At 40.7% G+C, this 52970-nt stretch overlaps 2 protein-coding genes across 4 annotated transcripts; one reads left to right on the top strand and one right to left on the bottom strand.

The window, feature by feature from the left end:
- Positions 1-7724: 7724 nt before the first annotated feature.
- Positions 7725-34413, top strand: NPC1 (NPC intracellular cholesterol transporter 1). 2 transcript variants are annotated; one of them, XM_083868912.1, is made up of 25 exons: positions 7725-7823; positions 14437-14559; positions 15795-15901; positions 16490-16665; positions 17557-17724; positions 18328-18577; positions 19841-19917; positions 20571-20941; positions 21301-21527; positions 21903-22003; positions 22907-23009; positions 23976-24165; positions 24557-24739; positions 25393-25507; positions 26306-26433; positions 26523-26663; positions 27237-27326; positions 27441-27631; positions 28408-28523; positions 29083-29212; positions 29929-30129; positions 30840-31071; positions 32068-32181; positions 32967-33129; positions 33793-34413. In XM_083868912.1, the coding sequence occupies exons 1-25, from the start codon at positions 7749-7751 to the stop codon at positions 33873-33875; spliced, it is 3855 nt and encodes a 1284-aa protein (XP_083725038.1). In that variant the 5' UTR covers positions 7725-7748; the 3' UTR covers positions 33876-34413. The 2 variants fall into 2 exon arrangements, with proteins under 2 accessions (XP_083725038.1, XP_083725039.1); XM_083868913.1 differs by lacking the exon at positions 7725-7823 and adding an exon at positions 11568-11639.
- On the bottom strand, positions 34383-51270 carry RMC1 (regulator of MON1-CCZ1). 2 transcript variants are annotated; one of them, XM_083868932.1, is made up of 20 exons: positions 51032-51270; positions 48336-48412; positions 46928-47012; positions 46507-46563; positions 45321-45407; positions 43975-44115; positions 42269-42372; positions 41703-41792; positions 40955-41060; positions 39557-39668; positions 38501-38545; positions 38045-38098; positions 37604-37732; positions 37143-37249; positions 36307-36426; positions 36040-36117; positions 35782-35886; positions 35628-35696; positions 35262-35487; positions 34383-34511 (listed from the first exon to the last, which is right to left on the bottom strand). In XM_083868932.1, exons 1-20 carry the CDS (start codon positions 51236-51238, stop codon positions 34432-34434), a joined length of 2079 nt encoding a protein of 692 aa, XP_083725058.1. In that variant the 5' UTR covers positions 51239-51270; the 3' UTR covers positions 34383-34431. The 2 variants fall into 2 exon arrangements, with proteins under 2 accessions (XP_083725058.1, XP_083725059.1); XM_083868933.1 differs by lacking the exons at positions 46928-47012; positions 48336-48412; positions 51032-51270 and having other exon boundaries at positions 45321-45385.
- Positions 51271-52970: the final 1700 nt, after the last annotated feature.

The following is a 52970-nucleotide window of genomic DNA, read 5'->3' as shown; positions in this document are numbered from 1 at the left end:
GGATGACAGGATGAAGATAGATATAATATAAAGATGTGCAATAGAACTTGGACAGAATAACACAACAAATGTTTCTGAGTTGGGTTTTGGGCTTTCTTTTCCCTTTAAAGTCATATATATATCCATCTTAGACCCAAAAAGAATAAGCTCCACTAGCACACTGATTTCAGGTTTGCTTCTCTGCACATTCAGAGCCAGAGGCTCAGCCTGCTGTCCCCTCTACATTTATGCAGGTGCTATTAGCCTGGTGACTTCCCATCAGCTACAAGTGAGTACATCAGATGTGCAGTCAAACAAAACACCACACCAATGAGACAAGGAAAAATATAGGGCATTTTTCTTTTATTTCACTAGTATCAAGCCATTGTGTGATAGGGATGAGCACAAGAAAAAGCCTGCAGGGTCTAGAGAGAAGTGACATCCCAGCAGAGACATAGTAGTGGTGAAGGCTCAGAGGTTCCAAAATACATCTAGGTCTTCATTTCATGCAGGCACATCTATTCAGTAATGATACAAAAGGCAATATTGTTCCACTTGACTTGCACATGCTCTTCTTCTCCTGGAACAAAACCATCTCACTATTGATTCACCCACTTTTGTTTAGCTTAGAAGAGCTGAGAGGATTAGAGCATGAGATCAAATAGCTGCAGGTCATATTTAATGCACTTTACAACGATGATTATCTGCCTCAAAGTCAGAGTTAATTGCAAGAATAATTCACCCTTCCTTTTTCAGCCAGTCCTAGTGACTATTGGAAAACCCACAAGTTAACCAAATCTGGTGTCTCAGAAATTTCAGAATTGTAGTACAGAAAATGAGGCAGCACAAACTCCAGCCCGTTTGTACTTCATTTGATATGAATACTGAAAAAGTATAAAATACAGCCCTTGTCTGGAAACCTTGAGTCATTGGTATTGAATGTTAATGTTTGCTAGGAGCCTCACCAATTTAATACACAAGGCTCCTTTTGCCAGCAATGGGATATTGCACTGCACACCTGGGACTAAATGGAGTTGTGCTTTCTCACAGTGGCTCTGCTTTTGGCCCCTGGGAATGTCATGAGAGTTTCATACTGTTCTGAATTGCATCTTTTTTTTTTTTTTTCTTTTTTATGACCTGACCTTTTATGCATTTGATAAAGCATATAGAAATTTGTGGAACTCCATGTGAGACTAATATTCTACAACAGGAATGTTGCTTTACTAAAATACATTTTTCTATACCATTTCAACAAAAATATACAGATAATCAGATAATCTTTTTCTGCATAGTTCAATATTTCTTTGCTTTCTTCTGTATTCTACTTTTTTTACAATACCAGAATTATTTTACTATTTACACAAAGAACACTTTGTTCTATTCCACTTGATTCATTAGACTTGTTTATTGTTTTCGTTTTTGTTTATTGTTTTCCAGGTCTTCATAGATGTGATAGCATTCACAAAAGAAAAAAAAAAAAAAAAGTCTGGCTTGGGAAGAGGAAAACTTAATTTAGCATAACATAACAAGGTCTGTTTCAAAGATCCAGACATCACTGACAAACTCCCCTTTACATTAATATCCATTAGGTCAAATCTCTCTGAAGGGAAGATTATAAAAAGTAACATAGGAACCAAAGTAATAAGACAATACTTTTAATTAGCCAAAGATGTCTTGGTGGTTCTGTTGTTATTCCTAGACATAAAACTGGCCCTTACACTGATCTGACATATTTCAGCTAAAAAAAGTCAACACCCTGTTGATATGCTTATTATGGTGTGCGGTGGATTATGTGCATTATAAAAAGGGAAAATTCTACACTGAAGCCCATATTTTGACTGTGTTTGACATCTCAGGCTTTTTGCTTTATTCCTACAATTTTCTATTGTGATGAGCTACATTTTGAGTAGCTCATCATCAAAAATTCCTATGGCCATAACTCAATAAAGCATCTCACTCTATTCAGAGAATATAAAGGGAAAGTAGTGTGACTAGCTCATGGCCTAAATCACTACAAAGGATGATTTCTGGAAGTGAAAAGCTCCTCAATTTTGCACATGAAAGCATATCAAAACAATATCAAGAGGCTGAAACTAGACAAATTCAAACTTCAAGCTGTGGATTTTCAAGACTGAGGATAATTATTTCAGAAACAAATTGTTGAGATGGTTCCTTCATCATTTGAGTTTTTTAAAAAAAAAACAATTGCTTTTCATTCTGAAAGATGTGTATCTGCTGAAACACTTTGTTTTTGATGCAGGAATTGCTGGATGAAATTATATGATATACAGGAACTAACATTATGTGATCATAAGAGTCCCTTTGATCTTAAAATATATGAATCAATACACTTTTTGCTTTACCTCCTCTGTGACTTAGAGAGATGCTAACTCTTATGGGATCAATAACAGGACCATATGCCTAGCAACTGTGGCAAGATGAAATCTGAGACACACCTAAGTTGTCTCTAGATAATCCATTTTGCTCTCACAATGTTGAGAAGGCATTTTAACTCGAGTAATGTTTTAATGTCAAGTCGGTTGGTTCAAAACTGGCACCAGAGCTGCCTAGTGCTGTACCTTGTCAGGGAACAAGGATCAGCAGAGTGATCTGCTGTTGGGGAATGTGCTGTTGGGGAAAATTGCTAAGTGAGGAAGGAACATGGGACAAAAATTTTGCTATGGCAAATGGCTTAGATGCACAGATGGAGCATGTCACTAATCTACAGTGCAGACCTGCAATTTTATATGAGTTGCACAGATATGTTCTTGTGGGGTATATACATGCACACATATGCATACATCCAATACATGGATATAGGCTCTCATAATCCCCTTGGAAAAGTGATATCACAACCTCATGATCTGCTTGCCTTCAATATATTGCATAAGAGGCAGAAGAATAATTCTACTTTCTGAAGACTACAAGAACAGTTTCTGCAGGCGGTACCTTGGCCATGCTACTGCATCAGACCCTTCTCACTGGGACAAACAAATATAAAACTGACAAAATGTCTTCAAATCAAAATCAGTCTGTTCCCCAAGTGAACTGCAATTCAGAAACCCATCTTCAATTCTCCTGTTTTTCCTTACAAATCAGACTTTGGTAGTGCCCTTAGGCACTCCTCTGTGACAGTTCTGCCCATATTCTCCCCTTGGACAGCAAATTGTCACCACGTAGCGGCACGGTGCTATAAGGGCTCAGTAAACTGATGGTAATACAAGCCATACTCAGCTGTTAGTAGGTCAGACTTCGAATTTGTCAGCATTTCAGTGCTTATGCACAGTGTCTGGCATGAGGATACACTGCACACATTTGCTCATAGCAATAAGTGCAGAGTGTCTGAGACTCTGCTGCAACAATAGGCTGCACTTTTACAGTGTTTTCCTTCAACAGCTCAGAGGTTGACACCTGGTTTTGGAGCTATTGGGCCACTTATTGCCATGCAATTGGCACCTCTTTATAAAAGAGGAACTTGCAGGGGATACGTTGGGACCTGACCTCTTAATCCAGCAAGTTTGTAGCAAAGCTGGAATAAACGTGGAGCTGATTCAATTCAAGTCCCAAGCTTTTGCTAGCATGCAAAACTAACTTTACCTGGGTGTAATAAAAATGAACAAGTTTCAATTACTTCAATGAAAAATGAAGAAAGGATGTGATTTAAGGAGTGACTATAGAACTGTTGCAGGTTAAATAAGTTGATGGAGCAAAATACACTCGGGCAGATAAAAAGATGATAAGCAGACTTGATTCAGCATCAGCTGACACACTACTTGCATGTTTAAGTGACTACTGGCAGCATCAGACACATTGCTCTCTGCCCCCTCACTCTGATTTGATGTCACATGGATAATCTGAAGCCAAGAGCATGTGACCAAAATAACAGGTACATTGAGTTGTGTATAATTTAAAAGCCAAGCAGGCCTCCAGAGCCGAAGGAGGCAGACAAATGAGAGCTGATCAAAAGAATACCATTAGTTCATAACACCAAAGAGGAAAGACCAGGTTTGCTTAGTACTAGCATTATTCTGGTTTAGCTGGAAAAACAGTCTTGGAACAAGCTAGAGTGGTTTTGTCTGAGTGAGCCTACAAAAAAACAGAGGTATGAGAAACTGGGTGAAACTTCTCACTCACCTGTTGCAGCTTGTCTGCACACAGATTGCAAGACATCCTCAAGGAGAACATCCTGCTTTCCCATGGCCTTGTGCAGGGTGTTGCTCACCATAGCTCCCAGTCCTTGCAAGTGCCTCTGGGTGTTATTGCAATAGAAATAATACAGGCTCATTATAAATTATGGAGAATAAACAGCAATCAACATTTTAATTGATTTTGCTGCAAAACAGTCACGTACTATGTTTCCACTGGTAGGCACAAGTAACTCTACAGACAGATTGCAATCTAGAAATTGCAAGGTCATTACCACTAGGTGTTAAGTTTCTACTGGAAGTGGTAACACAGGTTTCATTTCTGCATTGAATACTGGGATGGATACGCAGTAAAGCCTACACCTCTGCAGGCAATGTTCCTGACTTTCAAAGACACAGAACACAACAAAGTTATTTCACATGAGCTTTACACCATTCAGAGTATCCAGTGAGGGAAAAGGCTGATTTGACCCTAATGGAAAATGAAAGGACTTGTTCAATGAATTAGTAGCAGGTTCTTCTTCCAGGCAGGAAAATTTTGTTTTGTAAACGCTGCTGAGAACCAGAATAAGTTTGCTTATCTGGTTTCCCATAAACATTCCAAGTCCGTAACAGTCATGCATAATCCTGGGTTTAAAAGGGAACCTTATAAAACAGAGCTTGATAAATGTCCTTCTGAAGGAGCAAGCAGGAATGGGAATGTTCTCTTTTGGGCTGTTTGTGTCCCAGACAAGGCAGTGAGCTGTTGTCAGCATGTTGACCTGGGTTAACTATTCAGGGCTACTTTTTCCCTGCCCACAAAGAACGAGATAACCTTAAGGTGACACAGTCAATGGTTCCAGCTTTGTCATTGGTAGCACTCATGCAACTGTGCTTAAATGCCCACGAGCTGCCAGGTATAGCTCTGCATCCTCGTCCCACAAATCTGGCACAGAACCATGACCAAGACCAATGGCTGCAGCAGGACTGAAGGCATACCCTGCACTGTTCACATGGCTGCCAGGGTACAGAGGCCACATAAAAACAGATACTTGTTTGAGTTTCAGCATCTGCCATTACGCAAGATTTCAGTGTTTGTTAATTGTCTTCATACCTACACCACTTCAGCTTGTGAGTGCAAAAAGGCAGCACTTGGAGGGCTTGCACTGCAGTAACACCGTGGATTTAGTCAGCCAGTCTTAAACATCTAGAGATATTTATAATAGAGTTAGATAAATATTAAAATACTACCCCTTCTCTCTGTGCTGTAGGTGGTAGACAAGTGTGATGTTATGGACTTAATTATTTTCTGGTGAAAGTTGTCCTTGCAGTAGCTTCCCTCTTGCTTGTTCCACAACACTGTGCATTGGTTATCTCTCAGCTCTCATTTTTAAATCACATATTCACTATTTAATTTATACAGAAAGAAAATACCATTTCTGTTCAGTCAGTTTTGCTATCCTTCACTTTTTTTTCCACAAGCTCTGAAACAAGGTTCTTGCATTTTTTTACCTTGCAGCTATGCAAGCTATGCCCACTGAATTCTCTGCTTAAGTGGAGTGCCTGGAAAACGAGGCAACTACTTCTCCTGCTTCTAGAATCACATTACATAGTCCCGAATAAATCTATTATTTATGACATGAAAATTAAAATGCAATATATCTTGAACTACTCTAGCTTTGTTTGGCACTTGCCAAATGCCAAGTCCTGCATTTAGGGTGGAGTAATCCCACAGAAAAATACAAGCTAGGCAGTGGCTAGATGGAAAACAGTTTGGAAGAAAAGAGCAGGGTGGTTGGGCGAAATGCTGAACATGAGTCAGCAAGCTGCATCATCAGCAAGAGGGTGGTCAGTGGGTCAAGGGTTAGGGTTCTTTCTTTGGGACATGTCAGACCACAGCTGGAGTGCTCTGGTGAGGTTTAGGCTCCCCAGAACAAAGAAGGAAAAAAAACCAAAAACCAAACACAAATACAAAATATTAAAAAAAAAAAAAAAAGGAAACAAACAAACAAAAGATACTGACATACTGTAGTAAAATCTATTTTACTGCCACTCCAACAACCGAGGCTGCTGGAGCTGTGAGCTGTGTTTGCTCAGCTCGAAGAAGAAAGCTGTCTCTAGGGACATCTAACTAACCACTGCAGCTACAAACAGCAGGATGTGGAGAAGGAACTGTCGCTCTCTTCTCAGGCAGGCACCAGACAGCATAAGAGGCAACAGCCTCCAGGTGGATTAAGAGAAAATCTCTTCAGATACAGAAAAAACATTTTACTTCAAGTGTGGTGAGGCAGTGGAAGAGTTTGTCCAAAGCAGCTGTGAAATCTCCATCTCTGAAGCTACTGATAGCCGGACCATTCCCTGAGCCCCCTGTCTCACTGGGCGCTGCTCTCAGGGGAAGGTCGGATTACGTGACCCCCGGGAGGTTTCCTGAGGCTCTGACACCCAGACTAGTCCGCCTTTCCGTCAGCAGATGGCAATGTCAGCTAAATTACAGGTGTTGTTATTCCAGCACAGCAATGCGCTGTTACCTGTCTGGGAAGGCAATAAAAGCGTCGGGGAAGGCAATAAAGAGGTGGAGAAATCAAGAGACTGCATGCATGGGAACGCCTCACGCCCTGCTTTTACTGTGTTCCTCCCAGCCAGGTCCCGAACTGATCCCAGAGTCCAAACAAGCAGAGCCCGAACACGCAGAGAGCTCTGGCAGGGCACGGCCAGCACCGCCGATTGCGACAGGGCGGTGTGCCAGGCCGGGGGGTCAGGCCGGGAGCGGAGCGGGCACGGGCACAGCCCCGGAGAGCGGCCCCGGGCCGGGCACAGCCCCCGGAGAGCGGCCCCGGGCCGGGCACAGCCCCCGGAGAGCGGCCCCGGGCCGGGCACAGCCCCCGGAGAGCGGCCCCGGGCACGGGCACAGCCCCGGAGAGCGGCCCCGGGCACGGGCACAGCCCCGGAGAGCGGCCTGGGCCGGGCAGCCCGCGGCGCCCATCACTGCCGCTGCACGGCCCGCGGGGCTGCCAGAACCCTCCTTAGAAATCACCCATCAGTGACTTCGAACCCAAATTAAGGCGCTTTTGCCAAATCCAAAGGTTTTAAAAGCGATTTACAAAGTACGCGATTAACACCGCCGCGCCCGGACGACACCGCTGCCCGGTGACCCATCCCGGAGGGCAGGGCTCTGCTCCCACAGCGGGACGGGCTTCCCGCGGGGCCCCTCAGAGCATCGCCCCCAACCCGCGCTCGGTGCGGCCCTGCCGCGATGGGGCCCGCCCGCCGCCGGGACAGGCCGTGAGGGGAGGCGGTGCCGGGGCGGCATTCCTGGGCGGGCGGAGAGGGGGAGGCGCTGCCGGGCGCTGTTCCTGGGCGGGCGGGGATGAGGAAGAGGCGGTACCGGGGCGGGCGATCCCGGGTCGGCCCCGCGCAGTGAGGCGGTGCCGGGGGCGGGCCGGCGGTCGCGGTTGGCGGCGGAGCTGGGGCCGCCCTCGGCCTCTCCTGGAAGGGCTGGCGGCCCCGCCCGGGCCGGGGAGAGCGGTCCTTGCAGAGTGCGCTGGCGCGGCGGTCTCGCCGCCCTCCTCCTGCTGTATCCGCCGCCGCTCGGTGCTGCTGCTGCCCGCAGAGCCCGCCGGTCACCGCGCTCCGGCCCGCCCCGCCATGGGCACCCTGCGAGGCAGCCCCGGGCACAGCGGCCTCGGCGTCCTCGTCCTCCTCCTGCTTCTGCCCGTGCGGGTGAGTCCGCGGGGCGGGGAATGCCGGGCCTCCCTGGGGAGGAGAGGGAGCGGCGGGTGGGCGGCGGGATCCCGCGGGGGTTGCCTGGGGCGGGGGAGCCGCGGTGTCCCAGGCGGCGGGGCGGGATAAGGCGGCAGCGTCCCGGGTTAGGCCCCTGGGCTCGGGGCGGCGCGGAGCTGGAGCGGGGTACCGGGGTGTCCCCTCCTCGTCCCCAGCGGGGCTCGCCCCCCTCCTGCCGTGCCCTGGTCCCGGTCGGGACGGGGCTGACAGCCGGGGGCGCGGCGGGCTCGCCGGGAGCGCCCGCGAACTCCAGCGTCCCCCCGGCGCCGTCCCCTGCGGGCGCGGGCGGCAGCGGCACCCCCGGGATGCCGCGGTCCCGTGGCGTGCCCCGGTTATGCAATGCCCGGTGCATGTGAGGGGCCGCGCAGTCACATGCTCGGCAGAGGCTCCAGATGTCCTCGGTGTCTGGTTCGCTTTGCTCGGGGTGTAACTTGTGCTCGGTGGCGGCTTCTTGGAAGTAATTATCTGTGCCGGTAGTAGGACAACATATTTCCTTAAAATCGAGGACTAGAGTGTGTTGGACTTCTTGGGAGCTTTCGGAAAAAATATGGTAGAACATTCACTCAGTCATGTTTTGTTATGTTGTAGCGCAAGGTAGGAGCGGGATACTCCACATTCCTCTGGAGAAACTAGGAGTGTCTTGGAAGCCTTAGTGGTTGGCTTTCATTCCCTCTCTACCTACGTTGGAAACATCCTTTCTAGGTCAAGTTTTATGATTCGCCCTTTATAAACATAGGAGTTTGTCATCTTGTGTGTGTGCTATTCTCATATCCTCTTCAAAAAAACTTTTTTAAGTGCTTCAACATCAAATGAGGAATTCATTCTTCTATTACCACTGGAGAAGGTGATTGTTAGTAGTGACTCATGTTCTTCAGGTCAGTAATGATACTTCACACCTAACCAATGTGCCTTTACATAATGTTTTTGGAGGCAGATACCATCTTGGAGCAATGAGTTGTGTCCTCGGCTGGTAAAGAAATGACAGAATGCTTTCCTTATCAGGAGGATACTGACCTACAGGAACTTGAAACAAGTTCCCCAGATATTTAGGGAAATGGCTGTAGAGGCTTTGTGGTCCTCAAAGTAAACATTGCAAAATTACTCTAATCATGTAGGTCTCAGTTGTGTACTGTAAGAAGGCAGAATCTGGTTTTATTGAGATTTTTGCCACTAACTCTTATTTACAGCCTGACACTTCACAAAGACAACCTGGATATCTTTCAAGGAGAATCTGGTCCTTAGGTTAGACTGAGCCTATATAGCGTTAGATGCTTGCTGAAGAGAAGCATTATGAAGGTAAACTGTTCTCTCCCTAAGGTGTACTGGTGGTGCAATGGTTTTGTGCTTTCAGTTGCGATGTTTGTAATCCAGAGTGCTGTATGTCCTGGGTTTTTTCTCTTTCAAAGCAGTCGGTGGGCTGGAGCGGCACTTCAGCTCACAGTCCTTCCATTACGTACACAATGAACTTGAAGTGTTCGGTCTGAATATTTCACTCTGAACAGTGCATGGTACAAGGTTTCTGCCAGCTATCCATTACTATTCTATTTTCTTATGAATGTCCTAATGCACTAGATGGTGTTTTTATGCTTAATGGCACTATTGCAATTGATCTTTGTATAACTGTACTAAAAGACAATCTGTTAAACCACGGGCTGGTCAGGGTTGGATAGGGGTTTCCTATCAGCAGCTGGGATCCCAAGCTGTAGGTTATATTTGATTTTCTGAAATCCCATGGGAAAGGGTTCATGACAAGTGCTGCTCGTGCCAAGTGGCCTGCATTGTGGTGGTACCTGACTTTGGACATGAAGTTCTGAAATGTCTGTCTGGAGCAGTTTCATTGTCGGGGATGGCAATGTAGCTCCAGAACAAGACAGTAACCACTTCACCTAAATTACTTCCTGGAAAATCAGGAGTGACTTGTTCAGCCTTTCTGGATGGAAAGTTGAGGAAGCTGCCTTGGAAAGGGGGAGATGACTAAAGGGAATGACTGGTAGAACTGAGCAGTACCTAGCTGGGCAGTAGCCAAACAAACCAGGTGTTGAGAAGCATTATTATTATTAACCTGCAGGACATCAGAGCTATTTTGGTGCAGATGGACTTAGTTTCAGACAGGTGCTAGCTGGGGCCCTGCTTTTCCTGATCATGCATGCAGCCTTGCAGGTAATATCAGCTTGTCCCAACAGATACTGAATTAATACTGTTATTGCAACTTTCTCTTCCTACTTGACTTTGACTTTACTGTGACATCTGAAATGAGCTTGGATAACTCCAGAACTGTGGCTTGCTTTGCCTAGCCAGGAGTAGTAATGCTTCTGCTGGTGAGCAAAGGAACAGGAGGAGCTTGGCAGATAAGGCATTCCACTGAACTGGCTGCCTCTGAACAAATTACTGAAAGAGACAAAGAATTGAACCTGTAAAATTTCCTTTAGTCCGTGGACCTCCTTTCCCCACAGAAAGGGTTGTGAGGTAATATGCAACTTCTGGGGCAGATCTTTGAACTTCTGGTCACCTGTTCCCATAAGCCAGTCTTCCCATTTATTAAGGGTGATGTAGTGATTCCTTAGAACCCTCAACCTGGTTGTCAATAGCAGATATTAAGGGAGTGCAGGGGAGGAGTGTGCTCTTTCCTGGATCCATCTTGCTCTGCAAGACCCCAGATGCATCATCCTAGATGAAGGAAAGGAAAACAGCTGTATCTGCTGCTCTTGCCTTTTCCGTACATTAGTAATCCTAGTCTGAAGAATCAAACAGTGTTCCCTTGTCATCTGGTATTTGTAAGACCACAAACAGTTGCTGTTTCTGTGTACAGCATCATCATTGTTCTTTGTCTCCTTAACAGCTATGTATTCATTGGTGGTGGTGGCAGCAAATCCTGCTGGAAGCATCAAAAATATTGGTTTGTTTCAACCTGCAGTTGAAGAAACTTGGGCTGAAGTAAATGTGTTTATGATCTGTGGGAACACCAGTTCTATTACAAAGCTCTAACAGAACTTTTGTAGAATGCCCATACTTGTGCACGTGCAAGTTCTTTGTAAGGGCTCCTAGAGCCTTGGCCTGAGGTGAAATTTCTCTTCAGACTAAGCTTGCCAGAAATAAGAATGCAGTTTTCTGAACTCTGAGGACATACTGAGAACTAGTGTACTGACAAGTGGTTTCTAAGATATGCTAGAGGAAGGAAGGAACAGCCTTAATCTAAGGTCGTGTTGCTGTTGCTTTATGAAATACTTAGGAAAGTCCCATTTTAATAGGTGAAATACTTAGTCATGTGATCTTAAAAGGAAAACACACAGGAAAAAAACCAAAACCATTAACCAAAACCACGAGCCCTGTGTTATTTACGGAGCATTTTAAGTATTTTGCCTTGTTTAGAAGACAGTTGGGTTCAACAGAGCATCTCTCTGTTAATTTTGGGGCTAGGCTTTCACCCGCTTAAGAAACTTAATACCCAGGTGAGCAATTACTGACCTAAAAACCTGACCATGCAAACAGCAGCTTTGTTAACTCTGACTTATTTACAACCACACTTACTCATCCCTATCTCACCCTGCCCTTATAGGAGCGTTCTTCTGAAAGAATGGAAAGAGCAAAGTGCTAGTCTTACTCTGTGACCTAATCTAGTTTTTACTAGAGGGTTTTCAAGGGGAAGAACTGTCAGCTGTATCTTATCTGTTGTAGCGGAGTAGTTACTTGTATCCCTGAATGTTGCCTCAACCATGGGAGACCAGCCCTGTCCCATATTTTAGGGCTGACTCAATGGTAAGTAGGCTATTAACTTGTTAATGTTCAAGAGCTGTGTTGTTCAATTTAGGCTGTTGGTGTCTAATGATTTGGTGTTTTTTAGGCTTATTGACTTGCTTCAACCACTTTAAATCAGGCATCCCCAAAGCTCACTGGTTCAGGGAACAAACTCACACTTTCATTAGGGAAATCCTGCTTGCTCATGGCATAAACGTAAAATCTTCAGCTGTTTCTGAAACTGTGTTCTTGGTATTAATACTGAACAGAGTATTCAGATTTGCAGTTCTAGGCCTAAGTGCTCTTCTAATAGTTTAAAGCAGCTGATCTGTTCAGCTTTTCTTAAACAGGCTAAAAGTTTGAGTGGCAAACATTGTTTTTTCCATTGTATGTTTTATTGCTGTGGAACTCCAGGAATGTGATTTGAAATTCTTAATCTACAAATCCAAATGTAAACTAATGCTAGGCCAAACTTTGTCTTGCTATATTTTTCTTTTGTGTTTTGCTGGATACCTTTTGGTACATTACCAAGTGTCATGTACAAGTAAGTTGCTTTACGTTCTGTCCTGAAAATGATGACAGAAAGCCTTGTAGGTAAATTTATAGACATGAGAGATTGTATTTTGTTTTGTATTCATGTAGCTATAACCAATGAATTGCTGCCTTAAAGCACAGATAATGTTTTTAAAACAATTGAACTATCAGTCAGACTGGCATGATAGCTGAAATTTACTCAAGTTTTTCTATGCAAGAAGTGCCCTGATAACTGTTAACTGCATTACTAGTTTTCCCACACATTCCACTCTGGAAGAATGCAAGTCTTTCTCTAAAGAGTAGGTTGATGAATTTGTGTGTTAAAAAAAAAGTTAGATAACAAGATGTAATGAAGCACAGAAAGTGTTTTTTAGAAAGGATGATTACAAACCATTCAAGACTAAACACATAAGCCAGCCGATACTGAAGAAAAAACTAACCCTTTTCTCATGGCCAATGTGAAGCAGCTTCAAATTCCTTGTACTTTTGCAAGAATAGTGGTGAATCTGTGCTTCCTTTGAAGAGACAATTCACTTCTGATGCTGACACAAATAGTAGAGCAAATTTCACTGCTAGTAGATTGTTTGCTGTTAAAACTGGGGCATATAGATGTGAGGAGGAAGAGTTGAAGATGATGACTTCTAAATTTGCATTGAAGTAGTATTGGCTTCTTAGATTAACTTGATAAATGAACAAATTTAGTTTGTGCATGAACAAACTAAGTTTAGTTTTGAGAAATAGCCTTCAAGTTACGGAAGTTTGACTTCTTGGCTTATGCTGGTGTTAAACATTCAGTGTTCATAAGTGCAATCTTAAGGGATGTTTTCCAGCTTGTATCAGAGAATATGATAATTCTTAACAGCTGGTTGTGGGTTTAACTAGAAGATGTGCTAGAATAGACAAATGAAATGGTGATCTAGATGAGTGGCACTTAAACTGACTTTTAGACCCGGCTTGCAGTGAGTAACTTTGAATTGGCCTATATTGTCCTGGTTAGGTTAAAGTGGAAACAAGTCTTGGGCTGGGTAAATTGGTGATGATTATTGTCCCTGATAAACAACCAACTACTGATGTACTTTTTGAAGAACGGTCAGTGTTTTTCAGCACAAAAATGGATGTTATGGAGGCACTGTGTTTCTGGGTAGCTCTTGGGTATTGTCAGGCAACCATTCAGGGGCCTCTCTGGTCAGTAAACAATACTGTTCATGGTCAAGCAGAAAGCACAGCAGTCTGTCCTTGCAGCAACAACATATGGTGTCTCTAAAATGCTAAGTCAAGGTTGTTCAGGACATCAAAATAGGTCAGTTATCTCTCAAACTGTACTAAGCAAACTCCTGGTCAGAGCTGGCAGAAATGTAGTAAATGTTTGTGCAGTCTGCTTTCTGCTTGTAGCCCAGGTGGTAGGAAAACTTTGGAGCTGTATTAAAGCTTTTCATGTAAATAACTTGTTATTGCATTCAATGTTTTAATTTTCAGAATAAATATTTTGGCTTGGTATTCCAAATGTCTGTGTCAGTACCACTGAACAAAAATAAAAGGCTTTCAAGGTGCCGCTGCCTTTTTTCAATTTTTTTATGCACATAAATAAAAAACCAAAATAAAATTCTGAATTTTTAATAGTTGCTTATATTAAAACATCTTTAAAATTAGGGGTTTTTCTGTAGGTGCTGTAATCCCATTTAAATGTTCCATGCTTAGGCTTGAAAGTGGTGATGGAAGGCTTCCTTTGGGATTGTGACAGTACATGTATGGCAAGTGCAGAGCTATGAAGTTCTGTTTCAGGATCCAGTGATTCCTCAGAATCACTGTACTGAGTTTTCAGGAAGGATCAAAAGGTGGCAGGAGGAAGTGAAATTGCACATAAGCAATGAGTTTCTCTCTGTGCACTGACTCATGTGCTCTAATGTGACAGTTTAACCCACCAATTATTTAGTTGTCTTGCATGAACAAAATGTTTTCTGTATCACCTTGTACTTGACGATGCTTTTTAGGTATTGATTTAGGTTTTTCTTAAGTAACTCTTATACTTGATCTGAACTGTAGGCAGTGCACTTCCTGTTTCTGTAACGGGCCAAGGGGGGGTGGGGAGCTGAGCTGAAGATCAGTGGTGATGTGCATCATGTCAAAAACACCTGCTTTTGTTAATGTTAAACACTGATGTTTTAATTAGCAGGAATTTATCTCATCTGGGCTGCAAGTGGCTTTTGGAGTAGTTGCACACAAATTCTACGATAGCTGAGATACCTGGCTACTATTGCAGTTAAACATTTATTTTGTTGATTAGGTACTTCCACAAACGTGTGTCTGGTATGGAGAATGTGGAGTTGCTTCTGGAGACAAGAGGTACAACTGTGCTTATGATGGGCCACCAATAGCACTACCAGAAGATGGCTATGACTTACTGCAGGTGGGCTTCTCTTGGAGGTTTGGTCCTAAAAAAAAATTTCCAACACTAGAATTCTGTATTGGATTCTGTTGGACCTGTGCTATGACCTCTCATCCTAACCTGATGAGAAAGTAGACAGATTATCTCTGATTTCTCAGGTCCAACTGGGTTAAGGTAATTTACCTCAGTTTCTTTTCAGATATATGAGAAATCTCCAAAATATGATTAGAGGCTGTCACAGACAAAACCTTAAATAGAGGACTTGTTCACTTTCTTGCACATTTTCCTCACTGATTTGACTACTCTTTACTCAGATTGCTTTTTCAAAGTCTCTCACAAAATATGTGTTCCACAGTTATTCCCTTCTGATCTCTAAAGAACAAGACTAAAGTATTTTTCTTCAGATGATCATTTCTGATAAAGGAAGGTGTTAACTGATACTTGTTCAAATGGAGTAAATTTGGACAAAATCAGCCATGCCTAGTGTGAGACTGTATTTCCTTACTTGAGCTTCAGCTGCCAAAGTGAATGAAACCACAGTCAAAATAGGGTTTATAATTTTAACGCACAGCATAGAATATTGCCAGATTTGCCATAGTTCAAAGCTTTAAAGAGTGAAATAACTACAGAGTTAAACAATGGTTAGACTGGTGACAGGAGTGACTTCAATATATATGTAGGTGAGCTAACTACTGTTGTGTATTGCTTCTGAAGATTTAATGTACAGTTCTTGTATGTTACTATCAGTTATACTTGTGTTAAATGCATTTGTCGCTTCTATAAACTGAACATGAAGTAGCTCTTCCAGGTAATCAATGATTTTACAGTTAGTGGATTGCCTTCTGAGACTTTAAAATCTGATACTATCCAGAAGGAGTACTAGAGGATAAGCTGCAGGAATACTTTCAACTTGGATAACATGTGTTGTCCTCTTACCAATAGGCTCTCAAATGCCATTATCATTCTATATATAGACCCATGTGACTAAGGATCATCTGAAGGAGCTTTTCAGAAGGAAGTGCAGCCTTGAATAAAAGAAGTGAAAAAAGTGATTCTTCTCTCCAGTCTCTAAACAAAAATCTTGTTTGTTGGGCTGTTTTTCTCCTATGCATCTCCCACAGCAACAGCTACTGTGTTCTGAAATATGCTGATGCAGAGCCCATGATTGTAATTAATTCCGAAGTCTTAAACATGCTTTTTTTCCTTTCCTCTTGATCTCAATGTTGTTTGTTTTTGATTTTTTTTTTTTCATTAAGGAACTCTGTCCAGGTTTATTCTTTGGCAATGTTAGCACTTGCTGTGATGTTCGTCAGCTTCAGACTTTGAAAAATAACTTGCAGCTGCCTCTGCAGTTTCTCTCCAGGTATGCTAGTAAATGGCAAAGCAACTAGTTTTGTAACAGAATAACAAAGCACTTGTCTTCAAGTAGACTGTAGAAAAAGTGGTAATTTCATTTAAAGGATTACTGGAGCAATCTGCTGAAGTGACTTTCTTATCCATAGCAGCAGGTTGTAATGTCATGAAACAACTACTTGCAGTCTGGATTGACTTAGCTGGTAGAATAAACATTCCCTTAGCTTGTCTCAAGCTACTTTATCTAATGAAACCTTTAGAAGAGGGTGACATAAAGTAGCATTTGGTCTTCTAAGTAAGACATTAAGAAGTCTAAGAAGTCTGCCTGCTAGCAACAGTTAAGTTTTTTCATCAAATTCTAGTAAAATTGTTTGAATCCGTTATTTGAGACAGGCAATTTTATTAGTGATTTATGGTGCTTAGAGTTCATGTGTAGCATCAACAACAATTGTCATATTGCTGATTAAAATTTTACAGAATTTAAAAACTTTGTTCTGTTGCTCTGAGCAGAATGTTTGTTTGCAAGACATATCTGACTTGACCTACATAGCACCTTTACCTCTTAATCTGATTGCTGTTCATTGGCTTTTCTACCCAGATGTCCATCGTGTTTTTACAACTTGATAAACCTCTTCTGTGAACTGACTTGTAGTCCAAATCAGTCTGACTTTTTGAATGTTACAAGCACCATACCTTATTATGATCCCGTTTCAAAAGAGAACAAAAGTAGCATTACAGAGCTGCAGTACTTCATTGGAGATCGGTTTGCAAATGGTGAGTAAACAGTGTGTTAGTTTACCTTGGCTTTTGTCCAGGTAACAAGACCAGTGCTTTTTCAGAAAGAATTTGGAGGGGGAAACATCTCTTTGACTGTCTTTTTGAAGTTTGAGTCATTGCATAGGTAACAGTAGGTCCTGCTTAAGACTTATGGAACACCTAAGTTCTCCCTAGGTAGAGGACATTACACTGACACTGTTAAATAACTCTGTTTTAAAGGTCCAGCTGAGGATGAACATCCATATAAATGGTTAATAGCTGATAACCCTGATGACTTTAACTTCAGAAAAATAAAGTTGTTTCCAAGTATTCAATGTCCAAAGCCTACCTGATACTAAAACAGTCTGGCAAGCATGATAATAAAGTTTGTACACCGTGTACTATGATTGTTCTCTAAGAGGCACTCAGTCTTGAAATGGGCTGTCTAGTCCTTTGCAAAAAACCAGATTTTTTAGAGAACAATACATTTGGGTTGTATTTCGATTTTGTAGCAAGCTTAAAGCATTAATTCAGTATTTTTATTCTTTTTGCAGTAACCTTTAATAAAATTGAGACACTTGAAAGTCATATACAGCCTACAAATTGAAAGTACCTTAAAAGCTTTTTCATAGCTTTCCTTGAAAATAATATTAGATAATGTTTCCTGTCTATCAGTAAAGTAGGTTCTAGCATAATGCAGATTTGGGTGGTTTTCTCAGAGCAAGGTAGCTGTAACAAAAGATTGCAACCTTGAATACTATAAATACAACTGAAAGCATTAATTCACTATCCTAAGATGTTTCTACTTGAAAATTGTAAGTATGTTCCTGGAACTTGTGGGGTCTGTAATACTGGAAATACTTGGAATGCTTACTCAAATTATGACATTGGTTTAATGACTCTACCCAGCAATGTACAATGCCTGCAAGGATGTGGAGGCTCCATCGAGCAATGTTAAAGCACTGGGGTTGCTGTGTGGGAAGGATGTCAAGGACTGCAATGCAACCAACTGGATTGAGTACATGTTTAGTAAAGACAATGGACAAACTCCTTTCAGCATAATTCCAATCTTTTCAGGTAAGAAACTGAATAGCCCTTGCCTTTGGAGCTCCTGTCAACAGCTGGCTGCTATGGCTAGAACACTGATTTTTAAGCAGCTGCCCAGCAATGAAAGCCTGCAATATGAGATTAACTTAGTTGGTTTTTTTTAATTTCTGTTCGGAAACCGTATCTTGTGCTTTTTTTCTATACAGCTTCTTACTGTAGAAATCTCTAAAGCTCAATGATGGACTGATCCTTGTCAACTTGCTATTTTATTCCTTGGGAAATGGGCAGTACCCTCACCCTTGAGGATTTCTTTAACAAGAAATCATTGTTGCACATTTCACCATCTGAATAGATAAGGGGGATGACAAATCATTGCTGGGATAATCGAAGTATGTGCTTATTACTTTTACAGACTGAAGTTTTACAGATATGACCAGTCATTTAATTATTAGAAAACTCTAAACAGTTGGTACTTGTGGTGGAAAAGGCAGTGTATTCTTCATCTGTAAGACCAAGAAATGCTGTTCTACATAGGGACTGTGGGCTTTCGTATAAAGAGTTCACTCACTTAACTGGGAAGGTCTGAATTTTTCCTGGTAGTAAACTGGCTCTGCAATTTGTGATTTGTCATAGATGTTCCTGTCCATGGAATGAACCCTATGAATAATGCTACCAAAGGCTGTAATGAGTCTGTGGATGATTCAACAGGACCATGCAGCTGTCAGGACTGTTCAATTGTTTGTGGTCCAAAACCTCAACCCCCTCCACTGCCTCCTCCTTGGCTACTGTTTGGTTTGGATGCGGTGTATGTCATCATGTGGATCTCATACATGGGCTTTCTACTCATATTTTTTGCACTAGTTTTTGGAGTCTGGTGTTACAGGTAAAGCATTCAAAATGCTGAGCTCTGCAAGTCACTCGTTTACCCCCTAGAACTTCTTTGCCCTGGTCGGATATGTCTTGACTACTTCAGCCAGCCAAAAGTCGTATTCTGTAGCAGATACCACATATACTTACAGGAAGTGTTCTAACAGCTAAAACCACCTGGTAGAAAGTGGTTTCAGAAGTTGGTTTAGTTGATGCACATCTGTCATAGCATTCATAGCTACAGAATCACATACCCTGTTCTTTAGCTTTCATAACTAAGTATGCAGAAGTCTAGGAAAACACATTCATAACAAAATAGTCCGTATTGCAAATTAAGTCATGAATACTTTTTCCTAGTCTCCTATTTTGAAAAAAAAAAAAAAAAAAAACCAAAAAAAACCACAAATGAAAGCTGAGCTTCCAGTAATTATATCATATAATCCTTGATCACATGGCTGGAGCACCTCTCCTATGAAGACAGGCTGAGGGAGTTGGGGCTGTTCTGCCTGGAAAAGAAAAGGCTCTTGGGATTCCTTACAGCACCTTCCAGTATCTGAAGGGGGCCTACAAGTGAGCTGGAGAGGGACTTTTTACAAGGGCATGTAGTGACAGAAAAAGGGGCAGTGGTCTTAAGCTGAAGGAGAGTAGATGTGGATTAGCTACTAAAAACAAATTCAGGGTGTCACCACCCTGTCAGTGGAAGAGGTTGCCCAGAGAAGTTGTGGACTCCTGACACCTGGAGGTGTTCAAGGCCAGACTTGGGAGTTCATGGGCCTCTAAGTAAACTGATCTAGTGAAAGGTGTCCCTGCTCATGGCAGGGGAGTTGGAATTAGATGATTTTTAAGGTTTGTGTCCAACCCAAACCACTCTGATTCTATAATTGTTCAGTTATGACCAGAAAACTGAAATTGCTCTATAATTAAGTCTGTGTGGAAAAGGATAGTGGGTATGACAATTTATGACATGTTCAGCAGCCTTACCTTAATGGTCAACATGAAATGGCAACTCTATCTGAGATGCCTGGTTCATATTTCTAATGTAAAAATCTCCTGCACATATCAACTTGGGATAAATTTAAAGAGATTCTCTGTGTTGTTAATGCTAGTGATCATCTAAATGCGCACAAGGAACCTGTGCTTGATATAAACTGGAAAAGTTTATCAAGACAGCTGACATGGCTGTATGTTTTTCCAAAGGATCGCAAAGGTGGAGACTGTTGTTCTAACAGTACAGATGCCTTTTTGGACAAGCAGGATAACACAGCTTCTTGCCTTGCAGGAGGCGGCACTTTGTCTCGGAGTACACCCCAATTGACAGCAATGTAGCCTTTTCTGGGAATTCCCACCGTGACAATGGTATGTCTTGGATAAGGGTAATTGGGTTATTACAAACTTGGCTTAAGTGCATCCCTTTCCTATGGATGGGCTCTGGAGTTTTAGCTTTATTAGGCTAAAAGTCCACTCTTAAAAGGCCTTCAGCCTTTTGGCCAGCATCTCTTTTAGAGTAGTACCTACCCCTATTTTACTGAATGCTGAAAGCCCTGGGTATACCCTTCATGGATCTAGCTAAGCTCCAAGGAATTTCTGGAGGCTTTGTTGTAGGGGTATAGGGAGCGGACATGATGCTAAAATCAGTTTGATTGTGCTTTGACTCATCCATGTATCCATTTAAAGCCTGCTAGGAAAAAAATGGTAGTTTAACTTGTGTACCAGCTGAGGTAGCTTGTTTTATTGCTTGTATATCTTTTAGCTGCTGCTTCCTTTATTTAGTACACCTGCTGTTGTCAAAGAGAACCTTAAATTACAAGGGGCAATGTAGGTACAAGCTTTTTCTGCTCCTTGGCTTCCATCAGGGAGTGGTTCCAGGGTCTGACTGTCAGTGGAGACATGGATTCTGGTGCTTCCTACAAACAGAGCTAGAATAAAATTTCATCTTTCTGAGTAGACTCCAAGAAAATGCTGCTTAACTGACTTCTCAAACATTTACTGTTTACTTCTTGCTCTTGCAGGAAACGTTACCTGTGGTGAAAGGCTTGGTGAAAGGTTTGAGAATGGCCTAAGGATGACATTTACATCATGGGGCGCTTTCTGTGTCAGAAATCCACGTCCTGTTATCCTCTTCTCTGTGGTCTTCGTTGCAATGTGCTGCTCAGGCTTTGTATATATTAAAGCAACTACAAATCCTGTAGATCTCTGGTCAGCCCCAAACAGCCAAGCCCGCAAGGAGAAGGAATACTTTGACGCACACTTTGGGCCTTTCTTCCGTACTGAACAAATTATTATTCAAGCACCAAAGAGCCACCCAGACACCTACTCACCTTACCCATCAGGAGAAGATGTACCTTTTGGGCCTCCCCTTACCAAAGATATTCTCCATCAGGTAATTGGGACTTTCCAAGAGCAAAGACCTAAGCATATTTAATAGGTGTAACCGCATGGAGTTGGCTTCCACCTGCAATGTTATGTATCCATCAAAACAGTCACTAGATATTCATATTAAAAATCATAGCCTTACTATAAAAGCTTTTTGCTGAAAATGTTTCTGTTAGCTTGCAAGTGTCTAAGTCCCAGTTCATAGTATGAACACAGAAATAATGTTTTTGTAATGTGCTTCTATCAAACATGTGCCTCTTGTCTCTGGAAACTGGCAAGAATATAGTGTTCACTTAGGTCCTGTCTTGCAAGAGAAATGCTTTCTTGTGCTGCTCTTAAACTATGGTTTGTTTTTTTTTTTTAAAGGTACTGGATTTGCAGGATGCTATTGTCAACATAACTGCTTCTTATGACAATGAGACTGTAATGCTGAAGGACATTTGCCTGGCTCCTCTTGCTCCCTACAACAACAACTGCACTATCCTGAGTGTACTCAACTACTTTCAGAACAGCCATTCTGTTCTGGATCACAGTGTTGGGGATGAGTTTTATGTCTATGCTGATTACCACACTCACTTCTTATATTGTGTTCGGTGAGCAGTACAATTGCATGGTTTTTAATCAAGTCACCAGTTCAGCTTGGTTTGGTGTGGATGCTGGCTCTGGTTAACCTTAAACATGTTTTCAGTGCTTCTGGAGAATTCTGAACAGAAGACCAGCTTCTAAGCTTTCTCTTTAGTTTACAGTTCAGTTGGTTAGAAGATATTCCTTGTCTTAAAGTCTATAAGGCAGACACCTTTAAAACTGTATTTAAATTCAAAGCAAATGTAGCACAAGGGCAGCATACAGTTAGCAGTCTTGTCTTGTTTGTCTTGATTTTCAGTTATAACACAACAGCTTTTTACTGTTTTGTGCTGTGCCTCAGCTGTCAAACAGAAGCTAACAAGAATTGCTAATGATCTCTTTAGGGCTCCAGCATCACTGAATGACACAAGCTTGCTTCACGATCCCTGCTTAGGAACGTTTGGTGGACCTGTATTTCCATGGCTGGTGTTGGGAGGATATGATGGTGAGTGGCAAAACAGTATTGCAGTACAAGTCTGAGAGTACATACTTGTGTGCTGTTCTTGGTGTTAAATGTGCATTCTCATTTAACACAGTGTTTAAATGCGGTCCAGAGAAACTGGAGTTTTGTTAAACTTTCAGTAAGTAAAGGTGTTTTAAGTAAGTTTTCAGTAGACTAGTGCTGGGATTGGAGGCAGACTACTCTGGAAGTGCAAAATGCAAGCAATCTGTAATTGGACTATACTTGTCAACAGAACAAATGTTTGGTCTGTTTTGGGCCTGGTAAAAGACAGACATGAAATAGCTCAGGTTAATATGTTGGGATGTTTATGTATTTTGCTTTGAGTTAGAATCAAGTTTTGTCACTGATCTGACAAAGCAGTTAAGAAATAGTGTTCACATGGGAAATTCTATCATAATTACTCTGAGGCCAGGATTTTGTTCTAGCAATTTATCTAATCAAACCTAACCTGGTAGTATATTTGTGTTTAATAGATCTAAAATAGTGTTAAAGGCAAGTACTTCTTTATTAAGCTGTAGGGGATTTATATTTGCTTTGAGTAAAATCTAAATATGCAAGAGGTACAGTATTTAGGAAGCCACATTTCTCATTAGATGGAAAGTCATAAGCAGTGGTTATTTTGTAGCTTTGTCTAACCATGCAACAGTTTAATGTTGAGGTGTCATGAGCATGTTAAACAATGAATAATTACTCTGGAATGCAATCTGGAGTGCTTATCAGCTTCAATTCTTATTTCAGTAGTGTGTTTGAAAACTCCATGCTGTTCAGTGGAGTTGTAGGGATGGGATTTCTTCGGGCAATGCAGACTTTACGCTTACTTGTATCTGCTATACTAGAATGTAAGTTACATTTTTTTAATACCAAACTTTTTTTTTCCTTCTATAGATGATAACTATAATAATGCTACAGCTCTTGTTATTACATTTCCTGTCAACAATTACTACAATGACTCAAAAAAGCTGATGAAAGCCTTGGCATGGGAAAAAGAGTGAGTAGTCTGTGTTCTGAAATGCATGCATGACTTAATGCAGCTTTAAATGTAGATAAAGAAACACCTGCACTGTAATGACAGTTATTCAGTATAACTACAGGGATGTTTTGAGAGGCAACAAAACTAGTTAAAAACAGATTGTGCTGGTCATGAGATCTTCACTTTGTCTGGCTCACTTGATTTGCTTTGACACATAGGTTGTAGTCCTCTTAGTGACCATCTAGCCCAGTAGTATTTGCCAATAAATAACTTGAGAAAGGATTTAGTGTATTTTATTGTGACTAGAATTACACAGGTAGACTCTTTAATTTACTGGACCATTAGCCATGAGTAGAAGGGTTGAGCCTGATGCTGTAGTTCTTTACCTTTTAATTTTTAAAAATGTCATCCAGATGAGCATCTAAGGGGATCTTCATCCCCTTTACTACCTTGAAGAGCTAGCTTACACAGGCCAGCTGCTCTGGCTGTCAGTTCAGATAAAACTACTGTACTAGAAAGTTTGTGACAAAATAAAAGTATGACAAACATGTGCCTGTGTCACGAGCACCTCTCAAGTTGAGGAACTGAAACAAGGGCTAATAAATTGTTCCAGTACTGTGGCTAAGCTGCAGTCATCTTTCATGTGTGTATTTCTAGGTTTGGCTTTGAGGAAAATTGTACTTAGAGTTTGAAATAGTTCATGCAAGATACGTATATGTCCTCAAACTCTTGAGAGAACATGGAAAGTATTTCAGCATAGTGTATTTCTAGTGCCTAGAGTAGAGTTCTAGGTATGTGTAGCCAGCACTTCTCTTTTATAACTGAGAGTGGTCCCTCAAAGTACTGTCTGGCCACAGTACACTATTGTACCACACAGATGATGTAAATTTGCCATCAACTGACTTTCAAGTATTTCTAGTGGAAGATGTTTAATCCTTTAAAGTGTGATCAACCTCTTTGTTTTGTTTTTTTTTTTTTTTTTAGATTTATTAACTTTCTGAAGAATTATAATAATTCAAACTTGACTGTATCATTTTCTGCTGAACGGAGTATTGAAGATGAGATCGACCGCGAGAGTAACAGTGATATCAGTGTTGTGTTGATAAGCTATATTGTGATGTTTGTGTACATCTCAATAGCTTTGGGACATATCCAGAGCTGTAGAAGACTGCTGGTATGTGTGTAGTTTTCATTGCAATAAAGACTGAAGCTAGAGCTTGTTGGTAGCTGTAACTTAACTCTTATTGCAGAATGCTGATGTTCAGTTTATTAGAGCATTGAGTCCTCCTTGGGCAGGAGTTAGGGGGAGCATTGTTCTTGTACTAGACAATTCATGCGTGTTTCATAAGCTAAGTTCTTTCGCTTGATGATCAGTTAACATCAGCTTTAAGACTTGTAGCTTCAAAATTTGTTTGGTTTTTTTTAATATTTGGATCTTCAAAAAAAAACCCCTGAAAAGTGTTCCACTACCTAGACTAAATGTTAGAATATGGCTTTTGCCTTTGCAGTAATCTATTCTGTGGGATGATGCTTCTTTGGCTGACATTCAGTACAACTTTTTTTAGGTGGATTCAAAGATCTCTCTGGGCATTGCAGGCATCCTGATTGTACTGAGCTCAATAGCATGTTCTATAGGCATTTTCAGCTACTTTGGAATCCCACTGACACTGATTGTGATAGAAGTAATTCCTTTCTTGGTGCTGGCTATTGGAGTGGACAACATCTTCATTATGGTTCAGACACTTCAGGTATTTATTCTTTCATACAAACTCTTCTGAAAGTGCTTGTCATTTTTGAAGGCTGTAAACTTGGAGCAGGAAGTCTTCTGCATTCCAATGCTCAACTCAATGTGAGCAGCTCTGGAATCTCACAAGATACCTAATGGAAGAGAGCAGTGAATCTGTGTACATTCTACCTTCACAAAAGAATACCCCAATTTATGTCTCTGCATTTTCTTACTGCTACTTGATATCAAAATAGTTGTAGAACTCAACTGGTACTTTGATCACTTGTAATTTTAGCATATTGTAAGCAGTAGTCATGAACTAAACTACATGCTTAAGACTAGGGACTTCTGACACTAAGTATTAGTGGGTAATCAGCTTTTTAATTTGACAGGTTCAACAACCCACTGAAACTGGCATTGCCTCTGTCAAAGGTGTAGTTTTATCTGAAGTACTGAACTAAGTACTATATTTTAAATTTGAAGCAAGACAAGTTATGTTCAGGCTACTCTTGTTTTAGATAGTCTCAGCTGTTTTTTATCTAACTCTTGTTAATGCAGTAAAAACAACAAAAGATAGTTTAGGATATTTTAAAGTTCTGGGGATTTTAAAGCCATATGAAATAGCTTTATAAATTGCATGATTCTTAGTAATAATAAATTATTGCACTTATACAGAGAGATGAACGCCTTCAGGGTGAAACTCTGGATAAACAGATTGGCAGAGTCTTGGGAGATGTGGCACCCAGTATGTTTCTCTCATCCTTTTCGGAGACGGTGGCATTCTTTCTTGGTAAGACTCCTTTAATATTTGAAAATAAGGGCTTTATCATAACTGTGTGTTGCAAGAATAAATGCAATAATAAAATACAAAAGCAAAGTAAGAATTTGTAGAGGCAGTTTAGTTTAGTTGTTCATTGTTACTGTCAAGTTAAACTTCTGCTGGGGATAGGCATTGGCATAGTTAGAAAGATCCAATTCTGAATCTGTTAAGCTTTTCAGCCTGGGAGACTGGAGAATTTTACTGACTTGTAATGACTGACAAGTCTAAATTTGACCTTAGGAATAGATCAAATACCAGAGTGTATGAACTCCTGTATTGCATTTAGTCATCCTGCCAAAATGCCCCTTGGTTGGAAAAATGCCCTTAAAACAGATGTGTGTTTGAGGCTCCCTTTATCATGTTTTAGAGGTAAATCTTTTGTTACCGTACAGTATAATTTGGGCTTCTTTCATAATGGCTTTGTTGACCTGCAGTGTAATTTGTCATTAGATCAACTTGCATTGGAATGGCTAAATGTTGAAGCAAGATGTTGCCTGACAGCACTCCTTAGCTGCGCTGTTACAGTCTGCACCTAAATTTGGAATTGAGAAATGGCTTAGAGCTAGTCACTGCTTTGCACAGCCTCAGTGCTGTTAAACAGGTCAGACAACAGCTGTAGCCAGGCTTGTATGGGCTGTTTCCTTTGCTCTGGAAAGAAAGGCTCTTTGTGCTGCCATAAGGCTACCACTTAAACTGGATGTTTGTCTAGAAAATGCCCATGCATTTCTAGAAGGGAGCTCTATTAACAAACTGGGTCACTTCCTCCAGGGACATTGTCTACGATGCCAGCGGTTCGCACGTTCTCCCTGTTTGCTGGAATGGCTGTGCTCATAGACTTCATTCTCCAAGTCACTTGCTTTGTGAGTCTCCTGGGCTTGGATATTAAGCGTCAAGAGGTGAGTATAAGTGCACCTGTAACTGCAGTGTCATGGGGATGGTGGCATCTGCAGAACTGCTCTAACTCTGGCCTTTAATCCATTTTCAGAGTAATAGACTGGATATTCTGTGTTGCATCAAAAGCAGTGAAGAAACAGGTGGAGTCCAGCGTTCTGAGGGCGTGTTATTTCTGTTCTTCAAAAATCTGTTTTCTCCATATCTGCTTAAGGATTGGATGAGACCAATAGTAGTATGTATATTCTATTTCAAGTAAGCAGTCATCTAAACTTGAGCAAAAGAGCAGTGAGCCTGAAGGCCTAAATAGGGAAGAAAAATCTTCAATACAGTGAAACAAATGAAGCTTCTATGATTTTTGTTCTCAGCACAAGAATAGAAATAAGCTTTTGTAACTGCAGAAGTATTTCGGTAAATAGAGGCTTGATCATGGATTGTCCAAAGCCCAGATTTAAGAGTTAATTGCAGACAATCAAATTACTTTAGCCTTTGTAGAAAAATCAGCATGTGTTGCCTTCTACAGTGCGTTATTCCAGTGTTGTTGCTGAATCTGTGATTCAGTTTAAGGTTACCATGCTTATTTACAGATGGTGTTTGTAACTTTCACTGCTGATTTCTAAGAATAAATTTCCTTACAGTTCCAAAGGGACCTCTGAGTAGCTATATTCTATTACCACTATTGTATTAAGCCTGGGTAGCATATTTAAACTAGAGCCTATTTGCATGGCTCCTATTAGCTTAACAAATGAGTCCTATTGCCTGTTGTTTCTATAGAGTTCTCACTTCCATGGATTTGCTTTTTCTGCAGATAGCAGTGTTTGTGGGTATCCTGTCATTCAGTGCAGCAGTAATGCACAATGTAGAGATTGGACTGGATCAGTCTCTCTCAATGCCAGATGTAAGTCTTATGATTGTGTCAATGCTCAGCAGTTTGTGGATGAATTGAAACCTTGATAACTTGTTGTGCTACCTTCAACATTCCATAACAGTAACTCAAACCTCTCCCTTGAAGGACTCATATGTAATAGATTACTTCAGCCACATCAGCAAGTACCTGCATGCGGGTCCCCCTGTCTACTTCGTCCTAGAAGAAGGACACAACTACACCTCTTTGGAAGGGCAGAACATGGTGTGTGGTGGAATGGGATGTAATAATGATTCACTTGTCCAGCAAGTCTTCAATGCTGCAGAAATTGGTAGCTAGTAAGTCTTTCATGTTTGTCTCTGCATAGTTGCATGGAAGAGATGTAGCTGAACAGTGTGTCCTTCTGATTTAGCTCTGGCTCGTCTGTTGGTCGTAAACTGACATTCTGTTTTGTTTGCTTTATATTGTGGGTTTGAGAGGGAGGGGGTTTGAAGCAGCTGTGACAGTCTTCTAGAGTGAGTGTCTGGACTGGTGGGATACCTTGATGTACTTGGGTTTGGAAAAGGGGCTTGATCCTTCAAAGAATCTTGGAATGGTAGTAAGAAAAATTTCTGAAAACTTCTCAGCAGGGTTGTGATATTCTGGAAAATGGCTGCATGAGCAGCTTCTAAACCTGGTGAATAAACTAGGCTAGCCTAGGGAGGCTAAGTAAGAATTTTATCTGCAGCTAGCAACTCAAGGAAGTCTTTTCCCAGTTCCTTCCACTGTAGTTCATTTTAGCCTAACTGAAGGAGGAGCTTTGCTTGAAAAGTGAGACAATAGAGTGTGGAACAGGATGGGGAACAGAGTGGGCAGGAGAATGGAAAGCTGAGCTTGGCAGTAGAACAGGATGCAGTGAAAAAGCTCTTGCTGTTTTCTAGCTGCAGTGTTCTGAGCTACCTGAGCATTATGGCTCTTGGATGGGGCGCTGGAGCATGGGACTATATGAAGAGCTGAGTAGATTTGACAAGGATAAGTTGACATAGCATAAGTTGGCATTGGAGAGATCAAGTGATAGGTTTTGGAATTCAACATAAAATTACCGATGATGGAGACGTTGTGTTATTTTTATTAGCACGAGGATAGGCTATGCCCCATCGTCCTGGATTGATGACTACTTTGACTGGGTGAAGCCACAATCATCCTGTTGTAGAGTCTACAATACCACTGGACAGTTTTGCAATGCTTCAGGTATTGGCATCCATCTTGTTGCTAGTGAATTAGCTTGGTTTATAAGTTTCACAGCCAAAACATTTTCTCGTGGTATGAGTCAGTGAATACCTTTTCTTCCTCTAAGCAGTAACCTCTTGAGTTACTCTTGAGTCCTCTTAGTTTATTTGAACTGCTGTTTGAGTGAGCTTAAATATTCTACTGGAATGCTGCAGGCTGAAAACAGCCTAGCTAGACAGCCAATGTAACTTGCTGTAAAAACTCTTATCCTTCTGTTGGTTTTCTTGGAGCACACAAACTTGGTGCTCTGCTTTTGTTCAGGTCCTTCAGCTGAGTGTAGTTTTCATTAGATCTAATGGAGATAAATGCGCAAGTAAGAGCTCTCTGATAGCCCTTGCTTCAGTAGCAATTAAATTAAGGACTACAAATATTACATGGAGTTTCAGGATGGATCAGTTAGTTCCTCAGTAAAAATGCTTTTTATGGAATTGCATCCTATAGTAATGCAAGTCAGAAGTTACTAGTGTTAGGAAAAATAATCCTTGATCCTGTAGATGACGTTCTTCCTGTATTTCTTCAGTCACCGATCCATCCTGCACTCGTTGTCGACCACTGACTCCAGAAGGCAAGCAGAGACCACAGGGTGAAGACTTCATGACCTTTTTGCCAATGTTCCTATCAGACAACCCTAATCCTAAATGTGGCAAAGGGTAAGAGCCTTATTCTATAGACCCTGCTTAGACCAATGTGTCAAAGATTCTTGCTCTGGATTTTGTCTGGAGGTTAAATATGTCCTCCTAAAAGCCATATAAACATTGATGTCTCATCACTTCTGTACTATTTTCTGGAAAAAAACAAATGCATCATCAACTAAATGGAGCAGCAGCTTTCCCCTGTACAAAGGGAGACAATGTCTATGGTCAGTCCATTCTAGAATATCCTGTGCAATCTTGAAATGTATTGTGCTCTGAAGCTTTTATAATTTAGGAAACTGTACAAACAACTGCCAGCTGTTAGCCCTCTAAAGGGCACCTACAAGAGAGCTGGAGAGGGACTTTTTACGAGGGGGTGTAATGATAAACAGTATGATAATGATAAAGGAGGTATGGCTTTAAAATGAAAAGGGGTAGGTTTACATTTGATATTAAGAAGAACTTCTTTACTCTGAGGGCAGTGAGGCACTTACTGGAACAGATTGCCCATAGAAGCTGTGCTCCATCCCTGGATGTGTTCAAGGCCAGGTGGGATGGAATGTGAGCAACTGTAGTCTAGTGGAAGGTGTTTTCCTGCTCATGGCAGAGGTGGAACTAGATGATCTTTATGCTCCCTTCCAACTCAAACCATTCTATGATTCCATAAGATTATATGTTATAAAAACTAATAAATTTGAATGGTGCTGACATCTGATATGTGCCTGTTTTTATAGAGGACATGCTGCATATAACTCTGCTGTCAACTTTATAAACAACAAAACTGAGGTTGGAGCCACTTATTTTATGACTTACCATACTGTACTGAAAACATCATCTGATTTTATTGATGCTTTGAGGAAAGCTCGGATTATAGCAGACAATATTACTGAAACCATGGGCATCAAAGAGAAGAACTACAGGGTGTTTCCTTACAGGTATGGTTAGATCTTTCTTGCTCAGGTGATAAATACTTGAGCAATATAATACTTGAGCTAATAACATCTGAGAAACCTGAGTTTTGTCTAGCAGAAGGGGGAATTCTAGTAAAACTAGGAAGATATAATTTGTATCCATAGCATGGGCCTCTTTCTACTGTCATTGATAACTAACTTAAATCCTTCACTACAAAGGTAGATCCGACTCTATTTTTGGGCATTTCCTAGGTTTCATAGTAGGGATTAGTAATTCAAACATAAGCAGATATGTTGACATGGGTAGTTGCAAGCTGTGATGTGAATGTATTGACTTCAAATAAGTTATTTAAATGTAATGCAAATGTAGTAGCAATGTCAAGTATACTAAAATTGAATTGGAGTTGGTATCTATACATCTGAAATACTGATCTCTGCATTAAGGAATCCTGTACTTATGGTCCACTTAGCTCCTGCAGTTATCACAATGGATCTGAGCACCTACCTTCTGATATCTACCATAGCTGTTTATATTGAAATGTGGGAATTATGCTGATTTCGAGGCCACGATCTTTATTTGAAGTGTTAATGAGGAGTTAACTCCTACAGAATGCTGGCTGTTACATGACATTCCACTGATACAAGGAAGCCAAGTTCTGTTGGGGGGAACTGCTAATCTTATATTGGCATATAAAAGGGAAGATGGCTAATGGCAACCTCTCTTTTTTCTACAGTGTGTTTTATGTCTTCTATGAACAATACTTGACAATTGTGCACGATGCTATCTTTAACCTCTGCATCTCTTTGGGATCAATATTTCTGGTGACAACTGTGCTTCTTGGTTTTGAAGTATGGGCTGCTGTTGTGGTTTCAATTACTATTGCTATGATAATCGTCAACATGTTTGGAGTGATGTGGCTCTGGGGCATCAGCTTGAATGCAGTTTCATTAGTAAATCTTGTCATGGTAAGTCAGCAAGACCTTGCTTTGCTTCTCTTTCCAAATGTTGGTGCATATATACTTGTGATACTGAACAGTATTCTGCTACTAAACTTTGATGGGCCTTTGAACAGTAACACATCTAGAAGAAGAGAAAACAAGTTTATTCTGACAACTAGTCCTAGTACTAACAAGATACAGCAGTTGAACTGAAGCTGTACTGCATCTAGTGGAGGTTGCTCTTTTTTTGCAGCAACAGCTGCATTGCTGCTGTTTAGGCTAGGTATGGCTTGACATCAACACAGGTGACTTGTGCTGAAGGAGAGTATGCATAGGTTTGTCTTAAGGCTTTTGCTGTAATCATATTCCACAGAGTAGATCTGGGATGTGCTAGCACCAGTATTTTTCCTGCATAAGTGGATGAAATCATTTGGGCAAAGAGCCTTGGTAAAGTGCTCCAGCAAGTAGCTATTGGTTGCACTGGCTTACCACCTTCTCTAGAAGTTTGTGGCAGGTCTGAGGGTTAGTGTAAACCGTTGGGTCATGTTACAATTAGATCTATGTTCAAGCAAGCCTGCCTACTAGATAAGGCTAAGATTAGCCAAGTGTTCAGTTAGTGTTGTAAATGACTGATCAACTGAATTGTCACAGTATCAAATCAGGATGTATATTCAGTGTTATTGCAGCTAATAGTAGTAAACTGATTCTAATGTTCAGTGTTCACTGTGTGCACTGCATCAAAGCCAGCTTGCTTCAACCTCAGGAAATGACCTCTGAAACAATCTCATATTCCACTTCGTGTTTGATTGTTTGTTAATAATGACTGGTGGTAAAGCACCACACAGTGCCTGCAACAGCCTCTGGGAAACAAGGCTAAGCTTGTAACTTCCCATGGTACTTTAACCCTGGGGGCCGATGACAGTTCTGGGAATTCTTCTAGCCCATCCAGAATTGAGTAGGCACCTTGCCATCAAAGTGCTCATCTAACTGATGTTTTTACATGTGTTTCCTTTCACTCTGCAGTGCTGTGGTATCGCTGTGGAATTCTGCAGTCACGTGACAAGAGCGTTCACAGTCAGTACCAAGGGCAGCAGAGTGGAGCGGGCAGAAGAAGCTCTGTCTCACATGGGCAGCTCAGTGAGTGTCTGCTGGGTGGGGAGGGGAAAAGGAGTAGCCAAGTAACAGCCTTACTATTTAAAGAAATGTTATAGGTGACAGTCTTCAAGTCCATAAAGATGGTCTTGCTTTTACTTTTTGGGATCCTTGAAGCTCTTAAGGTCAACATAGGCTTCTACTACTAATAGGAGTGATGAAGATTGATTTTTAATCCAATGTTACTACTGCCTAATAGTAGAGGAGAGCTAAATGCTTTGGCTGAGCTAGTAGTTTGGATAAACCTCAAATTGTCCCATTAAAATTCAAGTGTTTCTCTTCCAGATAGTTCGAGGTGACTAGAAAAGGTGGTTGTCAATATGGGATGCAGTTAGAGCTTGTAGAGAACAAAGCAGGGCTCAGCATTTAGGCTGTAGTGTCAGGTCACTTGTCTTAGACTAAGTGACCTGTATGGGGTTGGAATGGACAGCTCTTGTGATTTGTGTACCACACCCAGGTACAGAACTTCACTGGAATGTGAGTTAAATTAAGTAATGGCTTTCACTTGTATCTGCCTGAAGCTAAAATTAATTAGATGGCTGCACAAATCAAGAGTGCACTTTTAATCATACTGAGCCTGTCCTGTGGGACCAAAAAAACTCTTGAACTTTTGCTGAAGTCTTCTCCTGAGTGCATCTTGATTTGGTTCTAGACTGGCAGGGCAGGAGGTATGTTGCATATAGGAGCCTTAGATTACACAGACATGTTACCAAATGCTAAATACTTGAAGGAAACAGATTACCCACTTAAGCACTTCTTTTTTTTGCCAGGTTTTCAGTGGTATCACGCTGACCAAATTTGGAGGAATTGTAGTATTGGCCTTTTCCAAATCTCAAATCTTCAAGGTATTCTACTTCAGGATGTATTTAGCTATGGTTGTGCTGGGAGCAACACACGGACTGATATTTCTTCCAGTTCTGCTTAGTTACATAGGTAAGATGTGACAGTCTGCTCTATACCATACTTCAAACAAAAATAGCTGTCTTTGGACTTCCCATGACATGGGAAAGTTTGCAGAGATGAAAAGCAGCACTTGAATGTGCCTCTCTCATCCAAGTGGCCTGTCCTTTGGAAAGCAAAGGCTGACTGGCAGCACTGCAGGCTCACTGTTGTGGGCTTGCTGAACTGAAGCAAGCAGAGCCTGGCCCATGTGGTTGCATTTTGTTGTGCTCTGTGAAAGTGGCTGCTGGGGCCCCTGTGGTCCCCAGACAGCACCATGATTAGCATGCTTCAATCTGGGGCCAGGATCGTGGGTGGGAGCAACAAACCTCCTGTGGGTCACTGTTCCTGCATTCGCAGAAACAATCTTGCCTTGCAGTGAGGATGGTCCAAGCACTGTCTTCTTGAATTTGAAAATGCATGTGTATAGTATAGTCATTCTTAAAGGCAGATTTAAACTAAGCTTTACTTAATGGGCTTAAGACTGATGAGGATTCATCTACCACTGCCTTTGTTGGGGCTGACAGCTATTACCAGCTGAGCAGAGCCATGTTTCTGAATGTTAAGCTGGCCGCAGACAGTAAGATCATGCATGCATTTCTGATGACTGATCAGCTGAAATGTGGAGCCTTTGGATAACTGTGTTCTCTCCCTCAGGCCCATCAATAAATAAAGCTAAAACTCGTGCTGCACAAGAGAGGACCAGAGGTACAGAACGGGAAAGACTCCTCTACTTCTAGTTTTTAACAGTGTTCAGTGGACTGCTTGAACTGAGGCTTAGGCCCAACTCCTAAGAAGTGAAGCGCAGCAATATTCTATGACTATCACACTGTAACCACCACAGACTTGACTCCTGCACAGATTCAACTAGAAGATACCAGCTGCAGCTTTGGACATAGCTTTAAACTCAGGAAATGCTAAGTGTGGCGCAAGTAACAGTATTACTAAAACTAGATGTGTTAATATGATTACTAAAACACTTCTGTTTTCAAGAGGTTGCATCTTTTTCCTCCAGAAACCTAAACCAGCTGTAGTGAGAGTTGAATACCATTTTGTCAATGAAACTGAGGTGATGTGTATGAGAATGGACTGCTGAACTACTGACACTAATTTTAAATGCAGGTCAATGCAATTTTTGTCTCTATTTTTAGAGGGAAGCCATCACAAGTTGTAATATTTTTAGTACTATTTGCCAAAATGTCTTGTATATACTTTATTATAAAATAGCAATTTTGTAGTTCAAAAATCTACTTAAATGCAATAAATTAAGTTTATACATTTCAGTGGAAGAGTCTTTCAGAATGTTGTGGGTTTCATCAGAGCTTGTTCTCCAAAAACTTGTTTGAAGAAGGTGACATGTTCTTCACAGTGCTCACCTAAGGGAGACAAAAGTTCACGTTACAACTCAGAAACCAAGAACCAAGATTGTGTAGTTTCCTTACCTTCATTTATTGGTACTAATTCTTTTTAATGTGTTTTGAGTACCGGAGTTGAACAAACAGAAAGCATTGGAATACTGAGGTATTTCTAGTCCTGTGACTGGTATTCTCAAGGTGAAGCAGATGTTTGATCTAGTTCATGTATCTAACCAGCAGATTCACAGCTGTGAGAGCCCTTTACTGTCAAGATACAAGAGTGTGGGGTGGGATTCTGTGCCTACAGGATGTCTGGTGATTACATGTTGCTGGTGCAAGTGATGTCCAGAGAGGCTGACCCAACCAGTTTGGCTTGGCCTTTAAAGGAAGAACTGTAGCATAAAACAGGCCTTGAATTTTTGTAATTATTGGAAATAGACTACTGAACTCAAAGGTTTCCCAGCCTGGTTACTGACATCAGGAGAAAGCACTAATTGGAGATAAGGGCTCTGCTAAGCTAAGCAGTGAGAGCTTAGTCAAACAGGTTCATCTGCAAGTTTATGTTTAGCTCAGGCTCTTCACTCCTGGGTGTACAAGACCAAGGAGTAAGACAAGTTAATTTGGAACTGCACTTAAAGGTGAGTATAAAAGATAGGCTAAAATGTGCCAAGAGTTTTATCACCTAATAGAGACTTAACTGGATTGGAAGTAGAATAAGTCTTAGTTGTGTTTGCACAACTGACTATCTTGGTCAAACTGCCTGTTGCGTACCTGGTGTGAAGCTGGGGTTTCCTCGTAACCGCTGGTTTCTTTGTTCAAAGAATCGGAATATGGTGTAGAAAAGCATTTCATCCTCTGCTTGTTTCGCTGCATCAAGGAATTTGCGGGCTGAAATGCTGTCATGTCCTCCAATACCCCTGATGAATCTCAAGGCAGCCAAAACTTGGTGTTTGGACAACAGAACTTCCACTATTTCATCATTTGCTGTGGAAAGTCTCTGTGAAGTCAACCACAGCTGTAAGACAGTGCTTCTGATGCATGCAAATGATTGATGCTAGTTTTAAAGACTTCAAGCCTCGTCAGGGAAGCTGTTGGACCAGTCTAACCCACGTGAGACATAGAATCAGAAATGCTTACTTTTAACATGTCCAGTGAGAGCTGATGTGCAGGAGGGTAAATGCTTTCCAGGGACAGTAAGAGACAAGCCTAGGGCAAAAGTAGAAATAACCTTGAAATTCTGAAGACTTCCCACCTCCCTGACTAGCTTATTGGAGCTACTTGTCTTACATACCAAGGGCTTTGAGTCACTGAGCACGTGGTACTGCAGAAACTGATGGAGCATGTAGAACAGGTTGTGTTGGACAAGGGTTTTGATGACCAGCTCGTACAAGTAGTGCTGTGAATGTAGGAAGAAGACAAAGGTATGTCCTTATACATGTCTTTACAATCTAAAAGTATATTGTATAGAACTTACACATCTGACCAAGACTGGACTAAAAGCATGTAATTTGATGTAGTGAGCAGTGTACATAGCACGTAAGTGATTTACCTGAACTGCAATCTGGAACTGGTTGAGAGAGCGAATGTATTCCATCAAGACAGCTATAGTGAACTTATGAGGTGCTTCCTGGACAAAGAAAAAGTGTTAGGTGGAACTTGCATAGCTTCTGTTAATAACCCCATAAGAATAGGCATCAAAATACCCTAATCCTGACAAAGCTTCCTGCAGCCAATTCCAAGCTGTCAAATCAGCTGATCAGAGGCTGCTGCCAAATTACCCTTAAATTTATTTCATTAGCCCTTAAAATCGACTTACCTTCTTCTCTGTAAAAACAGATAAAACGTGTGTGTACATATCAGACTGGTCAATAACCGCTTGAGTGCGGACAGGGCGTTTCAGGAGTGGATTACTTCTACTCAGGCCTGTTTCTACCACCTAGGAGAAAAGAAGTCTTTTAAAAAGAAAACTGTAGTGTAGTAGAGCTCCATGTCAGTCTCAGTTGTACAGACTATTTTCTGTTTCAAACACAACTATAAACTTGTTTTGTTAACAAGGAAATTCATATCTGTGGTCATGTTATATTAGATGCATCTTGTTCAGTGTGCCTTCCATATTAAATTTAAAGCTGCTTTTAAAAGTTATATAAATACAGCTGCTCTCATATACCTGAAAGCTAGGAGATTAACTAACTACACTGATACAGGCCTTAAGGCTTAGAGTTTTTTGACTGTACTCTTTTGAATTAGTGCTTGAATTTGGTACTTTAACAGAAGTAACTGAAATGTATCAGAACTGCCTGTTATGCCATGATACAGTGTGCAGTGAAATCAGTGCTTTGGAAACCAAGGTATTAGTTATTGATTCAGAGTTGCTTTTTCAGCTTCTACCTTCTCTCTGCTTTCAAGCACTGGGGTATGTTAACTCATCACTTTGGAGATGAGCTGTGCAGCACCTGCCACACAAGTGTCAAGAGGGGTTCTTAGTGCATTTTCCATGGTAGACTTTTACTTGTGAGGCTAAGACAGTCAGGACCTTTTGGGGTAAGCCCAAATTTCCTAAGTAGAAAGGAAGCATGCCTTCACATTGATGCCACCTGAAAAGCAAACAACATTGTCCTGTTGCTGTAAGCTGCTATAGCTAACATGGTTTACCATTGTATAACTTTGTTCAGCTTCCAAGTACTTCTTATATTCATGATTCAGTTTGTCAAAAACAGTTGCAATCACAGACAATGATCCTCTTTCTGGCTCACTGAGCACTGAAAAGATAAAAAGAATTAACTGTAAGGAGAAATAACCAGGCACTTGAATGTTGCCTTTTTCAAAAGGTGATCTCTATTCTCTACCTGATCTTTAACTTTTAAGAAACATTTTAATCATGTCAGGTGGATTTGAATTGAAGTGGGGAAAAGTAGATTTTTTCATGCTGTTAAATTCCTTCAGAATAGTGACTGAGGGCAGTTGAGGCAAATGACATCCTAATGACAATCAAGGGCATCCAAGGCAGCTTCAGAGGTGATCTCAAATCTAAGAACAGCTGAGCTAATTTAGGTGAGTATTTATGAATAAGCAGTATTGTACTTTCAAGATACAGAAAACACATTTGAACTTACTTTGAGAGCATACAGACAGGATAACCATTTTGCATTCTTTTCTTTGGAGAAGGAAATCCATTAGTTTTCCTTTATCTAGCAAGAGGTTAACTACAGGTTCAAGTTTCACCTGAAGACTCCAGAGGTAACCTTGATTTGAAGGAGTAAACAAAGTGAATTGCCTTTTACAGTATAGGCCTAGACACAATTTTTCCACCCTTAAATGAAAACACATCAACACTGTTACTTTGCCTTTCTAAGCCCATATTTTAGAGAGCAGCATTACCTTGGAGAAGTTGTAGTAGAATTAGTTAATCCTCTATTAATTATCACTACCAAGAGCAGTCAACTCAGCAGATGTACCTATTAAGTCACTTCAGTTTTAAGCTGCTTTGTGTACTGAAAGTGTAAACTAGCCATCCTGATATTGAATATTGTAGAGTCCAAGAGCTCACCACTTACCTTCACTTGCACTGATGATAATATCAGGTTGAAAGACAATCCAAGAAGAAGAATCTAAACGTTAAGGTTTTAACATCTATGTTAACATTGATGCTAAACTGTTTCTCCTGAACTTACATTACTGTAGAGAAGGAAATCCCATTAACATACTTTCATTTACTGTCACTTCAACTGCTGAAGTTTTGAACCATGGTTTTGGAATGGTATCTTCAATTTTATGGTGTACCTATTCAATAATTTCATACACATGTCTCAAATAATCAGGAAGTGTGGTATTATACTAGACTCTGGGAAAGCATTATGAGGGTATTATGAAGCATATTGTTTTGTCTTTAAGTACATGTGCATCATCAGCTAAAACTGCTCTGTTAAGGAGTCAAGGTACCAAATGCCACCTTCTTCCCTCCTTGATACATAGAATCAGGTTCTTACTTTTTGAGAGGTTTTAAAGGATACAGAGTTTACAGGGAACAGGAGCCTGATTTGTCACAGAAGCTGGGCCTGCAGAAAAAATAACATCAGGTGAAGAATAGTTGTACTCTGGCAGCTCTCCTAAACCAAGTATCTTATACCGAAAAGGTAAATATTGATTGTAACGCTCTAGCATGCAGTCAAAAAGAAAGATTCGTTTGTGTAGCCAGATCTACAAAGAAAATCTGACACTGAGAAGGCAAACAAATCCTTCAAAACATGGTTGTTTTATTTTTCAGTAAAGTGAAATAAGGCATGCAGAAATATTCCAGCTCTAGTATTGTAATTCTAAATACACATACTCCGTTTGCTGTATTTAAATGTATACTCTTTAAAAGGAAGAGTGGTTTGTACATTCTGATCCTAACATTTGTTTAATATAAATCTCCAGCTGGAGATTTATCACACTTGCTTTCAGATGTTATAGTTTTTAATGTGTGATCTTTTTGTATAGAAGCACCTTTCTCTTTTACAAAGAGAACCTCCCTGCTTTAGCACCTGCTAGTGAAACAGGTTATTTCTATACTCCCAGCTTGAGGGTAACTTCCTGTCACACTTCTTGGACTGGAGAACAGAAATGTAATCCAAGAAGAATCTAAGCATTTAAGTCCTAACAATGATTGTAGCATTACTTCTAAACTGGTCTCAAACTTGATTCTGAGCCTGTATTGTCTTTCAGCCTCTGACTTCATAAATCACATAGTCCTGACTTAAGCCAGAAAAGCATGAAGTGCTTTTGAGCGCCCACAAGCTTTGAGAGCCATGGCCAAAAAACTCCCGGAACCCAACACTTTTTAAGTGTAAAAGCAAAGTACTATAGGAAGTATCCACCTTAACAGAACTCTTCTGTAGCTGGCACATATTTGGAACACCAACTTCTGCTCAATTGCTTCTTACCTTCTTCCTTCCTCACCCTCTCAAATACGTATAATTGAAGTGTTAGTAACCAGCCTTCTAAAACCTGAAGCACTCCTGTATGTGAGCTGCTACATTTAAGTACTCTTGCTAAGTGTTAAGTTATTCATTATATAGTGGTTCTACCTGCTACAGGTATTTGATAGGGTTGTATTGATCGAGGTGGAAGTACAAACTGATGGATGGTTGTGGACCCATCAAATTCTCCTTTAAGCTTGATGTCAAATATAACTGAAGTCTGCAATTAAAAAGAAATAGTTAGTATTGACAAATGTGAATCATCACCCATTTACATGCATTCGGTCTGCTTTTCACATTTCCATCTATTATTCTCTGTTAAGAATAATAGAATGGTTGGAAGGGATGTACTGGAATTGATGACATTTTTTACTGATCAGGCTGCTCAAGGCCCCATCCAACTTGGCATTGAACCCTTTCAGCAATGGGGCATCCTCTTCCAGGGTTTTACCACCCTCACTGTAAAAAGCTGCATCTCCTCTAAATCTGTCTCCCTTTGGTCTAAAACCACTGCCCCTATAACTGTCATTACATGCCCTAGAAAAAAGTCTCTCTCAGTCTTTCTTGCACAACGCATGACTGACACTATCCAGAGTTAAGGATGCTAGAAACTCTGAGGAAAATTATCTATCTTCCTCTGATATCCTCATACTTCAACTCAAGTCACTAACACTTCTACCCAGTATAGACCACCAGGGAAAGCAGCTTTGCTTTCAGTGCCAGTGAAACTTGAATTACTGGTGTCTCCCAAAGGCAAAGTGAGTAATGTTTTCTGGGTTTCTATAGTCATGTTTATAGCTTGACCAAAACGCTGGGGAGGAAGTGCTCTGGGTTAAATGCTAATGTGTAGAATTTACATGAAATATAACTGAAACATCAACTAATCCTCCTAAGAAGGTAAATGTGCCCCAGTTCTTGAAGTTGTCCAAGAGAAGATAATCCAAGAAGTCCAAGTCTTTTCCCAAGTTAAGAGCAAAGTACCACTTTAGCTTAACCACTGACCAAGCCTTACTCCTGGGACTACAGACACGAAGTCTTACCTATGCTACCAGATGCACAAGAAGGTTTGTATTCATACAAGTTTTTAGAGAGCCAGACCTCCTCCTAAAGGAGTGTACGTTTGTGTGACAGAAACATTATCATTCAAATATTTGTAACATGATAAGTTTCCCAGGATTGATAATTTAGTATCCAATTTACCTCTTCCTATAATGCCTTAAAAGCCTACACAGTGCAGCAGCAAAGCATCATAAGAAACTGACAAGAAGCAAAAACAGCGTAAGAAAAAAGCAGCATCCTTGATTATACATTAGCCCATTCAGATAAAAGGATAAATTTGAATTTGAATCTCTTACAGTATTATATTTTTGTTCCTGGCTTTTGTTACTTGGCTTTTGGCCAAGCTAAGCCCAAAGGAAAATAATTTCTAAATTAAATTACTAAGTTATTAAAACCTGCCCCTAACTTCTCAAAGTTATGGCACAACACAATATAAATAAATCAGACCTCAGTATCCTGATGATGTACTACCACCAAGTTATCCACTACATTCAGTGCAAACTTCCCAGTTCTGTTCAGCTTTAAAATATGTGTCTTCTTACAGGAGCCCTCTCTGTGGAAACAAAGAGAAATGTGAACTGGTCAACAACCCTGTTTAGACTACAAAAGATTGTCTTTGTGTCCTGGTTTTGCTGGGACACTGTTTATTTTCTTCCTAGGAACTGGCACAGTGCTGTATTTTGGATTTAGTATGAGAATAACATTGATAAGACACCAATGTTTTAGTTGTTGCGAAACAGTGCTTACTCTAAGTCAAGGACTTTTTGGTTTCCCATGCTCTGCCAATGAGCAGGTGTGCAAGAAGCAGGGCCAGGACAGCAGACCTGAACTGGCCAAAGGGATATTCCATACCCTAGGACATCATGCTCGGTATATAAAGTGAGGGAAGTTGGCCAGGAGGCACAAATCAATGCTTGGGACAGGCCGGGCAGTAAGCAATTGTTATTGTGTCACTTACTTTGCATGGGTTTTATTCCCTCCTCCATGCACTTTTCATTACTACTACTAGTTTTTACTTTACTTCATTTATTAAACTGTTCTATCTCAATCTATGAGTTTTACCTTTTTCTGATTCTCCTGCATCTCCCACCAGTGTCTAGGGGAGTAGCTGGTGGTACTTAGTTGCCAACTGGGGTCAAACCACAACACTGACACAGACGTGAACTGCATCTAAGATTTCTTCATTCTGTCTTACCTGGGTAAGTGATAGAGCACTACTTCTGCTCCTGTACTGTTGGAAGTCCTTGAGTGATGCCTCAAATAGAGAACATAAAGCTGCCCGTATCTAACAAGACAACAGGATTAAAGCATTATTTTCAATTAAAAGCTCTACCAGTCTCTCAGAGCCAAACATTTTATACTAAAAGAAGAGATAAGACTCCCTAAATCAAGTAATTGTTAAATTAAAAGTGAAAGATGAAACAGTACTTGATAAATCACAATGGATGGCCTATACTCATGCAATTTAGGCATCTGTGCATGACTTCTCTATCAAAACATCAACTAAAAAAATGAAACACTCTCCAAACTCCTGTTGTAATCCAGAACAATTTCATAAGAATTCTCCATTTGCTTCCCCTCCCCATCTTGCCCCAAGAGGGTTGTTTAGATGCTTTGTTCAAAGCAGTAACTGAAGTGCTTTGAAGCAACAGCACTGCTAAAACAGGAAACAAGTGCAACCATTGTAATATCCTTGTCTCCTCCCAGCATTCCCAAACTGTCACAGCTTCCCAAGAAAGGCCTGATGTGTGAGATACGTACATTGTAGCCATAGCAATATCTCTTTCAGAAAGGCTGAGCTTGGATGATTTGGGTGCTGCAGGTAACTCAATTTCAAATTTTGATAGTTTTGACATGGTCCCACCCTGTTAAACAGCAAAACAAGAACTGTCACGACCTGCACCAGAAAGGGACGAGCCGCCTCCGCCCGAACGCTGTATCACCAGCGCCCCCACGAGGCCAAGAGCCGTCATAGTCCAAAACAAAGGGTTCTGTGCTTGCTTTTCTTAAAAAAACCCAGCGATTCTTAACACACACTTCTGTAACTTCAGAAGCTTTATCGTCCTGATTTTATTACTTCAGCTACAAAAATATTTCTATTTTAATTCATTCAAGACAAATTTGTATGCAAATCCCATGTACAATTGGTCTGGAGATCTCAAACAGCAGTTCTCTAAACTTACTTTCCCTCTTCCAGAAAAGTATATCCTCCAACACTTAAATAACTGCTTCCTGGGAAGGAGAAAATATTACTGCATCCTACCAGTCACAGTCTCCTTTAGTTCCTGCCTTATACTTACAGCATATCCCTTCTCCTGGCCAAGGCTTCTGCTCTCCTCTTCCCCTTTTCTATGGAATTTATATTTAAGCAAGTTTTCAGTTTCCAAAGCTTCTACTGAAATTCACTTCCTATTCTTATTGATTCATTCTTGAGCATGAAATGTGAATACTACAGAACTATTTCCTTTGCAATATCTCTGTTTTCAAGTCTTACTTTGGTATAGGACCTTTCTCAGATCTTTAAAGATTACCTTCCGAACACAAGATAAAAATTATTTAGCTTCAAGCTACAATTTGACACAAAATGTGAAGGAGGGGGAACCATAGCCTAAGTTGTCAAAAAGAAAAATGTGAAAGGCTAGTAGATTCCTCCCAGCCACCTAAAGGAACATCATTTCAGGATGCAGTAAAGACCCTACACATGATTAACACAAATCAGGAAAACCATGTGAATAAGATGCTTTTTAATCCCTTCCGTTAAACTTCTACAGAAATCTTCCTACTCCACTGACAGGAGCAAGATAAATGGTGTAATTCTTTTCTTCATTTTTAAAATCACCTGATTGCATCATTAACTGAAAACAGATTCTGGTTTTCACAACACACTTTTTCCAAGATAAAAGAAAAATATTTTCCCAGTAACAGTAAGTGTTGCCCACAGGGAAGAACACCAAAAGAAGTAACTACTCTAGACAAAGCCTTCACTTGCTTGGGATAACAGTTGTTTCTTAAGTGCTACCTTTTTTCTTTATCTCTTTTTCATCCAGTCATATTTGGAAGGTTATAATTATAATCACAAGAGAAAGGCCCTTACGTTTTCTTTATCATACTACGAAGAGCAAATGTTCATATTAAAATTAAATCATAAATACCTATTTAAGTGAAAAAAAAATTCTTCAAAAACATTTAAGCTGTAAAATATTTAGTCACCACTATTTTTTCTTCCCTTTCTCAAGGTCAACTGTCCAGCCTTGTCTGGACACGCATCTTTCCAAAGAGCACATAAGGAAGAGTGAATTTCCTAATTCTAAGCCATCACCTAGGAGACACCTTATAGATCTACTTATTGTCATACAAGAATATGAACACATGAGCCTCTTGGAAGAAATTCAAGCAATAGAATATTTGGATAAAGAAGCAGTTTAGGAAAAAATGAAAATGTCAAGTTTGGAACATATCCCCTCTACCTTGAAATAGAATGGCTGCAGGACATTGCCAAGGACAGTGGTTGAAAGGAGGATAACAGAGCTCTCTGGACAGTACATGTACCAATTGACATTAATACTCTGATTCTTCAGAAGCTTTAAACTTCGTTTCTCTGGCAATACCTGGAAACACAGAATATTAGCATTATATTACCACCAGGATTCCAACAGCATAAATGGTAATGCATAGGAGCAAGGAATATTAAGCAGGAAATACTTAAGTGTAAAGACATTTACTACGCAAGAATTAAAAAAAAAAAAAATCAGAAACCTGACAATTACAGCTGAAGCCCAACCTTACTTTAGCTAAGGAAATAATACACATCAAATCCTAATGAGCTCAAAGGTGCTGTGTTTTCCCACTCATCCAGATCTGGGTGTAAGTTCTGTGCCTAGTGAAGAAAACACCTGGCTTGATATAACGGGTGAAGTTTTATTAAAAAGTTCTTTTTACAATATTCTTGCTGCCTTCATTCTCCAGTTTCCTTAATCCTTTTTATTTTGAGAACTAAATATATAAATCAATTCTCTTCCTTTCAAGGGCTTAAATATCCTCTTTAAAAAGACACTTACTTGATTTGGTCCTTTTACCTGCAAGGTTGACATTCCTAATCCTTTCGGGTGCTAAATATATATTTTCTCCCTCAATCAGCATAAAATAATGCTGCCTTTTCAGTTACTTTCTTTAGTACTAGTTGTTAGAAACAGTAATGAGAAACATTGTGTCTTAGCTCCAGGACTGCAACTACTGGGCAGTGCACAACTTTTTTTTATTTAGGAAGTGTTTAGATATCCCTCATAATGAATGTTAGAAAGGATTATTTAATTATCAGACATCTTTAAAAACACTTGCAAAGGAAATTACACAGAGAAACTCAACGAGGTCAACAGAGGAGAAAGCTGCAAGCTGCAGAAGGGTACTAGCTAATCAATTATTAGTTCTTTGCCACCTTTTCAGCATTTACACATCTTCACCAATGCTGATTTGTTTCGCATGAAGTGGTATTTCACATTAGATTTAAATACTCATTTCCAGGCAAGCTAAGAGCATCTCTTAATCTAGAGTTCCCAAGGCTTAGTTGAGTACTCTTTTATACAAGGTCTTGAAACCTGAAAATGATAAATTTGCCCTGTCTTAAAAATGTATTCTTCTTAAAAAAAATTAAAATTGTAGTCTGCAAACCAAATGACAGAAATGTTTTTTTTTTTTAGCAGTACACTTTCGCAGTTACAGAGACAAGAAAAGAATTCAAATATGCTGTAAATCTGCTGCACAGATTTACATTTTCAAATCTCTAAGCATGTCCTACGGGAATTATTTGTATTACCTGGTAGAATTCGATTCCTTGATCTGTGATGAAGACAATTTCTGTAGAACTTGTCCAGCAGAATCCTAGAATATTGGCATTCTTTGTCTTTTAACAAACAAGCAAACAAACACTATTTTACTTGGAAAAATTAACTATTCAGGTAAGCTAATATTACTAAATGAAAAAGACAAGACCAAAGGCAATTTAGGTATCCAATCTCTGGAGTTAAGACTTTTTGGCCAACCAGACACTCAGCATACATCAGTCACTTTTATAAAGGATTCCCAAAGTACATATGAACACAATTACTGTACAGCCTGGGTTTTTGGCAGCATGTAAGATTTACAAGTTTATTATACAATCAAATTTTCTTTTTAACCTAGATAAAACTAAGTTCCTCTGCTTCAAACTCTACTGCCAATTCAACCAGTTCCTGACATGAAAAGCAGGAAGAGATGTTGAGAGAAACTAAAATCTAAGTGGGAAATTTTGCCATAACTTCACTCGGAATCTACTACCATTACACTCAGAAGTTTCATTACCATAAATATTTTGCTAGAATGGTTTACTTAAATTCATAATCCTAAATAATGAAGCAGACAGTGTTTCAGCTTTAAAGACTACAGGAATAAAAGAATCTGTGCAAATCAGATGTATAAAAATTTACTTTAGCATTCTATTACCCAAAAGATGTAATTTGTTTTAGTTAAAAGCTGGAAAATACCAAACAATAATAATAATAATACTTGTTTCTGGTAAATAATCATCAAAATTTAGAAGGATTATTAAAAAATAGCAAACATAATATGAAAACTAGTAATAGCTTACTATTAGTTATTAGTGACATTAGGAAAGAACATCCACATTAACACATCTGGCACTAATATAATCACTGTCCACTGTTTCTGTACCATCAGCACTTTCTCTCTTCTCATTACCAAACCCATTTGTTGCCCCCACAGTATTTCTGCTTCCTCTAGGAAACAATTACATTCACAAGACAGGCAATTTTTTTCCTGGTATTGTTAACACCTGTTTGCTCAGTCAATTTCAATAGACAGTAGTGCCCACATATCTCATTTCCTTGATGTTAGTGTTTTGAAAGGTACCTCAATTACTTGTAGTCATGAGTGAAACTAACATCAGAGTTTCACTTAAGCACATAACAAAGCATAAAGCATAAAGCTTGGGACATTTAACTCACCTTACATTCCTGTGTATATTCTAGCTGAGGGCTATCTGGAATAAAATTCAAAAAATCCTGCAAAAACACCCATTAAGTGTATTAGGAGTTATGAAGCACAGACAAAATACATACATAGACACCAAAGAAGAGATATTTGTTTATCAAATTGTTTTGGATGTGATATATATTCAGAAGAAAAACTTGACTTATGTTCCACCTCACCCTTGCCAGAGTTGGTTCCCCCTGACACTTGTTCTTTAAATAACAATACTAGCAAGACAACAATGCTGCCTGAGCAGCCTCTCAAGATGATGGAGGAATTTTCACTACAGCTTTTGTTAGCCAACAGACTTCTTGAACATTTGTCTCAAAGAATTTTACTCTGGAAGTAGAGGATTTCCAGCTCCAATCCCCTAGCTGCAGGGTGTAGGTTTCTTACCACACTCTTCAAAGTTCTCTGCACAGCCAAGATCTTGTTCCCCAAGGAAAATTTGATGCACTTCACTTCTCCTTTGTCCTCCATCCTTTACAGAAAGAAACAAGTTATGGAAATATAATCTAAAATAGTTTCTTAAAGAATATACCCTAAAAAAAGACAATGACAGAAAAAAATGTGTAATGCAAATGCTTTTGAATACAGATTATTACTCTTGCATGACTAATATATTCAAGACCCAGACTGACAGAAAATGGCAGCTCACTCTTCAGAAGTCTCAAACACATCAATTACAGAATCCTGGCTAAGATCACACAAATTAGCACCTGAAATCACTGCAAATGCTCAGCTCTGTTGGCCTATGATGTGGAACTGGAAGACTTGTGGGACTATCCAAACCTGCATTCTCAGTTCCTGTGACACCAGCATCCTGCAATCTGCTCCATTACTTCCAGAATTACTGCTAGCTGACACAAGCCTCCTTGCTTTCCCACTAAGACACAGCCTCTGGAAGAACTTCTGATGTTAAAAGGAGAGTGAGGCTGTTTTCACACCATTAAAATAAATAAAAAACCGTTTTCTTACCAAACAAACATCAGTGCAATTGGCATGAATAAGGTATATAGTTCCTCCAGCATATGTTATTAAGTCAGGCCAAAGAGAAAGACAATCAAGTATGAAAACAGTGTAACATCATGAAGTTTACTAAGTATTTTTAGCTCCTTCAGGACTGACAAGTATAATCAAATAAAAAAGTAAAATAAACACAGCAACTTTCAGGACAGGCCCTATGCAATATCCAAGAGATCACAGTAAACACATCTTGATTACAAATTGCTTCATCCATATTTGGATTGATAGGGAATAAAGGAATACTGCCTTATATATGCACAGCAGATTACAAAGAGCCATCACTCTTAACAGAGACATATATAAAATAGTTTACTGTTGTCAAATTCTGCAAAAATATTTCCACAAGAAATGGAAGACACAGAAGAAGCCAATTCAGATGAAACAAGGAACAGAACATGAGAAACCTACATCTAGGCTGTGCTTGAATCACAGACAATATAATATATAATCACATACATAATACAATCACAGACATCACTTGCTACACTGTATCCCTGGATAAGTTGCTGCTGTAGGAATCACTCTCTCACATGTATAGCATGTTTTAATAAAAGAGTGTTGTTTAAAAAAAAGAAGCCACAGCTTAATTACCCTTTCCCTCCAGAAGACCATAGAGAGGGAAAAGCATACCCTCTTAATTGCAAGATTATATCTAAGAACAAATCAAAATATGATCACAACTACTTGTAAGTTTTCTGCCTGCATTAGAGTCGATCAGGACTAAGCACCACATAATTTGAAGATTGCATCATTCTATCCCAAGATAAAGGTGCCTTACCTGAAGGAAATGGGATTCCTATCCTCCAAACCTTTAACAACAACTCCTGTAGCTCCACCAGATCGAACAGCAAAAACCTGCAAAAAACGTTTTGAACATATACTTAACTCCTTCAAAGTCATAACCTTCACCTGCTTCCTCTTCTATAAGCCTCTTATATAACCTTTTAATTTTTTTTTTACTAGACGCAATTTGTGTTCTTCTGCAGATCTGCCAGTTCAGATTGAGACAGTCTGGAATTCCAAGTTTACACAGAGTTGTCAGATTGCATGGTACTGCAACAGTCTCGTAGGCATACTCTTAACTACTAGGCAAGTTAAATCAGTAAAAATCTTTATAAGCCTTTATCTTTGTTTTGTTTCTTTTATATTTCCCTTAGTCATGTACTAGTAAAAGTCTCTAAGACATCAGGGCATTGTTTAACACAAAAAGAAACTCAGCTTGGGGACTGGGAAGAGATGTAACTCAATGACCCAGAAGCTTGATCCTGTCAGAACACACTATCAAATAGGAATAGTTTAATAGTAACCTGTAGATTTTCATGTACCTAAGGAGTTTCAGCCAACATGCCCTAACAACTGAGAATTCCTTTAGCCCAACTTCACATACATGTGTACAAAACCTGCTAGAGATACGACGCGCATTGAGCTGGAATAAGAAAACAAAGAATAAAAGAATCATGCTGTTACAAACTTTACCTAGCTTGGAAAAAGAAAGTCAGGCAAATGCCTTATTGGTACTTGTTGTATGTGCAGCAGCACTAGGCACACAGATCAGGGCTCAGGATGACAGCTCTGTAATATCAATGATGCTGCCGGTCCGCTATGCTCAGGCAGGAAATGCAGGTGTCAAGATTATAAATTGCAAGCAAGTCCACAGCCTTAGGAGAATGATAAATACTTAGTTTAACTCTTATTAGTATTATGGAGATAGAAAATGAAGGCCGCACTCTCTTAATCTCTGCAAGATGAGAAGATTGCACAGGTCTCTCACCTGGGAAATTGTCATTGAAATGCTGGTTACAAAGGATTCAGAGACACACTGGAAATCAAACTATTTTAGATAACAAGAAAACACAGAGAAATAAATTTACACTGGAAAATATGAAACCTTTCAAGTAAGCTCTCAACAACCAGTTTCTATGTTGTTATATCACATCCACACTATGATACAGGGTCTCCTGACAGGGTATTTCAACTGGCCCTCAAAGATAATGGTTTATAAGAAGAAATATCTGGAAAGTTGCCCAGTGGAAAAGGACCTGGAGGTGCTGGATGATGGCAGCTGAACAAGAGCTAAGTTGTGTGCCCAGGTGGCCAAGAAACCAATGGCATCCTGGCCTCCTGTATCAGCAACAGTGTGGCCAGCAGTGCTAGAGCAGTGGTTGTCCCTCTGTGCTGGGCACTGGTGAGGCCACACCTCGAGTGCTGTGGCCAGTTCTGGGCCCCTCAGTTCAGGAAGGACACTGAGGAGCTGGAGTGTGTCCAGAGAAGGGCAACAGAGCTGGGGAAGAGTCTGGAGCACAAGTCCTACAAGGAGCAGCTGTGGGAGCTGGGTTTGTTTAGCCGAGAGAAAAGGAGGCTCAGGGGTGACCTTATCACTCTCTACAACCACCTGAAAGAAGGCTGTAGCCGGCCGGGGGTCAGCCTCTTCTCCTGGCAACCAGCGACAGAACCAGAGGACAGAGCCTTAAGCTGCACTGGGGGAGGGTCAGGTTGAACATCAGGAAAAAATTTCTTCCCTGAAAGGATGATTAGACACTGGAATGCGCTGTCCAGGGAGGTGGTGAAGTTACCATGCCTGGAGGTGTTTTAGGAAAGACTGGATTTGGCATGCAGTGCCCTGGTCTAGTTGACAAGATAGTGTTCAGTGAAAGGTTGGACTAAATGATCTCAGAGACCTTTTCCAACCTAAATGACTCTGTAATCATCCTGAACAGAGTGCAACAACAACAACACACCCCAGAAATACTGCTCCTTCTCCAAAAAGGCCACTGACCATGTCCACACACGGGGCAATGCATGCCAGTTATATGGGGAAGAAAGCCTGAAGGTTCTGACTCCATGAATGCCCAGGCCAAAGAAGGGTTACAGGAATTAGGCAGTGGAATGTATCCATATCTGTATAAGCCTCATGACAGCCTGTAGATCTTTCAGCTATACCGAGCTGAACTCTCAGGAGCACATACAGATATTAAGGAGAATCTGCTTAAATGCACTAAAGCCAAGAAACAGCCACTTGGGTCTGTGCCACAAGGAAATCTGCAATTATTCTTTTTTATTATTATTATTATTATACTGAATTTCAGGAATTGAAAGAGGTGTGAAAAATTCAGGGAAATCAAGCTAACAGCAAAGTGTCAAAGTTTGCCAGTCATGTGGGGACACTTGGTACAGAAAGGAAAAGTGCTGACTCTGATGAATTCCAGAAAGACCTTACGGCAGCGAGAGTAAGGCAGGTGAAATCCAACCTAATAAATCAGTAAAGGGGAATAAATAAAAATAAATCTACCGCCTCTAGCACGATGATAGGTCGTGAAGGGGAAGAACCGGGCTCACGCCCGGCAGCCGAGGGGCGGGAGGAAAGCAAAGCAAAGCCGGGCACGAACAAAGCCAAGGCGGCGAGCAGCAATGGGCCGGGCTGAGCCCCAGGCCCGGCCGCGCAGCCCCGGCCCCGCAGGGCCCCGCCGCCCCCACCTGCTTGTTGGCCTCGTCGAAGAACACGCAGTTCACCGGGTTCGCCTTCTCGAAGTGCACGGGCCGCGCGCACAGCGCCAGGTAGCAGCCGCCGCCCTCCGCTCGCCCCTCGCTGCTTTCTCCTCCTCCTCCTCCTGCTGCTGCTGCTCCCGGCGCTCCCGGCGCCTCGTCCTCGGGCGGCGGCTGGCGGCTCCCGGCGGCGGCCATGGCCAACCCCCCGCTCCCGGCGGCCGCTTCCTGTTTACACTCCCCCGCGCGTGACGCGGCACGGCCCGCCTTAAAGGGCCCGGGACAGGAGCGGGGCTGCTGGGAGAGACTGGGAGTGGGCCGGCGGGGCTGAACGCCAGCGGGTGAGAGGTGCCAGTGAGCTTAACTAATGAAAATAGAAACCTGGGAAGCTGCCAAATCCGCTTCAGGAAAGGTGTGAATGCCGGCAAGGTGGTAAAAAAGAAACACGTGGGATGAGCCTGGAGTTATTACAATGCAGGACCATATTGCAAACATTTAGGAGCGCGCATATTAGAGGAGGAGAATAAGGTGCCAGGGTAAGCTCTGACTCTAACCTGTGTCACTTGTCAAGGCACCCCTCTAGCTGGGAGGATTTATTCTGCTTTTAAAAGCAAACCATTTTAAAGTGGACTTTAAAATGGTTAGGTACGCAAAAACACTGTCTGTCTTAACCAACTGTGGAGGCCGCAGCAGCAGGATGGGGCTTTTGGCCCAATCTTTTATAGCGACTTTAAAACCAACCAACCAACAACAAACCCAAAACTTTTATGTAGAGGGCAAAAAAAGGAAAAACTGCTTGTGAGGTCTGCCTTTAATTTGCCCACAATTACTGCATCATTACCGTCACCATTGATCCTGCTCCTTGGCAGGAAACTGCCTGTTAGTGGCTTGTTTTAAAATAGTTCAGGAAAAATATTAATAAAGCATTATTGAAGTCAAAGTCTGGCTTTGTCCTCAGCATTTATGCTGAGCGTGTGTTTTAGTTTGGACAACAAAACAGCAATGGGATTTTTTTGTTGTTGATGCACTGGTTAATGCCTTAGCTCACCAGCTGTAAGCCCTACATTATAATCTACAAATTGTGTAAGAAAACCAATTATGTATTTGCTTATTAGTTTAGAAAGGAAAATTGAAAAAGACAGGGGAAAAAAAGACTAAGGTCATAACAATTTAAAAAAATTCAGATTAAAACGGTAGCATGTAAGAAATAGAAATTTAAGTACCAGATACTAATCCAGCATCATGTAAATAACTGTTGGATGATTTGTGACCGACCCAGTTAGTCCGCCTGCCCTAATTCCACATCAGACTAGAGATACTAAAGTCACAACTAAGAATTACAACAAGCTGCTTGTTCCACAGAACCCTTCTGCAATATCAAACAATTCTCCTAACTGGAGATGACAAGTATATCCAAAGCTTTTACAGTACCTTAAAGTTTATAATTTTTTACAAAGTAACAAAATGTATTGCTTGTTAGCCAGAAGTATAGTTAATCCAGGGTGAAAATTTAAGAAATTCTACTGACATTTTCCCTTCTCTTACTTCTGAAAAAAACAGCATGGACTTCCTACAACTGCAATAGAAACTGAGGTATCTTTGAGAGGAAATCAGCAGACAAGTAAATAAAACTTGAAATTCGTCTGCTAGAAATAAATCTTATTGGCCAATTTCAAAACTAAGATTCTATTTGCCCAATAGTAATCCTGGAACATTTTATTTCAAAGGAGTCCAGGAAAATGCTTATTTTAGCAATTCCTTGTTTTCAACTACTTGAAAACATGCTCAGGTGTCCTAAAAATCACAGCCAATTCCTGAGCCAATTTTACTGCTGGAGGGGAAAATATATTAATATATAATATATATAATATAGTATATATCATGCATTTGGGCCCAGTAGCTTTAAATTAGTCTCACTGAAAATTGCTTC

The sequence above is a fragment of the Zosterops lateralis genome (genome assembly GCF_965231275.1).
Source record: "Zosterops lateralis genome assembly, chromosome: 1".
Taxonomy (NCBI): Eukaryota; Metazoa; Chordata; class Aves; order Passeriformes; family Zosteropidae; genus Zosterops; species Zosterops lateralis.
The sequence above is the reverse complement of the archived record's forward strand: the minus strand, read 5'-3'. Positions and strand labels throughout refer to the sequence as shown.

Excerpts from the sequence above, each read along its gene's own strand:
- NPC1 (XM_083868912.1), top strand. The coding sequence starts at position 7,749 with ATGGGCACCCTGCGAGGCAGCCCCGGGCACAGCGGCCTCGGCGTCCTC. Across the intron at positions 14,560-15,794 it reads ATGGCTATGACTTACTGCAG|GAACTCTGTCCAGGTTTATT; the intron begins GTGGGCTTCTCT and ends TTTTTCATTAAG. Across the intron at positions 24,740-25,392 it reads TTATGGTTCAGACACTTCAG|AGAGATGAACGCCTTCAGGG; the intron begins GTATTTATTCTT and ends GCACTTATACAG.
- RMC1 (XM_083868932.1), bottom strand. The coding sequence starts at position 51,238 with ATGGCCGCCGCCGGGAGCCGCCAGCCGCCGCCCGAGGACGAGGCGCCG. Across the intron at positions 38,546-39,556 it reads CTATCAAATACCTGTAGCAG|GCCCAGCTTCTGTGACAAAT; the intron begins GTAGAACCACTA and ends TTTTTTCTGCAG. Across the intron at positions 35,887-36,039 it reads AGTTCCAGATTGCAGTTCAG|CACTACTTGTACGAGCTGGT; the intron begins GTAAATCACTTA and ends CTACATTCACAG.